Raw genomic sequence first — 71,454 nt, 5'->3', positions numbered from 1 at the left:
GCTGCCCAGGTGCTGAGAACCCTGCATTCCATTGCCTTCGGCGAGGGAGATTGAGGGCAGTCAGGATCAGACAGAATCAAACCCTTATCAAAAGAGTGGAGCTGAATTGTTTTTTCCCCCCTTTCATTGGAGGATCTCAAAGCACTTTGAAAACATGAATGAACTGAGCCTCCCAACCCCACCTCTGTAAGGCAGAACAATATTGTTACCCCTGTTCTACAGATGGGGAAACTGAGGCACGGAGAAGGGACGTGACTTACTCAAGTTCATGTGGCAAGTCAGGATTAGCACTCAGGCCTTCGCCAGCCTCTGCCTTAACCTCAAGACCATTCTTCCTCCCATTCACTCTGTCAGATGAAGTTTCACCTTCATCCTAGTGAGTTCTGAGCCACTGTTGCCATTCTGAGCTCCTTCGTTGGGAGAAGAGGGCAACAGATGACTTGAAGAATGTAAATGTTTCAAAAGACCCAAGGAAATGCTGATTGTACATGTTCACTTTGGTAAGATGGGTTGCTATGGAGACCCATGGAGATGCAGCAGAAATACAGAGGGGCAACAAAAATGACTGTAATTAATTGAAGGCATTAAGAACAATTATCATTTTATTAAACCAAGTTTATTGTAACAAAGCAAACACACAAATCACCTTTGAAATCCATAAAATAATAAAATCTATTCTTCTTAATGCAGGCAATGCCCCATTGCAGAAAATAATCCACCAGGAGAGTAAATTGTATTATTAACTGTACACAAACAGTAAATCTCACTCCTTTAAGCAACTGTTTATCTCCTGTTCATCTGAAACTATGGCCAGTTAATCCATTTTGTCCAGAACAAGTATTGTTTCAGATTAAGAGGTGGAAGGGAGTAAATTAGTTGCCGATAAAATGGTTTGATTCATCCATCATCTAAGGTTGAGATAAGTTTGGTCAAGACTGATGGAGCATTAACCAGGGAAAGCAGATCGATAGATCTATCTATTGATCTTCCTTCCTTCCTTCCTTCCTTCCTTCACACTGTGCTAACCAGCCCGATTTCTTTGTGTTATCCCAGCCCCTTCCTAGTTGTTGGTCCACAAAGAGGTTAAAAGCCTACTACCACCAACTGAGGTGACTGCTCCTACACGTGTGGTATAGATCTGAGCAGCGACCTTGAAGGGCCAGGCTTCAAACCCTGCTGATGATCTATGGAGGGTGACCATTTCGTAAGCTCCAAACCTGCTGCAGGGGAAGAGCCTTGACACGGAGATGGGGTGGCCAATCGTCATCAGGATGCATTAAACCTCATAGGTATCATCCATAACCAGCAGTGAGATAGAAAGACCTTGATATTCCTTACACTGAAGCCCAGGACGTGCTCTGTTTAGAGGATTATTTAAGTTCTTTGCAGCACTTTTCTTTTAAAGGGTGACTTTTTTAGTGAAATCCCCTTTAGTGCAGAGGGGACAGCACTAAAGGGGATTTCACTAAAATGTTTCTCCCATTTTATTTCATGCCTTCCTTTCCAGGACACCTCTAAGGCCCACTGGGCTATTGTGCAACCTCACCAGGTTGCACCTTGAGGCTGTTTCTTTCCTGTGGAACAATAATGAACAGGAAACTGAAACCTAGCTGCCTGTGTCTTCTCCCATTTTGTATTCACGCTGCCATTAGACTCTTAGCTCCACTGAGGCTTGGCCAGGAAGGGATTAGCTTATAGTTCACATGTTGGGCAGCACCAGGTATATGTCCAGAACTGTGAAAGCAATAAATACTCCCCTGAGAATTACAGTGTACAATGAAATCACCAGCCTAACTTTATAGCAGCCCCACCTGCTGTACCTTTGGAACGTTGGCCCTGATGCAGGAAAGCATCCCTGTTAAAGACAGTACGTGCCTAGGTCCCACTGCAGTCACTGGGATTTAAGCACTTTCCTGAATCGGTGCCTTTGTTTATAATGGCACCGAGAAGCTGTAAGAACACCTATTTGCCACCGGCGTGGCATTGGAAAGGCAGGTTACCACGTCTCTTGCCATGGGATTGACTAGCTCCGCACCCAATTAGAGCACTCCCTGGATACATTAAACACAGATGTACAGGTTAGGAGATTACAGATTTATTGGGCATTGATCAAATGAAAAATCAAACCAGAGCCAGGAGAGTCACAGTTGGCTGCAGCAGCCATTTGCCAGCTCTCCCTTAGGGGATCTGAGGCAGGCTATCATTAATATTACATAGTCCTGACAGGCAAGATAAAAGTTCTGGCCAGACCAGGAGGTAATTTAGCATCTATTTATTCACTGGCATCATTTATTAAAGCGAACAAACATTGTGCAGCACAGATTTGTAGTTAATATGTTCTGATTTCCCAATGAAGGATGTCAGAAGTGTATAACACATACGCAACGGCTCCAAGGCCTCTCCGCCAGGCACAGAAAAAGGCTTTGCCAGAGCGAGGATGTAGCCGAGAATCAAACAAAAACCCAAGGCCAAGAAGAGCTTAATGAACAGAAAGAAGAACAGGAGTACTTGTGGCACCTTAGAGACTAACAAATTTATTAGAGCATAAGCTTTCGTGGACTACAGCCCACTTCTAATTTGTTAGTCTCTAAGGTGCCACAAGTACTCCTGTTCTTCTTTTTGTGGATACAGACTAACACGGCTGTTACTCTGCAACTTGTCATTAATGAACAGAGCAACTGACCTATCTCCTCTCAGGGTAGAAATTGCTGGCCCGCTTCTCCAGCTTCATGCCACTGTAACGCCATCGCTTTCATCAGAGTTACACCAGCGTAAAGCTGGAGCCAGGGAGCAGTGAATCACGGCCAGTTATTGCAGTGAGTATACTGCCATGTTTCCTGTTTCTTTCCCTGATCATCCCATGTCATTGGTTTAGCTCCTAAAAATTACTAACTAGGGGCCAGAGGTGAAATCCTGGCTCCATTTAAATCAGTGGCAAAACTTGCATTGACTGCAATAGGTCAGAATTCCAACTCGGATTCGGATACCCTTACGACATGGTGTCTACTGTCACTCACGCCACAAGTGGTTCCGCAAGTGGACCAACTTCTGGAGGAAGGTTCTAGTCGATGTAAGGGATTCATAGCGTCCAAGGCCAGCAGGAACCACTGTGATCTTCTCGCCTGACCTCCTGTGTAACCCACAGGCCAGAGAATTTCCCCTAAAGTTCCTAAATCAGAATCTGGCCCTGGATATATTTGCTTTCTCTGGGGTCAAAATAACTCAGGGTACCCAGGAGCAGGCTTATATCTTTAGATGGCAAAGGCAGTGCTATGATGACAGCCTTCCTAGATCTTTGGGACAAACACTTCCTATGTGTTTGTATGGGGCCTTGCAGAGTACTGTTCTGAACTGGATTAGTTTCTCCGGCTGCTACTGTGTGCTCCTAAACCAAGTGAAATGCAGAGTTCAAGCAGAGCTGAAAGCCATGAGAGAGGGAAGCATCTGTGGGAAGAATGTTAAGTCTGCTTTCGGCTGTGATTATGTAACCTGGGAGAAGGAAGATTGCAGCATTGAATTAGTAATCACTTGCTTCCTGCATCCTACAGCTCTCTGCCCAGACAGGGTATTAAAGGCTGCACTGCCTGTTACAACAGTCTTGTGAGCCAGTATTAAATTATCTCCAGCATTCAAGGTAATTAATGTAACCTTTTCTGCACTATAGCAAAGTCTTTCTGTGTCTGTCCTTGAGGGCAGCTCTCCCTGCTAACTGGGGTCAGCTGCTTCTCCATTGAACTCCGCACACACTCAGAGGCTCATAACCTGCGGTTCTTAATGCAGCTGCTGTGAGCAACCCAATAGAAATGGAAAATCCACCAGCGTCTGGATGAGCTCTGTCAAAGGGGAATTGCCCTCCACTGGCTTGCACAGAGTGGCTGGACGCTATTGCTAAAATTTGGTTCTTTTGTCTCTTTGGACTAGGAGTAAATAGAAGTAGCAGAGATTGTAGCTAACAATGGGTGGGTTCCAAAATACCCATAAGGGCCGTCTTTTCCTCCCAGCTTATCCAGCGAGTGGGACTGGGTGAACAGCATAGCCACTTATCGGCACTTTTTTGATCGGATATGTGCTTGGACTCTACTGAGATCAGATATGCAGTGATTCCTACTTCCAACTGGCTTCTAAATAGCCTTGGTCATTTAATTTTGCTGTTTCCACTCCAAGTCCCAACTGCGGCAAGTGAGTGCAGAAATACATGAAAATTGTTCCTTTAGGGGGGAAAAATTATATTAAACCTTTGAGCATCTTAAAGAAGGTTCCTGGTTCGATTTGCAGAAGAGGCCACAGTTCATGTCCATGGTCTAGACTCTAGTAGAATGAGCAGTAGACTAGGGGTTCTATTACAGGATCCGCCACTGACTCACTCCTGCCCTTCACCAAGTCACTTTCCTTCTCTGTGCCTCAGTTTCCCAATCTGCAAAATGTGGGGAATAATCTCACCAGGTGGGTTGTGAGGCTGAATTCATCCGGGAGCGTAGGCTAATGCACAGCATATTGCTATTGTATACTTATGTTAACCATGCGGGTTTGCCCATCCCTAGACTCTGCTGCAGAATCCTACTATCCAAGTCTGTAGGCTGTCGCTTGTGCCACGTGATGCATTGTTAGCCTGCCTCTTTTGCCTGCTTGTAATTAGCTGGCTAGGTGCTCACAGTGTGAGGATGACCAGAGCCCATTGAGACAGAGAGTCCTGACCGCAAACGTAAGAAACATGGAAATTCTTATTGAAAACACAACTCTTCCTCTGCGTTATTGGCTTTTCCCCCAGCTATTGATCCATAAACACTGCCCCTGGGGGAGGCTACGGATGCTCTGAGTCCTGCAGGCTGCGAATCCATTGGTGAAATTCTGCTGATCCTAAACCAGCTTGAGAATACTGTAAATAGCAGCATTCACACAGGTAGCCGGTCCTAAAGGATTTCTCTATGACAGTCAGTGCTCAGCATGTACAGCCAGAGAAAAGACGGACATTGGCTGTGTCACCAGGGGCATGTCCAGTCCTGCTGGTTTGCTGCCTTTGAATATAAATAGCCATGATGCAGAAATGACACAGGTTTGGCCAGCTGCTCTGTTGCAGAGGCAGTACGGTCTAGTAGACAGATCGCTGGACTGCGACACCAGAGATCTTGGCTCTGTGTGATCTTGGGCTAGTCACTTCCCCCCTTTGTTTCACCTCCCACCCTTTGCGTGTATCAACTGTACCTTTGCTGATCATTCTCCCGTTCTTACCACATATCCAGCCCATCTCAAACATATGTTCTCCAGCTTATCTATCTCTAAGAGTCCCAAGTTCATCTTACCCCTAATTTCTTCTACCCACTCTGCATAACTGCATCTCCCTCTGTCTACCCTCCACCTGCCTGCCATTCTCCTCAGTATGTTATTTGCTGCTACCTGTATCGTATTTTCTCCCATCTCCGTAAGACCCGCCATTTCCAAACCATAGAGCAGGCAAGGACAAACATGCGCAGTGTACACTTTTCCTTTCTGTTTGTTACTTAATTGTTGGTTCCCCAGTACTCCTGCCACCTTTTGCTATAGCTACAACAAAGCACGTTTAAAAAACATGAGTCACAGAGAAATAAACTGCCTGTTTTTTTCCTGTGGATGCATGAAACAACCCTGCCTCATGCTCTGCTAATGGGAATCAGCCTGGAGCTCAGTTAAAAGACCTGATCCAGGGGACTGGCTTGCTCTGGGGAGTGGGGGATAGAAGACAGAGCCTTTCACCTCTAGGGCACCCCTTCTGTATCTGGCTGACTTTGGGGGGATGACAAAAAGTCCTTACCATCTGAGAGTTGTTTAGAGGCTGTGTGAAACAAGCAGACTTCAGGCAGCGTGGTTCAGTGGATAGGCTCCCGGGTGTCCTCAGGAGATCTGATTCTGTTCCCAGCTATGCCACTGATTACCTGTGAGACCTTGGACAAGTCATTTCCTGCCCCACTCTTAGTCTTAGCCCCTGTCCTGAACAGCTTACCGTACAAATAGATGTCTCTTACTGTGTGTTTTGTACAGCATCTAGCACATTGGGCCCCGATCTTGGTCAGGGCCTCTAGGCCCTACTGTCACATTGATAATAATACATCTGAGCTTCATAAAAGGACGCAAAGGAGTTCAGGTGCCCAACTCCCACGGAACATGAATCGCAGGTGTGAGAGTGAAGCATGTGCGGGGCTGAGGTGACATACAAGACTGTTGGCACAGCCGAGAATTAACCTCCAGAAAAGTCTGATTCTATTTCAAAAGCAAACCAGAAATAACCTCCGCTTATTAAAACTGCTTCAGCTGAGAATCAGTTTGCAGGCAGCTCTTATGTGCAGTTTATAAGGTGCTTTGTTCCTGTTGTAGTTGACAAGACAATTTATAATCCTATAAATCAGACCGTGGGCCGTGCCAGGAGACACAGTGAGTTTCTCTTTCTTACAGTGTCTCTGAGAAAGGTAATACCTAGTTACACACAGAATGCTGATTTTCTGGGCAGCATCTAATCTCAGCGTTGAAATGATTGCTTAAAGTTAAGCCTGTCTATTGGGTACAGTGAATCCAGACTTCAGACCACTGGGCCCTGTTTTAGATATAGATACAGTCTGACAGTTTAGCTTCCAAAACTGCTGGATCAGTTATTAGACCTGGACTCTGAATCTTAATGTGTTTTGTGCGTGAGATGCACCTTGAGAAAAAGGAGAGAGAAACAGCATTGTGTCTATTCCTGGGGATATCCTCAGGCTCCAAACAGAAAGATACCGAGACCCAGGCCACGCAGTGACATGTGCAACTCAGGACTACGTCAGGCTGTTTGTCTTGTTCAAGTCTAATTAGAATTGCAGTCAATAGATGCCCCAGAGTTAGAGGATGTTTTTGTGTTTCCAAGATGAAGCGTCGACTCCTGAAATGTAGGAATTACCTGAAAATTCACATTGGCGAGCCAGGGCCTAACCCCAGGGGCTGGGAGCATGTTCTTGCCATGCAGCTATGGGAAACTATGACCACATGAGAAGCTTGTCATGTAACCCAAGCACAAAGCAGTTCGGCCCAGTGCCTCTGGCCTTGTGACCAACAGGCCATAGATGGGCAGGATTTCACCTGGGAAAGGATGCTTGCAATTAGTCCCCAGTGTCCACCAAATACATGTCTGTAAATGCGGTGGCTGCCGTCCTGGCCAACACACCAGTCATGTCTAGCAGTGAAAGCATGAGCCGCTATAGCTAAAGAGCCAAGCCCTCCCCAGCTGGGGCTCTAACACTTCACATTCTCTGCAGATCAGGCACGGAGAGAGATCTGTAACACACTCACCACCACCCCTTGCCTTACATTCCAGGCGTGTGCTGTAAAATTCACCCATTGCAATGAGAGCACAGAAACCTAGGAGGGCAGAACCTATGTGCATTGCAATCATTACGACAAGAGCCCTCTATGAACACACCTTGATGGCAAAAAACTCACTCCAGAAGCGAGGCTTCCACTGAAGCAATTCGTTACATCTAAGTCATCTCCCACGTTGGCTATTTAGACTCACTTGTCCCGTTAACATTCTGTAATTGCAAAATCTGTTGACATCACAATACTTAACCTGCATGACAATTACATCAGCTTTCCCCTGCTCAATCTGAAACAATAAGCACAAAGCGTTGAAATAGGAAAGTCCATGAGTTGGAGAGAGGCTCCGAAAGGAGCTAATTAACAACCTTTCACAAGCGCCAACATTCAGTTAAAAACCCCAAAGCAAAGAGAGCTGAAGTCAGAAATGGCTGGTTTGATGGTATGGGCATTTTACGGTTCAGTACCTACTTCTGCCACAGACTTTCTGTGTGACTTTGGGCAAGTTATTTAATCTTTCTATGACTCTGTCCTGCATCTGTAAAATTGGGATAATAATCCTTCTTGGTTCTCTTGTCTATTCGGAGTGTGAGTTCTTGGGGAGCAAGGACTATCTCTTACTATGTGTCTGTACAGCATCTAGCACAATGGGGCCCTGATCTCAGTTAAGTCCTCTTACAAATATTAATAGACAGATTTACCCCATCTCCATCTTCAAATTCATGTCTTCTGAGCTGGCCAGATGGGGTGTTGTTTGAGAGCAATGTGAGACATAGGGTAGGTCTACACTACCAGGTAGTTCGGCGGCAAGCAAATCGAACTTCTGGGTTCGACTTATCGCGGCTTGTCTGGACAAGATAAGTCGAACCCGGAAGTGCTCGCCGTCGACTGCGGTACTCCAGCTCGGCGAGAGGAGTACCGCGAAGTCGACGGGGGAGCCTGCCTGCCGCGTCTGGACCGAAGTAAGTTCGAACTAAGGTACTTCGAACTTCAGCTACGTTATTCACGTAGCTGAAGTTGCGTACCTTAGTTCGAATTGGGGGGTTAGTGTAGACCAGGCCATAGTCTCTCCCCAGGGGATACTGGCACCAGAAAAATGGCAGTAGACTATGGCTCTACAGAAGGGGAGGAAAAGAATGTCTGAAGCTGTGACATATTTTGGAGGAAATTCTCTCTTCTGTCCCTTCCCTGGCTGGGAAGGAAGGAAAACAGCGAAGCAACAAATGGGCCTAAGTAAAAAGCAAACAGAGTTGGAGATTTAAGATTCATCCTTGATCCTAATTCACGAGCCAGACAGCTTGCCGGAAATTCGCAATTAATTTAATCAGCACTGTGGGTCAACTTCATTGATTTTCATCAGACACCTCAAAAATGCTTCCTTTGATCCCTGAATCGTTTTTAACTCCATCCACGAGACTGTTATTGTCACTAAGAGGCAGCACTGGGAGGCTGTGTGGGATAAGAAGCAGCTATTAGACTAGTCTGAAGTGTCTCTGAGCACTAAGCAAATCTTACCTTGTTTAATCTTCTCCTTGGAGTGTAAAAGCAGTGACCAGCCCATTAATTTACCAAGGCTCCTGTCTCTAGTGCCCAGAACCATTAACCATTAAGACTGAGCTAATGTTTTCTTCAGGGGCCAAGGACACAAGGGAGGAAACAGAGGCTAGTTGATGGTGGAACGAACAAAGCACAGAAGGCACTGAGGAAACCAGCATCCTTAAGGAGATAAATTAGACGCTGCATCTGTGGTATCAGATGTTCCGTAGCCCTGTCTATGCAGCCTGTGGAGGGGGAAGTTGCTTATGAGGACAAGCCTTGGCCTGGGTCTCAGGAGAGGAAGGTTCGATTCTTGCCTCTGACACAGACGACCTGCGTGTCCTGACACAAGTCATTTTCCAAAAGCCTCATGGCTGGAGTATGAAGCCCTCAGCACCACGACTGGAGCCAGGTTTCAAAAGGGCTCAGCGGCAACACATGGGACAAACATGCTTTTTCGAAAAACTGGCCATTGATTTTGGCATCTAACTGGGAGTGGAGCTCTCTGGGAAATCATGTCCCAATAGCAGGGACTGAACTCTTGAAATTCCCGGCCTTAACCTCTCTGTGAGCCCTCTGTAAAAGGGACTAATGATACTTCCTCGCTCCCACCCTTTGTCCGGCTTTTCTGTTTAGCTCATAAGATCCCTGTGTCAGGGACTGTCTCTTACGAAGTGTGTGTACACCACTTAGCACACTGGGGCCCCGTTCTTGGGGGGAGAAGGGGCTTCCGGTGATCAATAACTATGTTAAGGCAGAGGAGGAAGCTATACAGATAACTCCGGTCCCTGAAGATTACCTGTACAAACACAGAGGGACAGAACACACATTGCTCCAGCATGTCACACCCAACGCACTTTGCAGAGCAGGAAGTGAGCCACTCGTCGTGCAGCGACGGGTATGAAAACCTTGCAGCCTCCTCCTGCTCAGCGTTAGCTCACAAAGAGCTCGGGGCACTGGACCCTGTTTTAATGACAAAAGGAATATTGGCCGGGATACCAGGGTTCACCCTTACTCTTTTCAGCAAGTGCCCTAGGATGAAAGGAGGGGATGGAAGTCCCAGTCTCCTGAGGCTCTTAAGAAGTACCATCACCTAAGCAAAGGGCTGGAAACAGGAGTGCAAGGAGCAAGGCTGCAGTGTTCGAGGAGCAGGGCTTGATGGTTATTTGTACAATAGTGGTGCTGAGAGGCTCTAGCTGAGATCAGGGCCGCATGGCACTTGGCTTTGTACAGACTGTTGTGAGCTGGAGGAAACATCACTGAAGCTGGTGGGTGTAACTGCTGCCCTTCATTTAAGATGGCTGTAAGAAACCATTGAGCTCCTTTACGGAACCAGAAATCTGACACACTCAGCTCCTTCGGCAACACTGGCCCTCTCCGTTGCAATAGGCACAGTGATGGCAAGTGGGTATTACACAGCGGAAGTGACATGGAGTCAGAAAAGCCTTGTTCCTTGGCTTCCATGCCCTGTGCGCTGTAACTGGACACTTCCTTTCTTGTACTCGCTTTGTATTGTCTTTCTCCTTGCACAATGAGCAAAGCTGTTAGGTGTACTGTGATTAAACACTGCTAAGCTGGCTGTAGCATGGCACGTACTGTAATTGAGAACAAGCAAAGCTATAGTTGTCAACTAAGGATGACACTAAAGGATGGAAAATTCCACTTAATGAGAGCCAGTGAGGAGACAGGCAAGTAGACAGAGGAATCACTGGGAGAAATTCTCTGGCCTGCGCTCGGCAGGAGATCAGACCAGATGGTCCTTCGAATCTATGAACCAATGTTTGTGCTGTTTGAAAAGTAATATGATGATGGTGGGAGTGGTGGCTTGAAGGCCCTATCATCTTGGAAGCAATAAAACTTCAGCCCTTCAGGACAATCCAAAAGTTGTTACCTTCAATGGTGGGTTTTCAAATATTTTCCCAACCTCCCGTTTAAAGGCCGGAGGAGTTTGTGAAACTCACACTAATGGTGATGCTGTGGACCAGGTCCATGTGTAGCTGATTGACATACACTGAGGATCTGGCCCTGTACCATTAACCCAGTGAGACACTGACAATGCAATCTTGCACTCTTTTTAGGACATCACTCTCCTCTTTCCTCCGTGAAAAAGTAAGCTGTGATTGAACAGAACCATCTCAATGAGGCCATCCTTGGTAGGGGATTCTGTGGTTTTGGAGAAGAGAAGAACAAGTGGTCAGGGGTACTCATGCTTTTCTAATCATGTTGGTTTCATTAGGGGAAACACACAGGTTTCCTGTCCAAATGCACACCTATGTGCCCATGCACACACACAACCACATTATATACACACATGCACACACACAAAGACACATACACTTTCTAACTAGGAATTGGCAGGATCCATCAGCCCTGTCATTGCATGGGGTTCAGAACAGCCATTCTTCCGACGCAGTCCCCATCTAGGCCTGTCTGAGATCCACGCCGCAAGCTTGATTCCCCTGGAGAATTTCTGTCCCAAAGAAAAATAACTGATTTCTCTCACTCCATTTTAACTTAATGGAGTCCAGAATGCAGCACTCCTGTTGTTGATGCTACACACTGGCTTTGTAGCAATGCTGTGGCCACTTCCCATTGCAATGGGCAAGGCTTTTACAGGCTGACAGCTTCAGGAGCTGACTGCAGACTGCCATTTAGCTCTTTCCAAACTTTCTTGTTTGGCAGGACCCCAGAGGGCTCCTGCCTGCCGCAGGCACAAAGCACCAGCAATTCTGTTTGTTTAAATTGAGCTGCCTTGTGTGTAGAGATTGACGAGGAAAGCAGCAGAATCCAGACACAAATTCCATTATTGCTTTTTTTTTTTTTAATAATAAAAAGGACTCTCTGGGTTTCACTATTTATTTAAACATTTGTATCTGTGCCATTAGCATCAGACACAAGGAGGCAAGCTCCAGCAAACATGACTAGAGATTGGCAGCTCCTGTCTGAGACAAGCAAGGTATGTCTAAGCAGCAAAGAAAAACCCGCGGCTGGCTCATGCCCGCTGACTTGGGCACACTGGGCTCGGGCTGCAACCTGAGCTCTGGGACCCTCCCACCTCACTGGGTCCTAGAACCCAGGCCCCAGCCCAAGCCCAGACATCTACACTGCAATGAAATAGCCCCACGACCTGAGCCCCGCACACCCCAGTCAGCTGGCACAAGCCAGCCACTGGCGTCTAGTTGCTGTGTAGACATACCTGCAGAGGCCTTGTCTACACTTGGGGAGTAGCCACCATCCTGAAGCTGCATTGATGATGACCCTTCAGGCCCCAATCCTGCACTGAGCTAGACCCCACTGATTTCAGTGGGTCTGCATGTGTGTGCAGGAATGGGTAAGCAGGGAATTCAGTGCAGGATCCGAGAGAGCATAGACTAGGGTGAACCCAGGGTTTACACGAACCAATTTAATCCTGATTCACTCAGTCAGTGCAAACCTCAGTTTGCCCTTGTCTGAGTTCCAGAACAGCTACACTGATTGCTGAACCAGAGCTATTCCTGAATATAGAACAGGTCTTCATAGAGCTCCTGTTGGCTTAGACAAGAGCTATAGTTCCCAGTGCAATGCATCCCCTAGCTGTGGTATTGAGGACTGTGCCTTGAAGGGCAGAGCTTTCTGGCCTGGGTGCTTGAAGCTCTCATTAGGTACAGCCAGTTGGAACTGGAGAAAATAAAGCAGATCTCTTGCAAGCATCTTAAGCACTGAGCGATCACTGAACCAATGTCCCAAGCAATCATATCCTGGTGGTCTCTCTGCCATCCATTCCGCCGCGCCAGAGGCAATCAATTGAATCACTAGCGTAGACTTGCAAGTCTAAACATTGCTGGTTTTAGTCATATAAATGAAGAGGAAGATTACTGAGCACCACACTAGCAACCCACCTACCCGTGGTGCAATGTGGGATTGGGATGGTCTATCAGATCCAAAAAGAGACCTTTATTGCAAGCGTCTGCAGAAGGAGAGCGGCCCCAAGTACTCTAAGGGCTGCAGACCCCAGGGCAAGGGGGTGAGCAGAGGTGGGAGTTGGTGTGTGGTTTCCTGGCTTCTAATGCATTTAATTAGACTCTTAGCTTCAGTTGAACATATTTGGGCGCAATTCAGTCACGAGATGGCTGGACACTGCCATTTACATAATTGCTTTTTGCTATTTAATTTGAGAGTCATCATTTATCTAATATAATGAAGGAAATAAAAATCAGGCCAAAAATATTTCCCAGATATTTTCATTTCCAGTGCATTCTCTGCAAGGGTGCCATCCTCAACTAAGATGCACATATTTGAATTTCTCCAAGTTTAATTATAACCCCCACCTAATCACCCCAATAAAATCTGAACAGAACAAGAGGACTCCAGCCAGAAGGAGATGATAATGCATACATGGAGCCATGCCTGGTCCCCAGCATTAGCACTGTGCAGATGGCTGTCTCATGGGAGGTGGAGCATTAGCGTAATACTTGCAAAATTCCCCATGGGTGGGTGAGATCCAACAGGGATGGCACAGTAGCTGCAAAGGGAGCTGGGTGATGGTATGTCAGAGGCAAAGGGCAAGGAGAGAATGAAGATTGTTAGGGGAGGAACTCAAAGATAAAGCCCAGGATGAAAGGGGGAGATGAGGTCTTGCTGAAAGCTGGTGGGGGCGGTGAAAGCAGACAGCATTGGGGTCTCAGGGAGGAGTTGGCCTAGTGAGGGGCGCTGACTCAGAATACATCTCAGCTCCTCAGATGGGAAAGGCCTTCACCCTCTCTCTTTTCCTCCGTAGTGGGATGCAGGTTCCCCTGTCCCCTCCTGCTTCTGAACCGCTCCTGCATCTCAGCGTCAGCGGTTTCCTCGTTGCTGAGATTTTTAAAAGGAATCCATGTGGGGCTCTGTTAATTTGCCTTCTGCTTTCTGAGTCTTGGCACATTTTCCGGCTTTTCTCCACAGCCCCGAGGACTAGAAGCTTCCTTTCCTTTTTTAAATAAAACCTGAGATTCTTAGGTAATCGCCTGACTCCAGGAGCTGGGGCTTTATGAGAAACACCAAATATCACTAAGCTTGTGATGAAATTGCTAGAGTTGGGGACACTGAGCGTGGTGAACTTCCCCCACTTGTGGCACTCTCCCTGTCATTCTAAGTTTCTATGGCATCTGCCATATGTGTTTCACATGGCATCTGCCTGATGTGTTTCTGGATTCCTGGGTCCCTTCCCTCCAGAACTAATCTCCTGAAAGCTCTTCATCTTGCAAAGAGCAATTCAGAAATTTTAAAACTGCTCTTCTAAATCAGGACATAGCATCCAGGGAGCTAATCTCTACTCGCAGAAGGAAAATGAGAGCCTCTCTCTCTCCGAATAGGCTCTGATGAGTCTCACACAATGCCTGGTAATAGCGCAGGGTTTTAATCTGTCACTTCAAAAAAAAAGCACCTAACTGGCTTTTAATGAGATCCCCACCGTCCTCCCCACATCAAGCTTTGCAAATATATCCAGAGAGGGAGCGCAGCCTGTCCTGGGTGAGCAACAAGGTTGGCTGAAAAGCAAACAAAAGGCTCAAATGCTGGCTATCCAGCCTGGGAAAAGCACAAACTGTGCTGCTCCAGTTACAAGTGCTTCAGAATGCCATGGTGACTTACGCCCTATACAATCAGTCAGCATAATTGCAGAAGAACATATTGGCCCTTCTGGATCCTGAAAAACTGGGCTCCGGCACAATCAATGGAATTATTTTCTATCCTTCCTGGCAGGCATGTATAATCCCCAGTCCGGTGTCAGGGGACCATACATCCCTCTGTTTGCAAACAGCCTGGCACTGAAGTTAGTGTGTAGATTCATGCAGCAGTAGCTGTACAGGATTGTGACATGCTCTGACACTTTTAAAACACTTGCCCCCAGTAAATTATGGGATGGGATCACATCTCAGACCACTGAAGTGCAGCCACTTCTGGGGTGGCACGAGTTGTCAGTAGAATTGTTTTGGGATTAAGTCCCTGGACAGGGATTCAGGAGGTCTGCATTCAGTTCTTAGTTCTGCCACAGACTCCCTGTGTGACCTCAGGCAAGTCACTTAATCTCCCTGTGCTTCAGATACCCCACATAAAAATTAAGACTTGATGCTTCCCTGCCTCCGAGGAGGGCTGTACGGATAAGCTCATGCATGTTTATGAGGTGCTCAGATGCTGTGGGTGTGGGGGTTATGGAGTGCCTCCCTATCAAAACAAATTATTATGGACCAGCAACACTGCAATAGCTTCACAGGGAGACATGAGGTATAATTTATCCAGCTGACATGACAGAGGGCAGTTCAGTGAGACATGTAGTCTGACTTTGGCCACGAGACTTGGGTAACACCCCAGATCTTGCAAGGAGTGCTGGCTGATCTTCCATGACCACCAGGAGTCTGGGTCTTATGTTTCATCAGGAAGCCCCATCATTAAGTGATATGTACGGTAGCAGTGGCTCATACTGATTGCTACTTCCTGGCTGACCAAGAATAAAAAGATGCGGAGAGCAAAATCCACGTGGTGCCCATAGCTGTAATGCGGGAAAGGGATGTTTGACTTTGTCTCCTTTTGCTGATCAGCAGTGAATGGAAAGCGAGGCGCAGGCAGGTTACTAGGCCCAGTCGATAGCCCCAGGTTCAGTTTTCTAGGGGCATGCAGTGAAGAGGCAGCAGGTGAGAAGGGCTGTGCTCTGAACGTTGCCTTTCCAGAGAGTTTCAGTGACAGACACCAGGATGCTGCTTGAGTTCATCAAATATCAGCAGTCCCAGATGGTCTGTGGGGTTTTGCTGGCAGAGTTCAGAGACTGTCAGCAATTGCTGCCATGAGCAACCATCTTTGTCTCTGCGATGTTTAGTCGCTGAACAGACACAGTGACAAAGGCATGTGGGTAGAAAACGGGCGCCAGCCTGGCCTCTCATGTGTGTACTCACGGTAATGACGCTGGCCCTTGGGTACGCAGCTGTAAGAGTGCCAGACCCATTAACAAGAGAGGCGAGATTTTAATTTGCTCTGTGTGGAATTTCCAGTACAAGCAGCTGTGTGTGACTCCATTGACTCCGGTGAAGTGGCATCACTAGAATGTCACTTACTGGTTCTGAGGCCGCTGTGCCCATACAACATATCAGCACCAAGCTGCTACTCAGCAACACGCACACACACGTCTACAAAAAAAAATTCCCTGTGGACTCTCCCCTCAAATGTGGGCTGTATTTTCCAGCATGACAACGCTAATGATTTGCATGTGTGCCTACAGGATCTCAAAGGGTTTCACAGACTGTATATACAAAGTCCACTTTGCCCAGCACGAATTTGCAGCCAGCTCTGGAGTGTTTTAACAGCCGTTCAACAGCACTCTGCAACACCATTCGAGAGTGTAAGGCAGGAAGGGAAGAAGAGTTCTGTATTGACGGGAGAATGTCGGGCGGCAGAATGGAATTAGCCAAGTTGCAATGGGCCCGTGACACCAAGTTTAGCATCCCGTCTCTTGTGAAGTTCGGATAAACCCAAGAAGGGACCAGCACAGTTCATCCTGCTCCATTATGTCCTTCTTCTCATGGACGGGGGGGGGGGAAATACCCCATCTCAGCCATGTTGCACTGTCAAGACTGAACAAACCCGTGACTCTGCCATTCCATTTAACAGCGCCCAGAGGGAACCTTGATTCTCCTTCACATCAGGATCATTGGCCCATATGTGTGCGTGTGTATCCTTAGTCTGGAAATGGCTGTGAGAGAGAGAGAGAGAGAGAGAGAGAGACTAAAATTCTCCGACTGCATCAGAGAAGAGACTGGTGGAAAATAATTTGATCCCAGTTTAACATGGCAACTCTTATGGGAAAGGGAAAGGGAAAAGGGCAGGTAATTTAAACGGTTTCAAAGAGAGCATTGAGGCTTCCCGCTTTTCCCTGTGGAGGGGAGGCTGTCATGAGACTGAATTCTCATGGAGGGGGCGTGGGAGCCTCCAAAGCCAAGGCTGTCCAACTGTGAAATTTCTCGGCTCTGCCCATTTCACACAGCAGTTCCTGGGAGTTGGCTCTGTACCTGGGGGAGGTCAGAGTCCAACGCTTTTCGTAACGTAGCCCAAGGAGAACAACAGATGGGACCCAACCCCGTCGCACTGATGTTGGGACATCAGTGGCTCTGCCTTTCAGCCAGACCTCTGCTAGAGAGAACGAAGGCCTCCTTCTGGGTCACTGTTCAATGCTTTGGGATTTGTCTTCAGTTTCACTTTTAACAACCAAGCAAAATCAATCATTCACTTCTCCTAAGTGGAGCTTGAAGGAGACGGGGCTGTTGGCCATTCGTCAGGCCGCTGGGCGATAATACTGCTCTGCTGTGGTCTTTCTCTCATGTCCACTGGCTCCTTGCTCACAATCCACTTCCAGGGTTTTTTGCAATCCCATGGCATTCCCCAGATTAGGAGCGGTTCCTCACCTTGAGCCATCTATATTCTAGCATGTCGGAGTCCCAGAGTGGGTGGCAGTTGTGATTCCCATATCATTGAACAGCAAACATTCCCCGAAGTGTCTGATCAGTCATTCGATATCTCAGTTGGAGCCGGGGGGAGGGATGTTACTAATGCAGTACATGGAACAGAGCGCAAACCACGGCATTGGCTCCAGATATGAACAGAGCATGCTAACCTGGACATCCTAGAATAGTATCCTAGACGTTCTAATTTCTTTTCCTTTTATAACACCTGGTAATTGTGAAGCAAGCTGTGAGAACGTACACATCATCTGGTGGGAAATCTTCTCTTCTCCTATTTGATGCCATTTATTTCTATTCCAGAAACGCCTAGGGGCCTGAGAATGAAGCCACATTTTGCTAGGCACTGTGAAAACCTATGGAGAGAGATGGTCCCTTCCCCACAGAGGTGGCAGTCTAGATAGGGCAAACAAAGGACGTGTGGTTATCCCCATGAGACAGATGGGAACTTGAGACACTGAGAACACGTCTTCACTGCACAGTTAGCCTGGGTGACTGGCACACAGGTTAGCCTAGCCCTGGGTGTGAGCAGTCATGCCGCAAAGCCCTGCCCAAGTTACCATTTCCTCACTGGAGCTCCACTCCCCCGTGTGTGTCGCTAGCACTTCTGGGGACACATCCCATGGTTCTTTGTGCTGCAGTGAGCTGAGCCGCTCTGCGATTCTTTTCCAGTGACTTAGGGGAGAACTTGTTTGTCCTTCTGGGGACACTGAAGGCATTGTGGGAAGGCGTTAGAGGACTATCAGCTGTTGAGTGATTTAGCCTGTGTCCTCACTGCAAAGTGGGTGGGCTGCCAGTCTGAGAGAAAGTAGCCCCTGGGCTCTAACCTGCATCCCCAGCTGAGTCAACTAGCCCAGGTTCAAAGTACCAGTAAGCTCAGTTATGAGGGTTTTCTGTGTGGATGGGCAAGGGTTAGGCCAACACCCAAGTAAGAGCCTCCAGGCTAACTCTCCAGTGTAGACATACCCAGAGATACTAAGGGCATCCAATGCATTTAGCTCTTCTGAAAATCTGGCCCGAGCTGTGGATGCTGAATTCTTCAAAATCTGGCCCTAAGTGACTTGCCCAAGGTCATACAGGAATGGAACTCAGATTGCCTGAGTATTCATCCAGCACCTTAACCACAAAATCATCCTTCCTCTCTACGCTCCTGATGAACACTTAATCTTTAAAATGTATATTATTGCTGAAGATAGAACAAAAATAAATTCCAAAGGTAACTCTAAACACCTGTGATCAAAATATTTATCAGCCTGCCTGGTTGAGAAGAGGATAAAGGTGCTTTCATGTTAAAATAACATGTCAATGAATAGAGAGAGTTTATCTGGAGTCTGACAGAATTACAGTACACATAATTAGTAAGAGCAGCTGAAAATTCTTCCTCTTGCTGTTACGTCCTTCATATGCCGAGAAGAAAGAAATCTGTGCCAATGGGAAATGCAAAAGCTTGTGCGCATAGGACCAAATAGAAAATCTGAATGAAATGGTCCTTTGCCAATATTCTTTCCCCCTAAGTCTCTCGCACTCATACAAAGCAACTTCAAATCACAGCTGATTGAGTGGGTCTGCACTGTTGTTACCAGCAACGTATTCATTATTTGATTATGTCATTTAGTATTGATTATCGGCGCAGCAGCAGGGCTGTGCAGAGTGCTTCCCAGCTGGTAAAACATACATAACCAAAACAAACAAAATAAAGTCCCTGCCCTGATGAGTTAACAGTCTAATGGCATGAGATGTTGCATGCACAACAGACCAGAACTAGGGTGCACATGTGCTGCTACTACACAGCATGGAACAGGAGGATTTTCAACCTGTTTAAGAGATGGAAAGGGGTATCAAAGCTGTCTGGTGCATCATGGGAGACGCATGATGACTGCTATCCATCATGGGAGATGTACTCTGGCCATGGAACCTGGCCGATAGGGAGGAATGAAGCACCCTAGCACCATAGGTAGATGCAGTTCAATGTTTAACTGGCTCGAAATGAAGCATTGTTATTCAGTTCAACAAACCTAAGTGAAGTGTTTGGATTCGGGAAATGCTGCGCTGGGTGGGACTCAGGAGATGTGGGTTCTACTGCTGATTGTGCAACTGGCTGACCTTAAGCAAGTCATGGCCTCTCTTTGTGCCTCCATTTCCCTTCCCCACCTGTAGCCTTTCTTGTCTATTTAGATTGTTAGTTGTTTGGGATAGGGAATTTCTCATACTTTGTGTATACAACACTGTCAAGGCTGTATCCCCACTTTGAACTTTAGGGTACAAATGTAGCGGCCTGCATGAAAACTTCTAAGCTTAGCTCTGGTTCCGCTGCCACCATCCCAAGGCTAATTTCCTTCCCTGGATAGCCTTGAGAAACCTTCACCAATTCCCTGGTGAATACAGATCCAAACCCCTTGGATCTTAAAACAAGGAGAAATTAACCATCCCCCCTCCTTCCTCCCACCAACTCCTGGTGAATACAGATCCAACCCCCTTGGATCTAAAACAAGGAGAAATTAACCATTCCCCTCCTTCCTCCCACCAACTCCTGGTGAATCAAGATCCAAACCCCTTGGGTCTAAAACAAGGAGAAATTAACCATTCCCCTCCTTCCTCTCACCAACTCCTGGTGAATCAAGATCCAAACCCCTTGGATCTTAAAACAAGGAAAAATCAATCAGGTTCTTAAAAAGAAGGCTTTTAATTAAAGAAAAAGGTAAAAATCATCTCTGTAAAATCAGTATGGAAATTAACCTTACAAGGTAATCAAACTTAAAGAGCTCAGAGGACTCCCCTCTAGTCTTAGGTTCAAAGTACAGCAAACAAAGATAGTATCAGAGGGGTAGCCGTGTTAGTCTGAATCTGTAAAAAGCAACAGAGGGTCCTGTGGCACCTTTGAGACTAACAGAAGTACTGGGAGCATAAGCTTTCGTGGGTAAGAACCTCACTTCTTCAGATGCAAGTCTTGCATCTGAAGAAGTGAGGTTCTTACCCACGAAAGCTTATGCTCCCAGTACTTCTGTTAGTCTCAAAGGTGCCACAGGACCCTCTGTTGCTTCAAACAAAGATAAACACTTTAGTAAAAGGTACATTTACAAGTTGAGAAAAACAAAGGAAAACTAACACGCCTTGCCTGGCTATTTACTTACAAGTTTGAAATAGGAGAGACTTGTTTAGAAAGATGTGGAGAACCTGGATTGATGTCTGGTCCCTCTCAGTCCCGAGAACGAACACACTCCCAAACAAAGAACACAAACAGAAGCCTTCCCCCCCCAAGATTTGAAAGTATCTTGTCCCCTTATTGGTCCTTTAGGTCAGATGCCAGCCAGGTTACCTGAGCTTCTTAACCCTTTACAGGGAAAAGGATTTTGGAGTCTCTGGCCAGGAGGGATTTTATAGTACTGTACACAGGACAGCTGTTACCCTTCCCTTTATAGTTATGACAAACACCCAGCAAAAAAGACCCTGAACTCAACTGGACTGGAGTTCATCTACCAAGAAATTATTATTTATTTGTATTAAAGGGACTTAAGAGGACCTGGTTTATATGGCTCATTCGTGATCCTAAAATAATTATTCCAAAAGTTCCAACTCTCTAAATACACTAATGGCCTGAAAACAATCTCTTGAGCAGCTTCTTCAGTATACCTGATGACACAGCACAAGTGTCCGTAACTCTAATTCCAGCCTTTAGAGTTCACTGTGACGATGTGTTTGTGCTAGGGGCTGAGCTGGGGCATCTGGGCCCCTGCAAAGCTGAAGAATATCAGAGAGCCACTTCTTGCTGCCTCCCCTCTCGTGCAGCTGTCTTTGAGAAGTTTAGAGTAACCCAAGAATGGCTCTGCAAGTTCCCCCCGCTGCTGCCCTGACAGGTACAAATGAACCTTGGAGATCAATGAAAGCACATTTAGATGGATAATGAGAAATAATCCTGCCTTCAGGAGAGGGAGCGGCAGGGAGGGGAGGTGTGTGGACTGGATGGGCTCATATATCTTTGGCTCCTATGACTCTGTGAGTTAAACGCTCTCCGAAACAGAAAAAAAATGGGGCCACTCTGTTTTCTTGGGTTTCATATTGGTTGCAAGAGCTGATGCGTGAGCAACGCATCGGTAAGTTCTGGTCAAATGGACCACGCTGATTAGACCAGCTGCCCTGGGAAAAGCCCCTCACTTCTTTGGCATCAGCTATTCCAAGTTCCCAGCATCATAGTGAGTCTGCAGCCACGGGGGAAGGGGACCAAACCCTGTTCTCAGTTTGCACAGCTGTAAATCCACTAGAGTCACTTTGGATTTACACTGGGGTATGTGAGAGCTGAACATGTTTTAAAGGATCCTAGTCACAATCAAAGCAACTAAACATCCGTCCATTCTTTTAAAACAACATTCTGAAGTGATAATGAGAATCTTGGAGCCCATTGCAAATGGCTAGGACACGTCCAGTACTCAGGTACCCTAATGGTGGGCATAGTATCATGATAGATTAGATTAGATAAAATAGGAAGGGGGTTGGTGTTTATGGGAATGGCTGGAATGCTCTTCACCCGTGGGATAGGCAGCTGATGCCCTCCGGAGTTCAGAGCTATAATAAGTCATGGGCAGCAACGACCGGCGTTTATTTAAATAGATGTGTCACCAATGATGTAAAATGCTGCATCCTGAGCCCTTTCTGTTGAGCTTTATCAGTGGAACCGGGTGCCAACATCTATAGCCAGTTCAGAATCAGCAAATTTTGAGTGACCTGAAAAATAGAGTTTCCATCTCACGGAGCAACCGCCCCAGCACACGCACATTCAGGTGATATTAAAGCATACAGCTAGAAGGAAAGGGCCAATTCACGTTGATTGCTGATTGGTGGATGTTTCCATGTGATGAGCTCCACCCATGTTTCTCCCTGAGCAGCTGACTGGAGCATGGAAAGCCAGACATGTTTATATGGGGTCAGCAGTTTGGAGCATATTTCCATGCACGGGCCCCTAGACTCTATGCTTTGTTTTCCTCCTGGTCAGGCAACATACCAGCAGTCGCTTCTGCACACTTTCCCCCTCCACCCCACGTATAATTTATATGGCATTTAAATAATAAATTGCATGGACGTCGTGGTGGAATTGATAGCACTCGAAGTAGGTCACTAAATACCTCACTGTATAATTGATATAAATGAACCTGAATGATGTGCTGGGAGGACTTCATTGAAAAATCAAACCGCAGAGCTTACAGAAGTGCAGGATTGCTGGGGATCTGCAGTATTTCAGGACCGGGTGTATTTAGGGCAAAACACAAGGGCGGTTTCTACTGGGTGACACCTCAGCTTCCAGCTCACGCACCCCAGCACCTTCTGCCTCAGGAAAACACGTCTTCCACCTCCCCTCCCCCGGCCTCCCCTGGGGCCTGGCAGCAGCAATTATTTACCCCGGGCGGGACAGGATCACTTCAAGGCCCCTGTTAGTGCAGCACCACTGACCTGAATGGTATGTGGGTCCCCTCCCTCTCTCCCCACAGAAATGCCCAGACACAGTCCGTTCTCCCTGGAGGACTAATTTCTGCCACGCTGCAGGTGCACGGGTCAGAAGAGGATCCCCTTTGAGAGTCACTTATTCACCTCGCCACCTACCACATGTGAATGAGTTTTGCTTTGGCAACCAAGGACAATGTCCATCTATAGCTCCCTGCTCCCAGCCCTGCTGACCAGACCCCTGCACTCCCCACCCCACCTGGGACTGAGCATGCTTCCCCCATCTGTCCAGGCAGAGAAACCCCCCTCCTCCAGCATTGATCATGCTTCCCCCATAGCATTCCCAGTCCCAGACAGCCCAGGCCAGGAGAGACACCCACAGGGTCTCAGCCTGCAGCTCTCCCAGTTCACACTGACTTGGGGAATTAGACACAGCAAATACCCATGCACCCAAGGCAGGGCAACTCCTGCAGTCATCAGCCCACTCAGGCAGCCACAATCACCCTGCTTTACAGGATGAATATTCTATGCCTCCACATGTAAATATCCCCTCTTCCCCATTCTCTAAAATGTCCCTGTATAACCTGGAGAGGAGAGGGGAGGTTCCTCCCAGTTGTAACCCCCTACTTTGGCTGCAGCCAGGAGTTGTATGTGAATATGTCCCTGAGATCTTTCCACTGTTGACAATTAAGGGGTTGTTGGGTTTTTGGTTTTCTTTCCCCCTTTCCTGTTACCACCTCCAGCCACTGCAACAAAGCCTTTAAATCACAAAGAGAAATATTTGGTTTGGTGGGTTCCCATAAGAGCCCAGGGGGATTCATTCAAGATCAACAATAATCCCTGCTGCTCAATGCCAGCTGTGCAGCCAAGTCTCCTTCCCCAACATGCAGGACGTGTCACCTTGCCACCAGCAAACCTCTTGATGTCAGTGCTTCTCAGCTCCCTCGCTGCTTCAGCCCTCTCTGACACTGATTAAACCCCGTGTACTCGGGATTACCACATATATTGCCGGGCTCAATCAGTTGCTGGAAGGGGATATTAAATTCATAAGCGGATAAGGTTAGGTGAAGTGAGGATGAAGAACACCTCACATTGCACCTGCCAGGCGCAGATAAAGTCTGTGTGCATCTGGGCTAAGCAAGATCCCTCCTCCCTTTACATCCCACGTCACTGGAATTTCAATGTTCTGGGCCTGCCATTTAGAAAGGCAAATGTCTCGTATGAGGCTTTGCACAGCCAGGAGTGAAATTCATCCGCTGTTGAGGGCCGGCATGAGGCCTAGGTGCCATTAAAGTTCCAAGGCACATGGGTGCATTTCACCCAAAGCCAGCAAAGATCAGAGATGGTTATAGGGCTTCTTAGCAGAGCTGCCAGGGAGGAATAATCGGATCAGACTGAAGAGGAAATGAAACCAATTAAAGATCTTCCACCCCAAGTCATCCGATTGTTTGTATTTCCCATTGTCTGGAAGTTTAAAGAGGAGGGCGCAGAAGTGGCTTGATAACATAGGAGAGTGTCACAGGGGTTCATGGCTTTTTCTTCTGTGTAAACGATGCGTGATTTGCATTGGATTGGGCTTAACATATTTTTTAGCCTTTTATGATCTGGGGATAGCCCGGGCAACCAATGAAGAAGTATTGGAGATGACTGGAACTCAGCAAACGTCAGTCAGAGATCTTATGAAAAGAAAGATTCAATCTGCAGGGCACATTTTTAAGAAGTTTAGTAGGCAATGCATGTTCATGGGCACTGGATGGGAAAGATAATGGCAGAAGAACATAAGGCAAAAAAGATCTTTGGCTGGCCAATGTGGTATCCTGGGTGGATCAAAAGGACAGTTCATCCATAGAGAGATTAGCAGAGGACCGTACAGGCTGGGCTACCATGTTTGTAAACCTCCAGTAATGGAGATGCCACATAAGAAGAAGTTATGTGCTGTTCAAGGTCTGCAAAAACAGTCTCAAAGGCCAAAAACAAAGGGTGTAATTGTGTAGTTATGTTGCAATGGCATTCTTCCTTGGGAGAGCTTTGGGGGTGAGATGATATGAAGAAACAAGGGGTAACATTAGAGGGGACTTCCCCTACTGTGGGAAGTCAGCCAAGCAAACAGGAGAGGATTCTGTTAAAAAAACAAAACAAAACAAAAAACCAAGCTAATCTGACCTTGTGCTCAACACATAGAATATCATCTGCACTTGAGAGAATTCTTCTTCCCTGCTGTATAGGAGAAGGAAGAGAAGACATAAACCCAGTGTGCAGAGCTCATGGGAAAAATCCAGCTAAGCCTGCAATTTGTCTGACCCTGCCGGCACTCAGTCGTTTCACAGCAGCTCTGTTGTCTGGGCTCTGCAGAAAGGTTCTGGTGCTTGGTTTCTTGCTGGGCAAAGCTGTGATCATGCATAGTTTCACCCGTCTTTACCATCCAGATCCTGATGGTGTACAAAAGCTCATTGAATGTTGAGCCGGTTGCTGTGCGCAGAAAGGCGATTCTTTATCGAGGCTGCGGAGTGCTGACGGACCCTATGGCTCTCTCTCAGTCTTTAGTTCCTGGACTGGTTCATATTAGGACCAGCTCCCAGATTACTGAAGTAAGGTGTAAAAGGTTTTCCCCATGCTGCAGCTCCACCCCCCTGCAGTCCTCAGTTAGAACTGACAGGGGGCAAAGGGTTGAGAGCGCTCAGCATTTTCCAGTCAGCCTTTGACAAAGGCTGCCTTCAGTTAGCAAGGTCAGAAACTCTCTCCCACGCTCTTCTGAATGCCGGGCATCTCCTCCAGGCCCTCACAGAGCTGCCAATGCTTTCTGTCCGCGTCCCATCAGGAATGCAGGGAAATGAACTATCTGAATTGCGTGGGTGCAAATGGTTTTGTCATTTCAGAAAAAATGAGCTCCATGCCCATCGGAGTCGGGAGCAAGCCGTTTTCTGGCTTCTTAAAAGAAAAACATCCCTAGCAGGGAGTTTAGTTTGCAGTGAGAGCTGTAGGGAAAGAACAAGAAGCAGTGAGTGACTGTTCCAGCGAAGAGCTGCTGGCTGGCTCTCCAGGAGCATGAGTCTGTGTGAGCTCCAGGGCCCATGGGCCAATCACTCCCTGAGACGGGATTTCCAAACCTGACAGCCCAGGAAAGCCTGCGCTCTGCTCAGAAGAGCGTCATTGTGATCCCACCATAGAACGGCCGTGGAGCTTATGCTGAGCTGTGCTGAGGGGGGAAAAGGCATCACGGAGGACAGAGGAAGCAGTGGGAGGGATGGGTCTGTGTTCCCGAGGCAGGAGAAAAGACAGCTCGAGTCCTAGGGCTAGGCACTACTTCAACAGTATTCTGAGGGCTTGCGGGGTGTGTATGTGGCTGCCGCCATTTTGACTGACACTCTGTGGATTCAACCTGCGCTAGAAGCTTGAGCTACAGAGCCAAGGCTGGGGCTATAACAGATGCCTATCCTCTGCAGATCAGTCGCAGAGGAGACCTGTAACACACACTCACCCGTGAGTGCAACATAGCTCTTGTACTGGCCTCTACACGGGTGAATTTCACCTACAAAAACCAGCCCAAGGAGGCATGGCTGGCCCAACCTCCCCTCCCCCTCCATCCTGCCACTGGAATGACATAATGAGCGTTCCTGGCCTTCTGCATACCATCCTTGGGAACATCCCCTAGGAGAAGCCGCACCCTCAAGCTCTGCAGCCCGCTGCATGTTTGCAAGCAACTCCATTTTGGTAATAATCACCATAACAGAAAGAAGTGGCAGAAGCTACAGTCTAAAGAAATATGGCTGTGAGGAAAGGATGGATTTACCCACAAGTCCCCTGGAGTAGAGGAACTAGGAAAGGAAAGACTGAGAAAGTGCAAACCAAGCCCGTGACTGATCTGTGCTTCCTTCTGACACAGATTTCATCGCATAAGGCCCCACCATCCCTTGGCATGAACAGCGGATGGCACCTTACCTCTGAATTCCCTTGCTTTGATAGGTTTAAATAGAGCCTTTCATGTTGTTTTAATATGGCTTGATGTGTAATTAATTCTAGCCCTTTTTCAGCTTTGATTAATTGGGCACAGGTGCCCGTGTGTGCTCGTTGAATAGCACCATGCATTCATTAGCTCTTGTCGGGCCTGGCTTCTCTTTGTGCAGACACTGAGCTCTAAGCACAGGCAGGTAGGAATCAGCCCGTAACCAGCTTTTACCTGCTGCCGGTGCCAAGATGGAACGGTAATAAACCGATCCGCATTGTGCCAGGGGGACGGCTGGAGACTTGATGCTAGGTCGATCCAGTAAGCCAGGGAATTCCAGGACACACGCAGTTCACCGAAAACCAGGTGCTGTCATGTAATTACACACCAGATTTAAAATGCAGAAGGAGTGCTCTTGTCAGGTGCGTTATGCCTACCAGGGCAGCTCAGAACCCTCCTCTCTCATGGAAATGTCAAGGCATTTGTTTACTTGTGTTCCTCTCCTCCACGACTCTCCCTCCACCAGGTCTATTGCTGTAGTTATTCCCTGCCGAGCACCTACGGCGCGTGTCACGCCATACAGAGCATAGCTGAACATTGACCTTGTGACTGGGGCACTGGACTCAAGAGATCTGGATTTAATTCCTAGCTTTGGCACAGACTGCCTGTGTGAACCTCAAGCAAGTCGTTTCATCTCCTAGCACTGCATTTCCCCGCTGTCAAATGGGGATGTGTGAGGGAGTTTGCAGAGGCTAAGGGAGTGAAGGAGCAGGGCTGGGCCAAGAGGCCCCCGCCACTCAGCAGCCGCGGAGCATGCTCCAAATGGAGAATCTGCTCAAAGAGGGACTCTGACAGTCAAACAGGGAGGGAGAGTGAAGGAGAGGTTCTCCGAAGGGAGGGGGCCATTTTTCAGCCCAACCAGGAGAGTAGGGACCTGCCTGCGCCTTTTCTCTCCCCCACTCCCTGCTGAGGGAGGATAACTGGACGCTAGGAAGGGAGCTGGGTAATGCTCAGCAGCCTGGCTGAGCTGCTGGGACTGACTGGGAGCTCCCGCTGGGGGGAAAGCAGGCTGCGGCCACACCCCAAACCGAGCAGGGAGGTCGGGAGCAGCCCAGCAGAGGCTGCTCTGGTGCACCAGGAAGAGACGAACGAGACATTTAATGCCTGTCCCGCTTGGGTCCTGGGAAGGAGTGCTCTTGAGAGGGAGGGCCCAGATCCCCCTACTTTCCCTTTCCCCCCCACGCCCCACCATCCATCCCGGAGAATTCTGGGGCACTCTGCCCACTAGACCTGCTGACCTCCGAGTGACACCTGCTACAGGAGGATATTTCCTTTCTCCCACCCTTTGTCTATTCAGATGGTAAGCTCTTTGGGGCAGGGACTGTCTCTCTCTATGTGTCTGTACACCGTCTAGCACAATGGGGCACTCAGCTGAGGCCCCTAATTGCTACCATAATGCAAATAGATAACAATACGAAAGTGCAAAACGAAGAGGCTTAGTTTTCCCAGGACAGAACAGTGTGGTAGTGTTTGGTTTATTTCCCAAACTGCACATCAGCTTCAGCACAACTCTGGGAATTTGCTGAGCCCACAGCAGGAGCAAAATACATGGATTTTTTTGTGGGTCCCCCATAAACAACATCTTCAAATAAGTCTCTGACAGAATTGTGGTTATTTAAAAAACAGATGTTCATAGACTCCTCAGAGCCTTCTTATCAGACTAAAACCATTTTCAGGAACGTTAAATTTAGGAGTTGAACCTGAATCACTCTTTAAGCCCTTTTAAGATACCTTATGGTAATATCTCACAAGTATCCCAATTACCAAGGTGCAGTTTCATGCTCTACAACAGATGGCTATAGAGAAAGGCGAAAATTTCCAGGAGCGCTGCTCTCAGTAAAAATCTATGATCCATTCCTAAATGTAATAACCCGATCGATCAGGAAAATAGATAGAACTTTGCAATCGTCTTAGTCTGAATGTGTCAGGAAGGCTTCCTCTCCCTCAAAGCAGGCGCCGAGCTGTTTGAAAGGCAGGCTCAGAGATAGCTGCTTTCTGAAGGCGCTGAAACCGACTGAAAGGTTGTTATGGCAACAGGAACATCCCTGCAGCTCCTCCTTTTTCGGCCCTGTCTTCTCCCTGTCTGGTGGTCCATGCACACTGGGAGTTAATGAGCCAAGAGAAACGCAGGATCCTGGCTGTGTCTAGCAGCCTCCATAAAGAATCCCCTGGATATTCGTTACAAGTGAGTCCTGCCTCTTCTCTGCCATGAAGGAGGTGAGAGCATCTAACACCTGGGACATGTTCTGGGGCATGAAAGGTGCCACAGAAAACCCCTCCAGTCCTGAGAGAGGCCTAACTCAGGACAGCTGGTGCTCTGATGGGTCTAAGGCTATAGAAACCAAACTCAGGACTTGACCCTGCTATAACTCACCATCACCCCCTAGACATTGACTGGCTCAATGAACCCATTGATCTTGGGGGTCCAGCTAGCGGCGCCTCGGGCCGGGTTTCCAGATGTCTGCACACCTGTAGCTCCAGTTGAAGGGGATAGAAGCGGAAGGTGCACTCAGCATCTCTGAATATCAGTCCCAAGGTGTCCCAAGTTGGACACCCAAAATTGGAGGCAATCAAAATCCGAGGCCCCTTTGGAAATTCCAGCTCAAGGAATTACTTTGCTGCCTCTCTGAATTCCCAGGCTGTGTACTGCTGCGAGCTGACACAGAACAGCTACCGTGTTCAACCCCAGAGGTGGTTGCACTTCAGTGTTGCATAAAGAACCACCTGAACATTCATCTGCAAACCAACTCTGTGGCCAAGAGGTGTCTTGGGTATTATTTATACATATTACAGGCGCACCGACAGGTGACAGCCAAGGATCAGGGCCCCATGGTGCTAGGTGCTGTATGCACATCAAACAAAAAGATGATCCCTTTCCAGGAGTGCTTAAACTAATTAGATATGGTAGATAAAATATATGAGAGGGTAATATCCCTAGGGATAAAGAGAACTCTGTATTGCCAGTGCTGTATCTGTATAACTTTGAATGTGTCTCTTTTGAGTGCGTAGTCTCAGATGAGCCTTCATCGAGTGTCATTGTTTAAAGCAGACAAAGTGTCTTGATATTCGCCTTGTGGTGGTGGGTCTTTTTGGTGCACTATTTAAATTCTATCACAAAAGAGATGACAAGTAATTTACATGTAATTTATCAACAATGAATATAGGAGTTTGCCGATCTGAAAAGAGAGAGCAGGTATTGTTCAGCTCCAGCAATTTACTAAATCGATATTGTCAAAAGCCTCCGTGATGCCCAAGCAAGAAGCAGCGAAGAGTCATGGAGCAGCTTGGAGCCTCCGGTAATATAGCTGTGACACTGGCCCCCAGTGCTCGGCCTTCCATAGATTGAGGCTGGTTTGGTGCCAGCGCTGTGCAGGGCGCAGGTACTGCTCTTGTTTCATTGTGCTGCTATTGGGCAAGGAGACAGTCTCATTTCTATTGTCACCACCATTTTATGTATCCCCCTGAGTCTCCCCAGGAGCCGCTCCTACCTTTGCTTTTCATTTGGTTTGCACCTCAAAGTCCCCAACCTCCTTAGGCGAGAGTGTGTCATTTTGCCACAGCCCTGCACTGGGGGCAGCACAGAGTCACAGTGCTCCGGGGAGTGATTATGCCAGTTGCACGTTGGGAATCCATTTAGGACAGTGCAGCCTACTCCTCCTCCATGGGAGAGGCCAAGGCCCCAACTCCTCCCTGCCCCATTGGGGTGATGTGCACTCCCAGGAATCCATGGAGGGAGCAGCTCCTGAGCTACCCTCTCCAAATGACCCTTGGGGGGTGTCACATGGTGACTGTGTCCAGCCTGTGACCGTAGGGGGAGAGTCCATCAGCTCACAAACACCAGGGTCGTGCATTGCCAACCTCATTCTTAGACCCATTTCACCCTCTCTCCCTAGTGGAAAGTGCTTGTCACCACAGGTTTGCCTTTGACCAAGATTTAAAGGTATGTAGCTAGAAGGTGCTAGCGCACCTAGTCTAGACAACACCTTATACGTACTAGAGGTGTAGCATAGATAATGTAGACTTAGGCAGTGTAGACTTTAATGCGTGTTTAACTAGTCACTCTCTAAATCCTAGCCAGGACAAATCCGGTAAGGAACTTTCTACGCCGTGTGCAATAGCAGACGTCTGATCGCCTAGGCATTAGCAAGGTGCAATAATGCAGAGGATGGAACGATATCTTAAGCTGCAAACACATGGTCCTTGTGAAACACTCCGTTCTGTGGTGTTCATTACTGTGACTCCTTTGATCTCAGCACGGGGCCCATACAAGGCAGAGATTAGACAGAAGAATAGCTCAGCATGGCTTGCAACAAACCACTTATTGATTGCAGCTGGATTTAGCCCAGGCTCCAGACCCACTGTTATTACTTGTCCACAGCAGCCTGGCTGTTGCTTCTGTTGATACCCTTCAATATTCAGGCTAGTGCATGTGATGAGAGGTCTGCGTTCTGTGCTGGCACAAGGCAATTACAATGAATGCTGCTCTCTTGACTCATTAAGTATGAACAACTAATTGTAAGATCAGTTTCCTTGTTCTCTTTATTTTTCCCCAACTCAGCTTAAACTCCATTCTAATGACATTTAATCACAACTGACATATATTCCAGTGCATGTAGGGACTAGGGAATGGAAGTGCAACGGTGCCTTCCAGGCACGGCAGATATTTGGGTAATGCTTCGTGTTACACGGCACAAACGCAGTGTCGCTACCTCACCTGACGAATGTCGCTGCCGCGGGCTGTTGAAGTAGCATCTACCTCGTGCCATTTATTGAATGGCGCTTGCGATGAGACGGTTCTAAACAGTTGTGTTGCATCTGTGGTGATTCATTCAGGACCTGCCAAAGGAAAAACGTGGGGCTGTGGATATTTTTTTAAAGGTCTAGGAGGACACCCAGAGCTATCACAGAATTGGAGGGGAGGGTGTAAAACAGGTGACAAGCCTTTCTCAGGTGGGGAGTGACGCAGGCATTTCATAAATTGGGGATGTCAAAATCCAGGTTCGGATCTAACTCTATAACTAAATGCGATGGTCACTTACCATGCAAACAGGGGTGTAAGGTGGGCGATCCCCCAACCTCTCCCTGGCTGGGCCTCCACATAGCTGCCCCGCCTCCTTAGGCGGAGCAGTGAGAGCGCCCCCTGCTGTTTGTCTATTAAACCACTGGTGCAAGGTCTGCCATGTAATATTCACACCATGATCAAGACACCATGCTGGTCTCGCCACACTGCCCTCCCCTTTCAAGGCTCCAGCATCACATGCGTCTATCCTGCTGTTTTATTCAGCCCACACCTGTTCTGCCTGGCATCTCTTTCCGTCCTGCTTGCACATAGCTTGGGGGATGAGAGGCATGCGAATTCCCCACTCATGCTCCTGCCTGTAGCTAGCTGTGGTCTCTGCTCAGCTATTCCGCTCCCCACTGTCCTGATTCACTCCAGCCTGGCATCAGGCGGTCTGGAGGAGCAGTTTGCTGCTCCAAACCATACTGAAGAGGAGTCAGACGGGTATAAATACAGTGTTCCCTGTGCTGTTAACAAGTCTGTGCCCTTGGCGATCAGCTGGTCCGTCTTTGTCTCCCTCAGCCTCCCTTGCAGCTATTTCCCATTCACTGGCCTGTGCAATTCATCAGCCCTTTTGACGCGAGGTTGGGTGACATCTTCATTAATACCCGTCAGAGGTTTCACAAGTCCCAGGCCCGTACAGATCTGAGTTTTCTCCTTGTTCCTGACTGTTCCCAGCCTGTGTCTCTATGAACCTGACCCTCACCCAGCGTCTCTCTGCACTCGCTCCTAGAGGGCACTTGCACCCTGATTGCTCCCAGGGCAGAATGTTTATTCTTTGTTCTTCCTCAGAGAGACTTGTCTTTTGTGATTACTTGAAATATTAACATTGGCAAGAAGCTTTGGCCTGGCCTGTGTTAGAATACTGGCACCTGGGTAACTGACTTGATTTAAACACTGCCCTGCTATAACCCCCAATCTAGATGCACTTAAACTATGGGGCAGCAGAGCCTAGCGGATAGAGTATTGGCCTGGAACCCAGGAGATCTGGATTCTACTCCCAGTTCTGCCATTGGTCTGCTGGATGACCTTGGGCAAGTCACTTTCCTTCCTTGTGCCTCAGTTTCCCCATCTGTAAAATGGGGATAATGATGTTTTGTGCTTTGACATCTACAGATGAAAACTGCTTCAGAAGACCTTGCTATTATTATTATATGAGAGCTAGGTGTTGGGAGAATGGGTCCATCAATGGCTATTAGCCAAGATGGTCAGGGATGCAACTCCATGCTCCGGGTGTTCCTAAAGCCTCTGATGGGCTGATATTGGGACTGATGACAGAGGATGGATCACTTGATAATTTCCCTGTTCTGTTCATTCCATTTGAAGCATCTGGCATTGACCACTGTCGGAAGACAGGATACTGAGCTAGATGGGCCATTGGTCTGACCCAGTCTGTCCATTCTTATATTCTTATTATTAAACTGGTTTAAGCAAGATAAACTGATTTAAGTGTGGGTTAACCCTGTTAAAGAGTATCTACACTAGGGGTTTGCACCAGAGTAACTAGATCAGTTGTAAATTGACTCAGCTACCCCAGTACACATTTCTGACATCGACAAGCCCTTCGTTTTCCTTGTGACCCCACCAACCAATGTTGACGCGAGCGCCTCCTCCTCTGCGGCTGGAACAGCTTTCCTGCCTCTCTTCCCTTCATCAGCTCTGCCGCTCCTTTCCCGTCTCCGCTGAAAACATTCTTTCGTTGCCACAAGCTCGCCATTCCTCTCCATCCCGGCTACCTAGCGCTGCAGAGCGCATTGAGGAATGGTTTGCATGAAGGGAAACTGTCCCGCATAAACCTGGCTCGCGTGCCCCAGCGTGCAGTCAAGCTACTTCCTTTTTCTCCACACAGCACCTTTCTCCACCTCACTTCTAGGAGCCAAGCCACTGCACGCCTGCCCCGTGTGCAAAATGCACACCCACCCCCGGGGTCAACTGGGTTGCGGGCAGGAAGTTTGTGTCTAAGCACAAATAGCTCAGTGGCTGGGGGAGAATAAAATAGAAGGGGAAGCTTTTAAGTGGTTTTTTGATGAGTATTTTGATGTTTGACTAACAAGGCAAATCTGGGAGACGCTGGTGCTCTGCTGTGATCTGAGAGCTGGTATTTCACCCATTTTAAGAACCGTTTGCTTGCAACTACTAAGCCGTCTTCCCTTTCATGGCGGTTCTGCCTTTGCGGGAAGCACGCTCCTTGGAACTTTGAAGATCCTGGCTGTTTGAACGCTTCGAGTTCGTTTGTTTAATGAACCTCAGGGGGCCGCGGCACTAAAGCGATTCCCAAACACGTTCAGAGGCTTTGCAGTTTTTCCGCTAATTAGGGAGTCTTTGGGGGCTACACATGAGAGGTTCTGCTGCTGCATTTGACGCTGGCATAGAGCCAGGGCAGCGCTGATTTTCCAACCCGAGTGACACATTTTTAGTCTCCCCACCCCAATCGATTTGTTCAAGCCCAGGTACCTGCCAGCCCCAATCACACACGGCTCAGGTTCAGAGGCAGCAAGATGGTCAGCATTTAATTAAAACAGAAATAAAATAACCCAACTCCTCGGGGATGTGTGTTTATTCTCGTGGATGGGAATGACCTGGAAGATCACCACAACAATCATCACAGGAGTCAAGGACTCCTTTCGCTGCATTAACGGGTTTAATGGACAAGGCGTCCTGGGATCGATGCCCTGCTGAGTGACCTTGAGCCACGGCCCTTCCCCTTCCTGTGCCTCAGTTTGCCCTCCCACCTTTTGACTGTTGAAACTGCAAGTTCTCCAGAGAAGCAGCTCTCCCTCGCCAGTACGTATGTACAGCACCTAACGCCATGGGGCCCTGTGCTCAGCTGGGTGCTACTGTCATACAATTAAATAATAATAATAACCATAAATATACAGAGAGCCTGCTCCAAAACCCTTTGTAATTGATGGGCAAAAATCCCACTGGGCTTTGCGTCAGACCCAGATTGTGTTGCAGTGTGAAAACCAAAGGGATCCCACCTGCAACCCCTAGGAAGTCCCTATCTGCCTGAAGTTCTAGGAGTAAGAACTCTGCTAAGTTCACATGCTCTCGATTTTGCCAATAGGCAAAGGAATCCTGTTAGGGTCAAATATGGGCAATTCCTCCCCCACACACACACACACACGCACAAATTCCCATCAGTCCCTCTAATCCCCTCTAGCTTTTCATCAGAGTGTATCTAACTGACTGGCAGGAGCTGAGCCTACTTGCCAGTTCAGGTGTGGGATGAGGAGCTGCTATGAAAAGCCCTGATGCTGCGAAGCAGAAATCCTCTCGTCCTGTGCGTGTCTGATACCACGCGTGGCACCATCCCTCCTGGGGCTCTTTCTTGGGGGTATGAGTGAATTCATAGGCCCCATTAAAGGATCAAATCTGTGTCATGGTCAGTTCAGCCACTGGTGGAGCTTGGGCCACCATCTGTCTCCCAGACCACACCCAGACCAGCCTGTGCTTTGGGGGATTTATGGCCAGATACAGAGCCAACGGGAGCTTTGCTATTGGCCTTTTTTAGCTGGGGAGGGCTGGTTTCCATAGTGGGGGACAGAAGGGTTCATGTCACAGTCGCCCCACAATTCCCTGGCCACCAGATCCCATGGGAGCAGGCATGAGTCATTGTCATGGCAACAGGAGGAGAGATCATGCGAGGGATGAAATAGACCTAGAGCAGACTCTAGCCACAGGGCACTCTCTGCGCAAGCTGCTCTCTGCAGGAGTCGCTCTCTGCAATATCTGGCCCTCTGCAACCTGTCTACCGCAAAGTTAAACAGAACATGTCTTGATTTTAAAACAACAACAGTCCTGAGGTGTTTTTTATATGAAACAAGGAAACTATTGGTACTTTTTGTGCAATTCATTAGAGCAACTTTATTCGCCCTAGAAAGAGAAACGGCCTGTAACGTACAATGCTAAGTTCAGAATCAGCACTGCAGGGCTCAGGGTGCTGAGATGCCTGCAGAATTAATTGCTAGGTACTTTCATTACTGATTAAATAGAAAATCTTCAAATGCCATTAGAACATGATGATTAAATGTGCCCCGCTCTGATTGGATGCACTGTCTCTCCTTTTCCACTTGTGCTATAGGTCACCTTCTTGTTTGGTAAATTGCAGAAGGACACATCTATAACGAGGAGGCAGCAACATAAATAAGCATGGCCCACAAGGCAGCCTGGAAACTGCCTGTCTGAAGCTAATCCCGCTAACGTAAATGGAAAAGGCCTTGTAGGAAAGCATGTGGCCTTGTGGGAGCCTGGGTGGCACGTTGACCAAGTGGGAATCGTTCTCCATAGCTGCTGCGTATGGGGTTCAGCATTCAAGTGGCTACTCCCTGATGGGAGTTTTTATCAACTGTCCAGAGCAGGCACCCCACAGACAGGTAGGGCTGCATTTCTGCATGGAGCAATCTCTGGGCCTGCAGCTGCAGCCAGAAATGCAAACAGGATGTTAGGATGTCTAAGGAGTGGGGTGGAGAATATGACAATGCAGCGATACTGATCACCCCATCTCAAGGGAAATACTGCAGAACTAGAGGGGCAATGAGAATGGTTAGGGGCAAGGAAGAACTCTCCAGTGGAGATGGAATTGTTACCTTTGAAAGGAGACAAATAAGGCTGTGATAAAAGTATAGAAACTAATGACTGATCTAGAAAAAGGGAGACCATAACACAAGAACAAGGGGACGCTCAGTGAGAGTGAAAGGTAGCAAAGTGAAAACTGATAAAAGGAAACACTCTTCACAAAGCACATAATTACACTGCAGAACACATTGCCACATGATGTCATTCATTAAAGCAAAGAACACAGCAAAACTCAGAGGGCTTGGACATTTGTATTGAAAACAGGAATATCTAGAGTTAGAAATGTTAATGCTAAAAAAATAAGTTCGGGGAGGGATATAAAACTTCATGCTCCAGGGCTCAAGCCCATCTCTATCTGCTAGGGGTTAGCATGAGACCTTCCTGGGGGCAGATTACCCTAAAACTGCCTGCTGCAGGGTTTCTTGCACCTTCCTCTGAAGCAGCTGGGGCTGGCCACTGTCAGAGACAGGAAACTGGGCTGGATGGACTGTGGGTCTGATCCAGTCTGGCAATTCCTCTATTTGTCCCAGCCCAGCAGAGAAGATGCTTTGAGGGTATCAGCCTGTGCAGCCTCAAGGGAACTCCCGGGTTCGTACCGTGATGGTACAAAGAGCCCTGAGGCCCTTGCAGAAGTTTCTTGGCTCTGGCCCAGGACATGCCATCACAGGGAGAGGAAGGTCAGTTTTTAGGGTCAGTGCTGGCCCCACTGCCCTTGGTGCTGTACATACACACAGTGAGACCCAGCTCCTGCCCCAAAAGGTTACAGTCTAAATAGACAAGACCGATGCCGGCTGGGAGGGGAAGAGACTTGCCTAAGATCAGAGGCCGAGCTGGGAGTAGCACACAGGTCTCGTGAATCCCAGCCCTGTGCTGTCTCCACTAGACCACACTGCTCCCTGTTATGTGTGTGTCCAGGAGAAGCAGCTGCCCCTTTGCTGTGGTGAGAGGATATCTGATCCCATTCTGCACTCACACCCAAAGCCCCGGGTTGAATAATGAGTCTGACGCATTATGTGCTTCTGAACTTCATGTGCCGAGCAGGCTGAGCCATGTGGAGGGTGCTGCAGCCCACGCACCCTAGGGCCTCTCGGGGTATGTCTACACTGCAGCTGAGAAGCTGGATTCCCAGCCCGACTCCTGATAGCTCAGCTAGCGCACTGCAAATAGCAGCACGGGCTCAGACCCAGGGCGGGCAGGCAGGCTTGGGCAGCTAGCCTGAGCCGTCACCAGTGCCACAACGTTCACACGGCTATTTTTAGCGCACTCGCTTGAGCAGAGGTAGCCCGGCCTGTGCTGGGAATCCATCTGTGGGGTAGACAGACCCTCTCATATCCAGGATCCTGTGTGCCCTGGTGACCGGGCTGAGAGCAGGAATTAAAGGGAGGGTTGTACCTTGCACTTCTCCAAAGCCACCACTGGAGGTCAGTACTGCTTCACTAAACATTGACCAGGCTGAAAATACCATGGCCCAAACCATGCCCATGTACCCCCTGAACTGACACAGGGTTGGGACCCAGGGCCGGCCGTAGGCCAAATGGCGCCCCAGGGAGGAGCATCTTCCCCCCACACACACACACAAACACACACCCATTTGTTAAACTTTGGAATATCTTGTTTTTTATTGCCTTTGTAGCCCATTTCATGACTTTGATGCACAATTTGCATGCACGATTTATCCCTGTCATACAAGATGATAAATTTGCACACTAGGATCTGTAAATATGTATTCATTCGTGCCTTAGAATCATAGAATCATAGAATATCAGAGTTGGAAGGGACCTCAAGAGGTCATCTAGTCCAACCCCCTGCTCAAAGCAGGACCAATTCCCAGCTAAATCATCCCAGCCAGGGCTTTGTCAAGCCGGGCCTTAAAAACCTCCAAGGAAGGAGACTCCACCACCTCCCTAGGTAACGCATTCCAGTGTTTCACCACCCTCCTAGTGAAATAGTTTTTCCTGATATCCAACCTGGACCTCCCCCACTGCAGCTTGAGACCATTGCTCCTTGTTCTGTCATCTGCCACCACTGAGAACAGCCGAGCTCCATCCTCTTTGGAACCCCCCTTCAGGTAGTTGAAGGCTGCTATCAAATCCCCCCTCATTCTTCTCTTCTGGAGACTAAACAATCCCAGTTCTCTCAGCCTCTCCTCATAAGTCATGTGCTCCAGACCCCTAATCATTTTTGTTGCCCTCCGCTGGACTCTTTCCAATTTTTCCACATCCTTCTTGTAGTGTGGGGACCAAAACTGGACACAGTATTCCAGATGAGGCCTCACCAATGTCGAATAAAGGGGAACGATCACGTTCCTCGATCTGCTGGCAATGCCCCTACTTATACAGCCCAAAATGCCGTTAGCCTTCTTGGCAACAAGAGCACACTGTTGACTCATATCCAGCTTCTCGTCCACTGTGACCCCTAGGTCCTTTTCAGCAGAACTGCTACCTAGCCATTCGGTCCCTAGTCTGTAGCAGTGCATGGGATTCTTCCGTCCTAAGTGCAGGACTCTGCACTTGTCCTTGTTGAACCTCATCAGGTTTTTTTCTGCCCAATCCTCTAATTTGTCTAGGTCCCTTTGTATCCGATCCCTACCCTCTAGTGTATCTACCACGCCTCCTAGTTTAGTGTCATCTGCAAACTTGCTGAGAGTGCAGTCCACACCATCCTCCAGATCATTAATAAAGATATTAAACAAAACCGGCCCCAGGACCGACCCTTGGGGCACTCCACTTGAAACCGGCTGCCAACTAGACATGGAGCCATTGATCACTACCCGTTGAGCCCGACGATCTAGCCAGCTTTCTATCCACCTTACAGTCCATTCATCCAGCCCATACTTCTTTAACTTGGTGGCAAGAATACTGTGGGAGACAGTATCAAAAGCTTTGCTAAAGTCAAGAAATAACACATCCACTGCTTTCCCCTCATCCACAGAGCCAGTTATCTCATCATAGAAGGCAATTAGGTTAGTCAGGCACGACTTCCCCTTCGTGAATCCATGCTGACTGTTCCTGATCACTTTCCTCTCCTCTAAATGTTTCATAATTGATTCCTTGAGGACCTGCTCCATGATTTTTCCAGGGACTGAGGTGAGGCTGACTGGCCTGTAGTTCCCCGGATCCTCCTTCTTCCCTTTTTTAAAGATGGGCACTACATTAGCCTTTTTCCAGTCATCTGGGACCTCCCCCGATCGCCATGAGTTTTCAAAAATAATGGCTAATGGCTATGCAATCTCACCCGCCAACTCCTTTAGCACCCTCGGATGCAGCGCATCCGGCCCCATGGACTTGTGCACGTCCAGTTTTTCTAAATAGTCCCGAACCACTTCTTTCTCCACAGAGGGTTGGCCACCTTCTCCCCATGCTGTACTGCCCAGTGCAGCAATCTGGGAGCTGACCTTGTGCGTGAAGACAGAGGCAAAAAAATCATTGAGTACATTAGCTTTTTCCACATCCTCGGTCACTAGGTTGCCTCCCTCATTCAGTAAGGGGCCCACACTTTCCTTGATTTTCTTCTTGTTGCTAACATACCTGAAGAAACCCTTCTTGTTACTCTTAACATCTCTTGCTAACTGCAACTCCAAGTGTGATTTGGCCTTCCTGATTTCACTCCTGCACGCCTGAGCAATATTTTTATACTCCTCCCTGGTCATTTGTCCAATCTTCCACTCCTTATAAGCCTCTTTTTTGCGTTTAAGATCAGCAAGGATTACACTGTTTAGCCAAGCTGGTCGCCTGCCATATTTACTATTCTTTCTACACATCGGGATGGTTTGTTCCTGCAACCTCAATAAGGATTCTTTAAAATACAGCCAGCTCTCCTGGACCCCTTTGCCCTTCATGTTATTCTCCCAGGGGATCCTGCCCATCTGTTCCCTGAGGGAGTCAAAGTCTGCTTTTCTGAAGTCCAGGGTCCGTATTCTGCCTTATATAAGCAAATACAAAAAATTTGTTTCCCATCACATTTGCCCCTTGCTGCAAACTAGATTGCAATTGAGCTTTTCGCTTCCTATACTGAGCTCCTGAAGGCTTCATGGGGAGGCATCTTTTATTTTCGATTGGAGGGGGGGAACAGACAGTATTAGGGAGAGCAAAAGTCTATGTTCTGCAGTTTTAGAAAATCATGAAACATTCCGTGTTAAGCACGGCAAAAGAAGTAACAGTATTTCTTTTATATTGTTGCGTAGATGGGGTTTGATAGATATCTGGCATCTCATTAAATATGTCCTTTATCATTCACCACTTACACTGTTCAAAGTCTTCAAACACACGTACACGTTCATAATTACGCAAACAAGGTTCACAATATGGCAGCGGGGCTCTGACTTCGTTCTTCTATCTCACTGACTGGCAACCGCCCCGATATACCCGCGAGGGCCTGGCTGACAACATTCTAGGAGGTCTGAGGAAAACGTCATTCTCAGAAAGTCTGGAAGGTTCCACAAGATTCTACAAAGGTCCAGAACATTCTAGGAGGCTAGTGAAAAATGAATCCACATACGGAATACCTGAAAGATGTTACTTCGCACATTCTATTTTCCCTTTTGCCACTAACAACAAAAATAGCACCCCGAGCCCGGTGCACCCCAAGCCAAGTGCCCCAGAAGGTCACCCGGGTCGCCTGCCCCTAAATCCGGCCCTGTTGGGACCCCTAGGGGACCCATAACTGCTTAGCTGGTCCTTGCAGCTCTGTGGAGGCTGAGCAGGGTCCAGCACACCCAGACACTCCACCAGCACCAGTGAGATGAGTTGTTTGGAGACAGATTAAGTGAACTCAGCTTCCCCACTAGTGCCATCTAACCCCCGTGCCGGGAGCTGACCCTTGAACACAAAGCCTGGCCCTCCTGGCTTCCCCCCCTACAAATCCATCCCTGGGCCTCTGCAGAATTAATCTCTCATTTGGTGATGTGGAGCTGGCAGGCGAGCAGTTTCCCCATTGCTCAGGACATGACTGGAATGGGGGCTACCTGCCCCTCCCTCCTGACGGTCCCTAAAAACGCCCTTCCTCTGATTGATGCTTGTCTGGAGATCTGAGTTAAGTCAAAAGCTACAGCCAAGAGCAGGACTTAAACCCACACCAGGGCAGGGTGGGGATTCCTTGGGCACGCAGGCAGTTCTGGGTTCCCTTCCATGTACCAGCTCCACCTTTCCCAGCCCTGGGAGGGGGGCTGAGTCCTGAACAGAGAGCAAAGTGGGTCTGATGGGAGCCCAGATAAAAGCTCTGTGCAGCAGCTTAGATCTGCATCTCTCTCTCTCCACCTGGTTCCCACCAGCTAGGAGCCTTTATTAACCGCAGCCTGATTTACATTTCACAACAACAGCTTTATGCAGTGGGAGCATGTGACTTGGGGAGCCTGGGATTGGACTGATCTGGGAGCACCAGGCCAAAATTATTTATATACAGCCTGGGAGGGGGGGGCATCCCTTGCACTGTATTCTCCACTCCCTGGCACTGCTTTGCCTCTTGGCAGAGGACGGCCTGGTCTGCAGCCCAGCTGCTGCCCTTTGCAACGGGCGTTTCCAGATTCTGCAAAAGAGGAAGACGGATACTCCCAGCCTTCAGAGATTATTGGGACCGGATCCTGGTACAAAGATATGTCAGTGTTTGCAAATTCCAGGGCCGAGCAACTAGGGGCTGGCTCATCCAAACACTCCACCACCACTGCCCCCAGAGTCGCCCATGGAGGGCTGTGCTGGCTAGAGCATCCTTACCAACAGCTGAGAGAGGCGCTGGGTGGGGAGAAACACTTGTCTTTCTCTCACAACAGAGTTAACAAGGAGGTGGGATTCTCGGGGGGGGGGGGGGGGGGCTCTGGCAGAAGCTCCGCACACAAGGATCAGCTGCATCCAACCCCTGGGACTGGGACTGGCCCTGGCTGACTCCTAGAAGAATCCCCTTCACTCCCTGCGGAAGGCATGAAGGGGTGGAATTCAAGGCCAGGCACATGGGGCTTCCCTGACGGGGGAAGTGGGAGGCTCTGGGCGGATTTTATTGCTTGTAAATTTTAGCCAGGCCCAGAATGGTTAAAGAAGTAGACCCTGGCTGATGGGCTTCAAGGGTTAATGGCTGCTGAGCTCAGAGGCCAGAGCCGGGCAGGTGTGCTAATTAATTTGGGCAGCAGGTAAGCATAAATAGAAAGCAGCGGGAGCGGTACAGTGCTGGCTGTTAGGATCTAAGCAGGTCCCCTGGCTGTGAGTATAGTGCTCATTGTTTGGGGAGACTAAAGGGGAGGAAAATGGAGGGAGAAAATGTTCTGATACTGAGATCTGTGAGGCTGAGGGACTGGGGAACAAATAAGGGCCCTAGAGACAAGGGATGGGTCCCGCAGTGGGGCTGGGGAGGGACCAGGCTGACCCTGTGAAAGCATCTCATGTCTCTGCCTCAAAGAGGGGACAGGGTGAGCCCCAAGAAAGGTAGAGCAATGTTCTAAGGGCATTCCTGCTGTGAGGGCTGGGACTTTAAGAGTCGAATCACTGCAAGGCCGGTCAGCGTGCAGTCCCCAAGCAGGGTTTGGCTGCAGGCACGAGCGCCACTGATCCTCAGTGTACGGCCGAGCAATGCAAGGGCCTTTCCCAGTCCAGCTCTGGTGAGAGCACTGCAGGCTGACCCGTGCACAGCGGCTAGTCCCCTGACCAGAGCCTGGGCCAGGGTGTGCAGCGGGGGGCCATGTGCTGGAGTCATTCTCAGGACTCCTGTCCCCCGGTACCGTCCTCATTTCCTCTCTGCCCACGCAGTTCTCCCCCTTGGCTCGCTCGCCCCAGCCGTGCTTTCCATGAAAAGCCCTTGGGAGCCTCCTAGCAGCGTCTGTCTCCCCTGGAGAGTTTGTTAGTGGGGTCCAGCTCACTGAGCTCACCCCAGAGACCTGCCCCCCAGCACCCCCTCCTCTCCCCAGTTGCACACTGACTATAGAGCTTCGTTCCTCCAGCTGAGTCTGGACACACACAGACTTTCCATGATACACCAATTTCATAACAGAATTCAAGCCTTGTACCGAGCCCCCAGATCATCCCCTGCGGTCACGGGGGAACCCCAGGGCTAATGCCAGAAGGTTACTGGGGGCTGTGTGGGATTGAGGGCTGGGATAACACTTGTGCAGCTTGCTGGGACAGGGCCGGTCTCACGTGCCTGCAGGGCCAGTCAGCCATGGCAGGGGGGCCTGGCAGCAGGAATGCAGTGCAGCTAGTGATGGGGAGCAGGACCCCAGGCTTCCATTTGCAATCACCATATCAAGGTAGCCCTGCACCCGCTGGCATGGAGAAGAGAGGGATGAGCACATGGAACAGAGCCACAAACCCCTCCCCAAAGGAGCTGCAGCACTTGGCAGCGGGGCGTTGTATGGCTGGAATTGCTGTTTGCAGCGTGGCTGGGTTCTGCCTCCCCAGCAGGACTGGGAGTGGGGGGATTGTTACAATCCAGGCTCTTTCCAGCCTGGGGGGCAGTCACTGCCCATGCAGGGCTGCAGCCCCCTGTCCTCTCCCTCCCTGCACAGCCTTGGCAGCTTCATGGCGCACAGATCCATCAGCATCTGCCCTTGGATCGCTTGCCTTTGGCTTGGGCCCCGCTGGAGCACTGAGTGGCTCCTGGGTGGGGAAGACAGGAGGGTGGAAGGCTCCTGTCTGCTAGAGTGACCAGATGTCCCGATTTTATAGGGACAGTCCTGATTTTTGGGGTCTTTTGCTTATATAGGCTTCTATTACTCCCCCCCACACACACACACACACACACACATCCCTGTCCTGATTTTTCACATTTGCTGTCTGGTCACCCTACTGTCTGCCCCCAGTTCCTCCCCACCCCAGTGTCTGTTGCAGCAGAAATCAGCTGGACTGATTGTGGCAAGGAGCCCAAGTGCTGGCTGGTGGGTTGCTGCTGCCATCTCCTGGGCAGGGCCTGCCCGTCTCCTGCAGCCTTTCCCCAGATCATTCCCCTCTGCGCCCATGAGCCTCTCACACCAACTGAATAATCGGTGTTGCCCAAGAGGTGGTTGCTTGCCCCAGTGCCAGGGCCGGCTCTAGGTACCAGCTGACCAAGCACGGGCTTGGGGCGGCACCTCAGAAGGGGCGGGGGTTTGGGCGGCCCGGCGCTCCGGGGATTTGGGCGGCCCGGCCTGGCATTGTGGGGGGGGGTTGGGCGGCCTGGCGTGGCCCGGCCCGGCGCTGGGGGGTGGGGCGGGGGTTTCGGCGGCGCAGCGCGGCACTGGAGGGGGGGTGTTAAAGGGGGGCGGCGCTCTTCTTTTTTGCCTGAGGCGGCAAAAAAGTTAGAGCCGGCCCTGCCCAGTGCCCCCAACCATGCCTGCTGTGCTGCACCCTGCAGTTCCCTCCTGCACGCTGCTTGGTCACCAGGCTATTCAACTACTGGCACGGGAAGCATTGAACCCATGACTTTGAACTCATTTCAGCTGCTGGCCTTGGATGCCACACCGTGATGCCCAGCCCTATGCAAATACAATGATGCATGTTCTATGTGAGACTCGGGTAGCACCCATGTATAAAAATACCCTTAGATAAACACTAATAAAGGGAAAAGGAAACACTGGTTCACTGCTGTAACAGGAGCAGCTGCAAAGCACCCACTGCTCCGCTCCCAGATTGGGGAGATCCAGCTTGCGTCCCCTCCACCCTTTGGGCAGCGTCTCACCCATGCCAACCGCCTTCCCCACGGGCAGGGTGTACCAGCTGTGGGCTGCACATCACACGGACTAGCTCCAGCGACCCATTGTAGAAGGCAAATGAAATCCATCTACACTGTTGTTTCTGAGATTTCTTTTTTAAAAGATAAGTTGCGGGGCACATAAGGACCAAGGTGGAGAACAATCCTGAGAATGTTCTCCTGGAGAAATCAGTGGGGTGCTCCCACCTTGATATGGTGCTCACGTAATCTCCAGAGGGGTCCAGCAGACATAGAGGGGGGCCCAAGTCCGGGGTCAGAACTGCGAGAGGCCTGGAGGGGTTTTTGTTTGCGACTGAAAATGCTGGGCCTTAGCTGAGAGGGGCATTGTGACAGCAAGTGGGATAGAGAAGGTAAACTGGGTGCTGCCCTTTCTTCTCACTCTCATGCCCAGGAGCAGTCTGTAGTCAACCCTATAAAACAGGGGTAGGCAACCTATGGCACGCATGCCGAAGGCGGCACGCGAGCTGATTTTCAGTGGAACTCACACTGCCCAGGTCCTGGCCACCAGTCCGGAGGGCTCTGCATTTTAATTTAATTTTAAAAGAAGCTTCTTAAACATTTTAAAAACCTTATTTACTTTACATACAACAATAGTTTAGTTATATATTATAGACTTATAGAAAGAGACCTTCTAAAAACGTTAAAATGTATTACTGGTACGCGAAACCTTAAATTATGTGAATAAGTGAAGACTCGGCACACCACTTCTGAAAGGTTGCCTACCCCTGCTATAAAAACACAGTAGCTAAAAGAAGAGCAATGAAAGCCACCAGGCTCCCAGGGGTTGTATAAGGAAAGCCCATCGCTCTCTGTTAGCCTTGTTCTCTCAGGTTGTTTTGGGGAAGGAAATAATGCACATTGTGTAAGTTGCCAATATTGCTGTTACTGTGTCAAGCAGGAGTCAGCTCTCCCCATCTGCCTCCTGAGCCATCACTGACTGGCTGGTTTCCTCTAGGGATCCCAACAGAGGTGGGCCGGGGGGAGAGTCGTGGACTTAAGGATGGGTTCAGGTAGAGCGGTTCCTGTGAAAGAGACAGACGTTGGTATGAGAAGCTGATGAAGTGGTGGGCGAGGCGGGCACACTGGGGGAGCTGAGGAAGCAGGGGTGACATAATAGCTGACACAAGGATGAGAAGCTTGAAGTGGACATGGTGGAGCAGGAGGGATTCAGAGAGGGGGTGATGAGCCCGTCTCATGGCTTTCCTTTGGGAGACACTAGGGAGTGGAGAAAGAACAGGAGTACTTGTGGTACCTTGGAGACTAACAAATTTATTTGAAAAAAGAACAGGAGTACTTGTGGCACCTTAGAGACTAACAAATTTATTAGAGCATAAGCTTTCGTGGACTACAGCCCACTTCTTCGGATGCATAGAATGGAACATATATTGAGGAGATATATATACACACGCATACAGAGAGCATGAACAGGTGGGAGTTGTCTTGCCAACTCTGAGAGGCCGATTAAGTAAGAGAAAAAAAACTTTTGAAGTGATAATCAAGATAGCCCAGTACAGATAGGTTGATAAGAAGTGTGAGAGTACTTACATGAGGAGATAGGAGCAGAGCTACCTCATTAGAACCAGATTCCACCCACCCACCTTTGCACATCCCCAAGCACTGCAGGAGGACACCTTTGGGTTGGCCAGTGGCCTTTCTAATGCAGGTGAGCAATGAGGAATTTACCCCTGGGTGTGTCTGTATGATAAATAACCAATAACAAAGCACCTTTATTGTGAAAACAAAGGGAGGTGATGGCAGAAGCTGCTGCTGGCTTTGCTGGAAATGATTAATGCCAAATCCACTCTGCTCAGTGACTTTAGGAAATTCTAGCCTCCGGGGGTATATGTGGGGATGGGAAAGCAAGGGCACAGAGCAGGACCTTAGGGTCACAAACAGGTGTTGGGTGCTTGCAACACCCTCATTTTGCTAAATCAGGGGAGGAGGAGGAGGAAGCCAGACTGTCCCAGGTTGAGAATTGGGGTCACTGAGTTTAATGAGACTCTGACTCCTTGTGGCAAACTATCCAATATTCCCAGATCCTGCCCCTGGCCTGTCAGCACTCCCCCAACTCCCTCATCTCCTCTCCCCTTGCCCTGGAGTGCTTACAAAACCATGTCCACCCTCCCTGCATCCATCTGCCCCTGCTGCTCAGGCACTCCCTGACACCATCAGCCCTCCCGGGCGGTGGGCCCTAAACAGGGACCTCTCACGTCACTGACGGCTAGGCAGCGTCTGACCATGCTACGTGTCCGTGCACCCTGGGATTGGGGGTGGCACTTCTGCAGCCTGGCTGGCTTCACCCCCCAGGTGTGTGGCAGGCAACTGAGCATACTGGCAAACCTACCCTGGCAGGAGAACAGGAGTACTTGTGGCACCTTAGAGACTTAACAAATTTATTTGCGCATAAGCTTTCGTGGGCTACAGCCCACTTCTTCGGATGCACGGCTGCTACTCTGAAACCTGGCAGGAGAGTTCCCCTGGGTGCAGCAAGCTTCTGTCAGCATCCGGGCAACTGCTTTCCTAGCCTGAACAGTAGAAAAGTGTCAAGTATCAGAGAGGTAGCCATGTTCGTCTGAATCTGTAAAAAGCAACAGAGGGTCCTGTGGCACCTTTAAGACTAACAGAAGTACTGGGAGCATAAGCTTTCGTGGGTAAGAACCTCACTTCTTCAGAGTAGAAAAGTGGTTGCAGTTCCTGGAACATCCAAGTCGTCATGGCAGCAAGGGAGAGAAGGCTGTAATGGAGAGACATGATTGTCCTGGTGGCCTGGATTAGCTTCCTCAGTGTTAAACTGGAAAAGCTTTCTGAAAGAGAACAGGGTGCTTGCTGGCTAAACAGCCAGGGAGAATGGCTGTTTGCACTGTTCTTGTAACCATGTGGTCCCAAGATATTAGAAAGACAAGGTGGGTGAGGTAATATCTTCTATTGGACCAACTTCTGTCCGTAAAAGAAACAAGCTTTCCAGCTACTACACAGTCATCTTCAGATCTGGGGAAGGTATGCACAGCTAATACAAGGTGGAATTGGAACAGATTGTTTAGCATGTAGTTAGCACACATTCTAAGGATCCATTCAAGGTGAAAAGTATCAGGGGGTAGCCCTGTTAGTCTGTATCTACAAGTGGCCCATTCACACCTCTCCAGCCATGGGACAAAAAGGGGGATGAGTGGGCTACAGATTGTTATAATGAGCCATAAATCCAGTGTCTCTGTTGAGACCATGATTTTTATGAATTTAAGCTCCCAGGCTCAGCTTTTGAAGGTGTTGTGCAGGTTTCCGTTGAGGATGAGGACTGAGAGGTCAGGTATGGAATGATTGTTTTGTGAGACGTGTTCACCCACAAGTGATAGGGTGTTTTTGTGTGTGTATCCTTTTTCTATGTGAGATCATTCGAGAGGGTAGTGATTGTCTGGTTTCACTCCCATTTCGTGCACTGGATGAGGTACCCCCACATGTTGTGAAAAGCATGTATCAGATTCATGGATCTTGAAAGGTGTGTTGTGGGAGGTATTGATCACTGTAGCAGTGGGGATATGTCTGCAGGTTTTGCATCTGTTTGTTCTGGCAGCGTCTGGTGCCGCTTTGAGTTGGTGGGTCCTGGTCTGTGGGGACCTTGCTTCTGATGGTGAGATTGGAGGGTGGTTTGAAGCCCAGAAGAGGGGGTTCGGGAAAGATTTATTTCAGGATGTGGTCCCCATCGAGTCTGGGCTGTAACTGTTTAATATACCCTGTATGGTTTCCAGTGTGGGATGGTAGGTAACAAGGGGGTTTATTTCTCTATTGAAGCAGTTCGCTCGGGGTATTTGGGTGACCCATTCCATGATGTAATCTATTTTTCTGGTGGAGTGTCCCTGTTTGGTGAAGGCGGTTTTAAGTGTGTATCCCGGACTTTCTCCTTGCAGCATATTCTGCGGTGTCTGAGGGCCTGGCCGGTAGAAAACAGATTTTCTGGTGTGTTTGGGGTGGTTACGAGATCTGTGGAGATCGGTGTGGTGCTCCGTGGGTTTCTGGTATATAGTTGTCTGCCGCTTCCATTGTTAAAGCTGATCCTGGTAGCCAGGAAGTTGATGCTGGTGTGGGAGTGTTCTAGAGAGAGTCTGATAGATGGGTGGTGGTTGTTAAGTTGTGATGAAATCTGTGAGGGAGTTTAGGTCGTCCATCCAGAGGATGAAAAACTATCATTGGTGTATGTCAGGTATCTCATCAGAGAACGGCGAGGGAAAATGGCTAACCAGCTCGGCCAGTGGTTGGAAGAGAGTAGGGATAGCTGGTCTGGTAGGGGACTGTGAGCTCTAGTAACACAACTCCTACCGTGGCTAAATCCTGTTGGCTTCAGACTGAGATGCTACCCGAGAAGCCCAAGCTCCAGGACTAATGATCTGGCTAGTTCAGGTCGGGCACAGTGCTGATGTGCGGCTCCATGAGCCCACGCAAGCCCTGTATCACAGGCCCCAGCCCCCCAGTGCAGATGCTGCCTGGACACACCCGAAGAAAGCCCATCCCCAGCCTGGGAACAATAGTGACTATTGTAAAATGTGTACAGAGAAACCCAGAGATAAGGAAGCAGAAGGAGCTGCTGCAAAAGCTACCAGGCTAATGCAGCTACAGGTCAGCAAAGGAGAAAGTAAGGCAGCGGCCCCTGGGGGAGAAGAAACTGGCCGATCCACTCTCAGGAAGCCTAAATACCTGCAGGATTAACTCAGGAAACTGCCAACTGGGCAAGGGCAATTTGATCCACCAGAGAAACCAGGAGGAGAAAACAGTGCAGGGAGGAGAAGCGCCAGTGAGGCCTAGAGAGCCCTTGCCAGGCTGCCAGGATGTGGCTCTCAGAGGAGGGAGACCCAGCACAGAACGTGGCAGGCAGCAGATACACGGGGGCCATGAGTGGCAGGAGATGGGCTCTGTGAGGGAAATGCACCCCTCAGCAGGAGATCGTAGTGGTTAGGCCAAGCATGGGTGGCAGGGGGTAATCTATTCCCTATTTATCGCTGCGAACTCCATCAGAAGCCCTCCGGCGTGGCGGAGCCCCCCCATAAATAAGTAACCTCCCCTCAAGAGGCATGTAACTGGCAGGATCGCAGCTCTGGGAACACAATGTTTCTAGTGGGTAAATATCCGCTAAGGCAGTGCCCAGGGTTTAGCAAACACTGCAGGGAGACAGCAGTTACTTCCCTCAGAGCAAACAAATCAAGGCAGCCATGGGCCCTGAGTCCCTCCTTCGTGGGGGTCGTCCCACACACACCGCAGATCTCCTATCTCATGCACAAGCAGGGCTGCCTCTCCTCACACCCTGAGGGCAAGGCAGAGCGCCCAGCCCCTTCTTGGGGGTGATGCCGCGGAGTGGGGGTGGCCTGCTGCACATGGCAGCCGGGCTGGAGGCAGCCTCGCTCCGATGGCACTTGGCAGCCGGTGCCAAGCTGGGATCGGATCTCAGTCCACACCTAGCTGTTATCATGTGAAACACCCTGGGGCCTGAGAGCATTTCACAGCCAAGGCTGAAAGCCAGATTCCTCCCCACCCGGGCTAGGGCTGGCGGGATCCAGGACCTTTTTTATGGCTAGAGATGGGGCAGGATCTCTACCCTCCACTGCCCATCTCCCCACCTTTCACCAAAGCCTCTGCCCCGAACCGCTTAAAGCTGAAGTCTCTTTCCACTCACCCCCTCCCTCCAGAATCCCCAAAACCTGGGCTTGCCCACATGCATTTACTGCTGTTCCCCGGGAGGTTCCGATGGGAAGCTTCCGACGGTATTAAACAGCGTGAAAACCCCGTCAGGCAAAGGCCCAGAGATGCTCTGTGCGGCCTGCTCTGAACCTGGGCTCTGTTGCACCAGGGGAACATGGGGCAGGGGACTCATTTCTTCTCTCTGGAATGCCATCACTGCTCTCCTGCTCTGATGCGTGAGGTGACTCCTTTGCCCCGGGGCAAGACAAGTCCCACCTCTGCCCCAGCCTGTGCATGAGCTGAGGTTACTAATCAGTCATCTCTCAGTGGCATGTATTAGGAATGTGACTCCTGTGCTTCAGCTCTTAACATGCTAGGGCTATTTTTGTCCCTTATTTTTGGCGCCCTGCAGAACAGGTAGGCAGGTGCATGGATGCAGCCTGACATCAGGGCAATTGCAGTATCATCAGCCCTCAGGATTTGGGGTGGTATTTTTTTTAAAGCTCCAGCTCCTGGAGTCCTGGGATTAGGGGAGAATCTCAGCTTTCATTTAAAAAAAAATTAAAAGTTTCTGTCTTTCCTGGTTACTGAGAGAAGCCTGAAAATGTGACCCAAGTGCACCCTTAATGTTCAGAAACCAGGTGGCCAATAAGAACTCCTCACTGTATTAAACCTCATGATTTTTGAGCTAATCTCATGATCGGACCGGGGGTCTGACTCGTGATTTGCAGCCCCTGCAGTACTGCCAAAGAGTATCATGTTACTCTGCAGGGGCGGCACATTGCCCTGCATGACCGAGTCCCATTACATGTGGAATTTGCCCTGCGCCTCCATAGCATCAGAGGTGCAAACAGAAAAAAAAGCCGAATTCAGCCTGGCCCAGCCCGTTAGAGGGCTGGGGGTGTGTGATACTGAAGCCATGTCTACACTTGCAGAGTTTTTGCACTGTCAGTTTCACCAGTGATAGGGAACTGGTGAAAGAAAAGCGCTGGTTTGTGTTCTCACTTACTTCCATAGGCATCAGATCTTGTCACATTTGCAGCACTTCCATCGCCGATGAGCGCACTGAGGGCAGCGATCCCACAGTGCAGCTCTTTCCATTTTGACGATAGGTCTTGTGGGAAGGGGGCAGGGGGGATCGCGGGGCATCCTGGGTCCCTGAACAGCCTCCTCTCCCCAAACACTGATCAACTCCAGAAGCTCAGTATTTGCTCCGTGGAGCAGGCATTGTCACCTGGCCAGATAAGTGAGCACTTGCCATGAAAACAGGAAGGGGAGTTTCAAAGTTCCTGGGACTTTACAGGGGGAGGGGTGGACGTCTGTTTACCTGGTGTCAGAGCAGCAGAGCTGCTGGCCAGAGTGATCACCTAGACACTGTGGGATATCCTTAGGGTGACCAGGAAGGAAGTGTGAAAAATCGGGATGGGGTGGGAGGTAGTAGGAGCCTCTATAAGAAAAAGACCCAAAAATCGGGATTGTCCCTATATAATCGGGACGTCTGGTCACCCTAGATATCCTGCGGAGGCTAAAAGCTCTGTAAACAGGAAGAAGGTGTCTTCACTTGCACATCACTGCAAAAGCATCACCAGTAAGAGCTGTACATCTCTCGTGGAAGTGGTTTTCTTTTTGTGGTGAAACGTCTGAGTTTCACCGCAAAAAGTCATTGGCAAGTGTAGACGCTCTCATGGTTTTTGCACAAAAAAAGGGACCTTTTCTGCTTTAAATGGCAAGTGTAGATATTCCCTGCAAGCAGCTCTTTACAAGGACTTCCTCTCTGTGAAATAACTGCAGTAGTGCAAAGGGCTCTGCCCAGCTGAGACCAGCTCCTGCCGCTTGGACCCGGGTAGAGGGAAGGTTAAGGTTTCTGAGCGTGGTGCTTTCAGTTTCCATTCTTCTCCTGCTTTTATGTGCCCCAGGGATCACAGGGAGCATCTCTGAGATGGAAAGCCCTGAGTCAGAGCCCCAGTAGTATCCGATTCTGCTCAGGGTAGGGGGAAACCCAAGAACTGGGAGGGGCGGATGATCTGTGTAGCACCGGAGAGGGCACAAACTCACCCCTGTCGTGCCCAGCAGGGTGTTCCTGACGGGTCTTATTTAAACACCCACCGGGTGACCCTGTTTAAATCCAGGCGGTGTCTGCCCCAAAGAGCTCTGGGTCTCCTGGGAAATCCAGAGGTGGAGATAACTCTGCACGCAGCTTGTTAGTGGGGCAGGGTCTTCTTGGGAGCAGCTCGTCCCCTGGGTGCTGCCAGGGCCGCTCCAGGCACCAGCTTAGCAAGCAGGGTTTGGGGCGGCCACTCCGGAGAGGGGCAGCAAGTCCAGCTATTTGGCGGCAATTCGGCGGACAGGCCCTCCCTCCCACTCGGAGCGAAGGACCTCCTGCCTAATTGCCGCCGAAGTGCTGCAGATCGCGATTGCGGCTTTTGGGGGAGGGCTGCTTGGGGCGGCAAAAACCCTGGAGCTGGCCCTGGGTTCTGCACTAGTCTTGGGTTGGGAAAGGGGCATCAGGCCACACCGAGGAGTTCTGAACACACCCCCACAGCTCAGTGGCAGGTGGGAACACACTTCTAATCCTTGTTTCACTATCCAGTTGCGGCTCCTCCCAGAGAAACAGGACAACTAAGGGATCAACCAGCCAGGCCAGAGAGGGTGCAAAGAGAAGATGTGGGCAGGATTTCCTGAGCAATGCTGCCTGGAGGGCATCTACCCAGACCGTGCCAGACCCAAAGGCCAGTTGCTCTGTGTAATGCAGTCCAGGGCTCCTTCATTATAGCCGTTTCCATGTGGGGGCTGGCACTGCGGAGGCTTCTCTCATTGACCCTCCCCCTCTCTCTGTGCCTCCAGCAAAGCACACCACCGGCATGAGCTCGGATCTTCCTTGTGTAACTGCAGTAATACAAAAATTGCATTGGAGTCTAAGTCATCCTGGCTCATCTCTGTTTCCTCAATACAGGGCCATGTTTAGCTGGGGGGGGTGCTGACAGTCCCGGCTGCTGCTCCCTCCCTTCTGACTTTATGTGCATGTTGGGTGTAACCGGTGTCTGAGGAAGTCATCGCTGAGTCTGTTTATGATTAGGTGCAATTCCCATTGCTCCACTTGGGCAGTCACCAGGGGCTCCGTCAACATGCAAGAGGCAGCTTCTGCCTCTTCCAGAGACGGGGGTTGCGGGGTGCACGAGTTTGCTTAAAAATGGGCAAGCTTTGCCATGGCTCAAACGTTTGCAAAAATTTAGCTCCATCCTTTAGTTTTACCCCAAAAAATATTAGTAGGGGATGGGTAGAGAAACCAAACGTTTTAGAGAGAGAGAGAAGAGGTGTAAGAGACTAATGAGAGTCTTTATCTAAAATGTCTGAAGCCAAATTGAAAAGACACCTGGAATGTGGCCTGGGGCAATGTCCCACGGGGGGGAACCTCCCCAGATCCCTTCTTCAGAGACAAACTGCGGTTGAGCTTCATTTTGAAAATGCTTCTTAGATGTGGGACACGGAGCCGTGAGGCTGTTGGACACAGAGGTGGTTTGTGGTGGAATTTGGAAGACTCACTCTCCTGCTGTTGGCACCGGGGAGAGAGGGTCCTGCAGCTTACATCCCATGGCTGCTGTTTTCATTTAATTCCAAAAAGCTCAGGCAAGCCATTAAAGTGTTCTTTAAAAGTTCCCCTCCTGGACTCAGTGCAGAGCGGGGCCCTGGCCTGTTGTCCCTACAGAGGAAACGGAGCTGGTATTCTTTGGCGGATGGTTTGGAGGAATGTCTGCTGCTGAGAGTTGCTGAAATTCACCCAGAATGAGACCCCTCCCTGTGGCTTTGGGGCTGGTCCCGCCAGCAGCTCCCTTTACTCCCCCTTAGCATTCGTGTCCCCAAATATACACCCCATCTTTTCAGGTGGCTCCATTAATTCGCAGGTAGCCCCAGCTCTTCACAGGATTCTCCAGACCAGCAGTGCTCCCTTTGGGAACCACAGGCCACAGCGATCGAGAGAGGCCTGGAAGCGCTAACACTATATCAGCAATAGACTTAGCCAGTGAGGTGACACGGTCAGTTTCCTACAGGCTACATTTTCCTTTGGGATGAATCTGGGACCATCCCAGGGGGTTGAGGTGCGGGGATGCTCTGAGCATGGGATTGGGAGGCAAACACCGCCTGCATTCTCCTCCTGACCGTGGGCACATCACTTGTCCTTTCTCCCTGCATTTCCCCTACCTCACCTAAGGAATCGTGGGGAAGGCCCAGGTGGAAATTCCTGCACCCCTGTTACACAGCGGGAGTCACCGACTGCTACAAGAGTCCCAGGGAGCAGTGGAAGAGGCAGGAGTTAGGAGCACAGGTGCTGACTTTTCTTTTGATTGGCAGCCAGCCCTGGGCCAGAACCAATGTGGCTGGTAGGTGCTAAGCACTATTTTTTTTTCTGTGGGTGTTTGAGCCCCAGAGCACCCATGGAGTCGGCACCTATAGTTGGGAAGATTGAGTAATTTACACTGACTCAGGCCCCGAGACTGCTCCAGAAAGGTGGGGCGCCCCGTTCAGATTCACTAACAGGACTCTCGGATTCTGTTGTACAATCTGGGTGAAGAATACTCTTGGGAAACCTTGTACTCCCAGCAGCATTGCAGGGCCCGAGAAATCCACAGACACAGCCTGTTCTTGGATTTATGGCTGTTAAGTCTCATCTTACGTCATGTGCTCATTGCCGTGGTTCTCTGACGTGAGCTGTAGGGGTATTTCCCTTTTAGGAATGAATCTCCTACCCTGGGGCAGAGGACTCAGATTTTGTATCTATTTCCAACTTCACCTGCTCCTCCGACCTCATATGTTAGTCATTGCTATTGGCCAGAGGACAGGGCGTGGCTCTGACGTGGCTGTGTCAGACGAAACCAACCTGAAGGAATCAGGTCCAAGGTGAAGCTGTTCTTGCAAAATCCAGACAAGCACCTTCCTCGGCTGTTCTTTTCCATACTGTTCTGTTGCCAAATCGTTTGCGTTTCATGTTGTTTCCTGTTCACCTCAAACTGTGTCCTTGTTAGGACTCACACCCGCTCTTGTGCCTCAAGGTACTGGGAAAGGAAGGGGTCGCAGAGGGTAAGCAGGGATGAGCCCACAATTTTCACAGCCCATCCTGCAAGGGGACTGCTTACCTGAGTTGCTATTTCCAAGTAGATTTTCAAGCCCAGGGATTCCTTCATGCCATTCTCCATTACCATAGCTATGACTTGTTTGTATTACGCTAGCACCTAAAGGCAAGGACTAGCCCCATTGCACTGGGCACAGTACGTAGACACAGGAAGAGACCTTCCTGACCCTGAGGAGCTTGCAAGGGAGAACAGGAGCATTAACATCCCCATGTTACAGGTGGGGAACTGAGACCCAACGAGGCTAAGTGACTTGCCCCAGGGTCACTCAGAGAGGCTGTGGCAGAGTTGGAGATTGAACCTGGACCCCCCTGTTCCCAGTCTGGTCCCTACAAACTGCCTCTCTCCATTTCAAATGCTTTTAAAAGCTGCCAGCTTCCTTTTCAGTGACAGCCCTCTGGAACTGTAGGTCCGACCGAGAATCCCTTTCGCTGCTCAGGCTCTCACTGCCTCCAGCTCTCTTCGGCGAGGAATTAATGTCCACTCCAAGCTGGGATCGGTCAGCATTGCTCACTTGTGCATAACTCTCCACCACATCTTCTGCCTCGTTGTTTCCGGGTGGCTTTCCTGCCCCTTTTCTGTTCTCTTAATCAGGACTTTCCGAATGCCCTCCCAATGGAGGGCTTTGCCTGCACATTGTCCTTGGCATTTGTCCTTTTGTGTGTGTGTGGGGGGGAGGGGTCACCTTATTTTCTCTGAATCATTTACTTGTTTTGCAAACAAGCTGCTGCATAAATCAGCTGGCTGGGGCAGGTTGTGGAGCTCTAATATCGCTGCCTGGGACTCATCTGTGTTGGGAGGTGGAAAGCTTAGGCCAGATCACGGGCCATGCCCTCATTGTACACTAGCAGCTGTGCATTAATGGCTATAATCAAATCATGCTTCAGGGCTTCAGCTAGTCACCTGCAGGGGTCAGGAAGGAGCTTTTTCCCCCCAGTAAGTACTCAATTGGCTGGATGTGGTGAGGGGGGCCAGTTGGCCAGCCTGAAACATCAGAGCTTGACCACAGGTAGAGACGGACAGGACACCCTCAGGTGGCACAGAGAATCCCATTTCTAGCTGCCTGGTTGGTGGATCTTGCTCACATGCTCAGGGTCACACTCATAGTCAGATCTGAGGTTAGGAAGGAATTTTCCCTGAGGTCAGATTGGCTGGGACCTGGGCAGGGGGGACCGGGGACTTCACCTTCCTCTGCGGCATGGGGATCATACATGCATCTGGGTATATCTCACCTAATCAATTCCCTGCCATCGCTGGGGCCTGGGTCTCTCCCATTCTCTCAATGTGGCACACCGTTTAGTCTCCTGAGGGCTGAAATGCTTTTGTCTAAAGTCTTTGGGCTCAATATAGGTGGATCTGGATGAAAAACAACGGCCTGTGTGACACGGGAGGTCAAACGAGGGGAACCCATGGAGCCTTCTGGCCTGAAACAATGAAATTGGGAGTTTGAACTTCCTCATTCGGTCTCCAGCGTTGCCTTACTGAAGTGCTGCACAGAGGTTTGGGTGCAGGCAGGAGTCTGTGCATCTACCAGTGAGTCACAGCCTTCCTTGCACCCCAGTTAATTAGCCCAGTCGGTTGGAAAGTCACTAAGTGAATAAATAGAAACGACAAGTTAATGATTATCAAAGCTGGGGATAACAGAGGACGTCAGGAGTAACAAGGCCTTGAATGAGGTCATGGAAAAAGCCTACGTATCCTGGGAGGCGCTAAGGGATCAGGGCCGGCTCTAGGCACCAGCAAAACCAGCTGGTGCTTGGGGCGGCACATTTTTAGGGGCGGCATGGCCGGCGCCAGAATGCCGCCCCTAAAAATGTGCCCCAGCCGCCCTAGATCACCTCCGCAGCTGCTGCCAGGGCGCGCGAAACAGCTGATTCGCGCGCCGCTGCTCCCCCTCCCTCCCAGGCTCTCGAACCTGGGAGGGGGGGGGAGATCCCGAGCGGCCATTTCGCGTGCCGTTGCTCCCCCTCCGTCCCAGGCTTGAGAGCCTGGGAGGGAGGGGGAGCAGCGGCGCCCGCGCCACGGCCACTCGGAGTCTCCCCCTCCCTCCCAGGCTCTCAAACCTGGGAGGGAGGGGGAGACTCCGAGTGGCCACGGTGCGGCGCCGCTTCTCCCCCTCCCTCCCTCCTAGACTTGAGAGCCTGGGGGGAGGAGGCAGGGCTGGGGATTTGGGGAAGGGGCGGAGTTGAGGCGGGGCCGGGGGTGGGGTAATTAAAGAAGGTGGGGGGTGGCCAAAATTGTTTTTGCTTTGGGCGGCAAAAATCCTAGAGCCGGCCCTGTAAGGGATATCCCCTGTGTGAGGGGGAGAAGGAAAGGGAAGAAACCTGTCCAATATCCCCTTCATTTTGAGGGATGTCTCTCAGTTTAGTCCTTATGTTCCGCATAGGTTTGGTGTGCCCCTGCCTTTTATTGCTGAGAATTATTTATATCAGAAAGGTAGGCTCATGAGACAGGTTTCCAAAAAGTCTTTGATGCTAAAGGAACCAATCCCAATCCCACAGCATTTGGCATTTTCCTGCAAGAATAATTTGTGTGTCCCCTCATTCTGGGGTTTTCTTTAGGGGTTTGTGACACAAATCACATCTAAGTAGAACAAGTCCCCCCTACCCTGTCACGCTGCCCTGTCTCTTCATGACAAGTTGTACAAACCTCCCAACCGGAGCCCATGAAACGCAGCACTGACATACGAACACCCCTGAACCTGGAATATTGGGCTCATCCCCAGACCTCTGGAATCCATCTTTTCACAGCTGGCTTCCAAGCCAGGAACTGTGGCTAAGAAAGTAGGTCCAATATGTCAAACTGGACAGCCTCAAGTTAGACACCTAAATCAAAACTGCCTTTGTCCACTGAGTTGGAACTGGGCTATTAAATTCTGAAAATTGTTGTTCTTAGTCTCCAAACCCTCCCGCCCTCTCCCCCGCCTCCCAAAAAACCCCTGTTAACCTAATAGTAATATCAGCAAACCAATTGTTGGCACGTTTGGGTTATTCCTCAAACTGTTTTCAGAATAACGGGTGGGGGTGTATCAAACGCTAGGCTGTATATGAGCTTCTGAGCTTTCTGCTCTGGTATCTGGGCTTCAGTCTCTATATAAGAGTTGTTACCCCGTTAATGTAAATTAAAGGGTAAATATACATTATATGACATATACCCCCTGTCTGGATTATCTCTGTATCATCATAAAGGCCTCATAAGAAACCGCTCTTGCGGGACATTTGGTGTATAAAGATCCCGTAATTATTCTAGTACCTTTGTAGAGTCTCAGACCTCGGGTCGGAATCAGGACCCTATTTCAGTACTTTCAGGAGACCTGCAGGAGGTTCAGGGGAAGTCTTGAGAGCTGGAGGTTTTGGGGATATCTGGCAAATTAGTCACTGTTGATATAGGTGTGGTGTAAGGACCTGCATTAAACTGCAGAATAGAATAGTTTCCTCGCTGAGATAGACTCATTAAAAAAAAAAAAATGCAATTTACCATGTGGCCAATCAACCTCAGGTCAACAAACCCCGGAGACCAGTTGCTGAAGCAGATACCACAAGCTATCAGCATGATCTCAGCAGTGAAAAATTCCTCTTTCTTCCGTTCAAAGAAAGAAGCTCTCCTTCTTCTATCTCCGACCGCAAAGTCATCCATTAGCCAACTCTTGTGTACATGAAATTTCACAGAGCATTGAAGTTCCTCCTGCTGATGTTGCAACAAGGGCTAGGGAGACATCAAAAATCCTCTCCATATAAAGAAAGAGTTCGGATGGCTGTCAAGGAATGTTCTGAACCGGTTCTGTAAATCCCTGGTCTATTGCTTCCCTACCCCATCGCAGCCAGAAAACGAAAGAATATAACCTTTGCAAAACTTAAAAAAAAAAGGAGGAGGAAATAAAATTGTCACCACAATGAGTCAGGTTTTTGCACTGAGATCGTGGCATTGAACCAAGCATCCCATTAAAGGCCATTTGCTTTCATCCTCCTTAATACAAATAGGACTTATGACTGAATAGTCATGTCACCAAATTCTCTGGCTACCACCCAACAAATTTTGTGGCACTGGAGTTGGAAGTGAGAGGGGAAGAGGATGGAAAGTCCTACAGCATGTAATAGAAAATGATCCCTGTGCTATAGGTTTATTGAACAACCTTCTATAACTGAAGAGATCATTTTATCCCTGCTATAGAAGTCTAGGGGGCAGGGAATGTCAAAAGAACCACTAGAATCTAAGGGGGAAAAAATCTATCTGCTGTATTCTGTTCTATGGGCCCAGATCCTCCAACTGAGCGAGGTTGATTTACACCAGCTGAGGCTCTATCTCTGTAGGCTTTTAGAGCAATTTCCCTAGAATCTTCTTGACTTTCTGTTGACCCCTCTTGGTTTTATCCTTATTTATTTTTAGAGTACTTTACAACAGGAGCTCTAGCTTCAGTAGAGGGCCACAGTATGGGAAAGTCATACTGTGACTTGGGCTCTTTGCACTGCTGTGGGGCTGAGATCTGAGGGGTGCGTGTGACCCCCCCCAATCCAGCACATACAACCTTTTCACACGGCTCCCAAGAGGGGCCACTGAGGGCCCAGCCCTTCACTCCCTCTTACTCCAAACAGACTTGGTGATTGTATTGGCCTGTATCTCTGCAACGGGAAGAACTATCAGTTCGTGCTTTGCCCCCATTGGGAGCTGAAGCCCATGTCGGCCTGGACACTGGGACACATGTATGTTCCATGCCATTCCCTCCCTCAGTCTCGCACTTCTGCAGCTGCCTGGGTGAAGCATCAACACCACACAATACTCCCCTGTGCAAAGGGCTGGCTTAAAGGGCTTGGGGAGGGGGAGGGAGACTTGCTCTTCAAATCCACAGATGCTTCAATGAGATGTAAAAAGCCCAGTTCTAAAGTAACTCTTAGCAGCTAAAAGCAACAGAGGGTCCTGTGGCACCTTTAAGACTAACAGACGTATTGGGAGCATAAGCTTGCGTGGGTAGAACCTCACTTCTTCTTGCATCTGAAGAAGTGAGGTTCTTACCCACGAAAGCTTATGCTCCCAATATGTCTGTTAGTCTTAAAGGTGCCACAGGACCCTCTGTTGCTTTTTACAGGTTCAGACTAACACGGCTACCCCTCTGATTCTTAGCAGCTAGTTCCTCTTTTCAAGCCAGATCGTTAATTAAGATGCTGAGCAGGTAGAAGGAAGTAAACTCCAAAAATGTGACCACATGGAACCTCCCATTCAGGGTAAGTGAGCTGGGGAGGGAGGTGAAATCTGCATCTGCCTCATCAAGAAGCTAGTATAAATAGCGTTGCATCTGGCACTCCTCCCCAGTACAGGTGTGTCCTTAACAAAAGCAGAGGGACTAGCAAAGCGCATCATGGCAGTCCTTATCTCCACACTGCAATTGCTCTTCCTTGGGGCTCTGATTGCCCCCGTCTATTTGCAGGATCCTTGTCAACTTATCCAGAATACCACTAATCCTGGCTCTTACAATCTGTCTGTGAACCCTGCTGTCTACATGGCAAACACAAACTACAGTGGTAAGTTGACTCTCTCTGGATCTAGGAACTTTCCTTCTGCATAGAGCTTGCTTTGCCTGGATGTTCTCTTGAGTTTTATGGTCTCTGCAATGTGCAAGATTGAGCATGTATTTGAGCAGCTTTTATGTCGGGTGGGAAACATATAAAGAAAGGTATCAATAATCGTTTGTGCTTTAATGTCAGTGCCCTCCAGGGTCGCTGGCAGATGCTCTCTCCTTGCCTGCAGCTGGGATTTGGTTTTTTTTATATCTGCCAAAACTGCGCAGCAAGACTTGGAAACTGGTTGTTTGAAAAGGCATGACATTTGGGGTGATTTCCCCCCCCACACACACACACACACACTATGAGAATGCACTCTTTACTTGGGAAATAGAAGAAAGGACAAAGGTGTGGAGGCCAGGGCTTAAAGGGGGTGAGGGCAGGGATCACCAAGGGTCACAGATCCAGCAAAAATGAATAAATTTTAAACTGAGCTGGGTTGCATTGTTTTACCAAAGCTACTCTGCGCCCTGCCCCTCCCTCTCCCCCTTCCCCTTCAGATCACGTAAGCACTGCTGGAGGCTGTTTGGGGCTGTTCTGTTTGGGTGTTAGGCGCTGAAAACCAGCCCTGAAGTTGCTTTCACTGCTTTTTATGCACCCTCTGATACAGTGATTAGTAGCCTGATCCTGGTCTTGTTGGCAAATCTTCCATCGATTTCAAAATGAGTAGGATCAAGACCCCCAGTGCTGAATAAATGTCTGGACTGACAGACACTCTGGTTCCTACACAGAAGTGGTTTACCCTCAACTGGTGTAAATCTGTTTATCTCCATCTGAAGTCAGTGGAGCGATGCTAGGGTGACCAGATGTCCCGATTTTATAGGGACAGTCCAGATTTTTGGGTCTTTTTCTTATATAGGATCCTATTACCCCCCACCCCCGTCCTGATTTTTCACACTTGCTGTCTGGTCACCCTAAGCGATGCTTCTTGCCACTAGGTCAGGATCTGACACAATGAGCAGCCACTTTGTGAAGTTAAGGATGGTTCCAGGTGTTGGGGGTTGTTTGTTTGTGGTTGGTTGGTTTTTTGTTTTCTTTAATTTCTATACCAAAAAGAATTGAACACAACTGCAGATTAATATCATTCCAAATGCCACTTGCAACCAAACTTGGCTCTAATTAACATGAGAGCGCAGGCGCACACACACGCGCACACACACACACAGTCTGTTGCTAGTTAACGTTTACCTTGTGGGCACCTGGCAATCTGGCTGGCTTCTTTGGCTCAGGATAAACTCTCCCTCAAGCTGAGAATTTCCATTGCCAAAGGGAGCCTTTCCCAGCATCAAGGGTTACAATGAGACACCTTGGAGCCTGCTTTGCTGCTTACGGAGTAGCTTTCCTTATACAGTGAGTAGCCCACTGACTAGATGGTCTTTGTAAATAAAGATGCTGTGGCTAGGGGTACTGGTAAGACTGACAGAGAGCCCCAGTCTTTGCAGTGAGGTGCAGTAGAACTGTACAAGGTAGCAAGGAGGAATGACCGGGCCTAGTCCTATCAGCTTAGGGGAGAATGGGAGGACTCCGGGCTCCAAAGTCTTCTGCTGCTTAGATTTTTAGGCTAAAAGCAGTTGTCCTGCTCCCCCTGTGTGTGAATCTTCTTTCAGACCCATGTGGATGAGTGGCTATTCCTCTTGGGAACTTGACATTTCCCTGGGACAGGGGGCGTGTCATGAGGCACCAAAGCCCTCATCCTATAGATCGCAGCATTCTCTGCTTCTCTCAAAACCCCTGGAGCCTGGTGGGGTTTTGTGGGTTCTGTTTCTCAGCACAGAGAACTTACTTTTTCCTCTCTGCGTTCTCTCTAGTAACAGTTAGTGGAGTCGTGAACGGCAGCTTGGTTATCCTGCAGGCCCTCAATTCCCAGAACTCCTCTGTGGGCCAGTGGGAAGATCCAGTTGTGAACTGCAACAACAGCCTATCAGTAGGGCAGCAAAATATCATCAACAAAGACACAGCCACAGTACAATGGACATCTCCAACCAGTGGGTCAGCCCCTGTGGAAATAAGGTAATGCTCTTCCTAACCTGGGAGAGGAGACAGCTCTGCTCCCCATACGCCATGTTCTGCAGGAGGGGTGCATTAAATGGCAGCCAGCCGAGCTGTGTCTGCTTTCATTAAAAGCTTTAATGGAAAGGTTTTAGGGTGGGGGGGGGAGGAGTGCAGCTCAACCACAAAACAATCAGAGTAAATTCAAAGTGGAGCTGAAATGCAAATCCAGCAGGTCCTATCATTATTCCATCTTATTATTATTTATTGGTATTAACCTATCACCGATGAACTGTAAGCATGGACTAGCACTTTGTTGTACTAGGTACTGTATGCACGCGCACACACACACACCCCAAAGTCTTTAAGTATTTAGTTGTGGCTGTTCACACAGCCTATGCCTTTGTAGGCCATTTTAACCATGCACCTGTCCCATGACTCCTCTGTTAAGAGCTGGAGTTGGAACAAACACCTCTGTGTGCTCCCAATTCTCATTTGACTGCATTTACCCCCAATGGGTGAAAATCCAGAGCGACTCAACCGAACCAAATGGACTTGTACCAGCCTGGTCTACACTAATTAATGGAGTTGCATCAGTGGGAAATATTTACCAGCGATAAGGCCTATCAGGCTAATGACTGAGAAAGGAAAGAGTGCAGTGGTTATTTACAACCATTAGTTCTATATTTAATTGTAATGGCTGGCATCAACCGATTTGCAGCTTGCGACAAACATTGGAAAGTGCTGTAAAGCAACAAATGACAGGAGTATTGATGGCAAATAGTGACTAACGAAATGTCATAGATACAAAAGATAATAGGGAAATTTATCATTTGCTCAATAAAAGTAATCTTTCTGACTTTATTGTTCCTCCCTTTATCTACCTTTATTGTGGCCTACATTATTCTAGGGAACAGACGTATTATTAGTGAGATCAAACCCTTGATGTCTGTTGTTCCTTTATTTTCCACAGGGTTCTTGTGACTTTTTCCAATAACTCTGTCCTTCCCCAGCTCCAGAAGACAACCCTGAATACAGGTAAATCAGCCTAATATGCATGTGCCCAATGACAAAACAGTTGAATGGATTCATTTTTTTTATTGTGGCTTTTAAGAGAAGAATCGATTCCGTCTTTTTCAAGACACACACCCATTCTCTCCTGTAATGAAATATAAGGCAAAGGCATTAGAGCCCGTTGAAAATTGGCACCCGCACAAAAATGGGGGTCACAAAAATGTCATTGACATCTGGAAAAAATTTCAGCTGGCTTTAAAAGAGAGAGTAGCTCTAAATGGGAGATCCTCAGCTGGTGTAACTCGGCATCACTCCATTGGCTTCAGTAACAGGCCTGATCCTCAAATGGTGTAAAGGGCATAACTCAACTTCACTAAAGCTATGGTGTCTTAACACCTCTAGAGGATCATCATTTGCCTGCAGCGTCCTCCTCTTGTGCACCTGAGCCCAGTAAGAACTGATTACAGGAACTAAATGGCACACTACAGATTAATTCCCAGTAAGTCTATCCGGAGGATTTTCAGGCCATTTCCTTCCTGTAGCAGGAGGATCACTCTGTGTTCAGAGCAAAGCTAATCCTGTCCTTGTTCAATGTGGCTGTCTCATGAAGAGGCGTATTCGGAGCCTTAACGGATGGTCACCAACAGCTGCTGCAGGAGAGTTCTGATCGGAACAGCACCTCCCAGCCTGATCCAAGGGGGCCTTTGAATACAGATCCAATAGGCCCTGCTTGGCTCTCAGCCCGTTGTCCAACTGGACACCAGGTCCCTTCCAGTCCTTGAATCTATGAAATCACATGCCTTTGTGGTACCATCAGTGAAATGATGGGGGGGGAGCAGGTGCTGTCCTGTGATGTTGGCACAAGGCATGGGATGTGTCCTCCTGCTTAACCTCTCCGCCCCACACACGGACACTGTTGAGATTGTGGCTCCACACACCAAATCAAAGGGACCTCTGCTGTCCTTGATCCCTTTTATACTTATTCCATGGAAGGGCGAGACCTCTTCCCCCCCGCCCCAAGGCAACTAAGACAGGATCTTCAAATCCTTTTAATCTCCAAAGCTCCACTGAATTCAATGGAGCAATGCCAGTTTACCCCAGGGGCAGATCTGACCCCAATTTCTGAGACCTACATGCAGCAACAGGAATTGACACCCCATCTTGCGGTGAGCCCACAACCCATCCACTCCACTGATTTCTAATCCTGGTTTGCTTCTGCATTTCAGCATCTACAGCCTCATCTGGATCAACGACAAAGACACCCACCACACCTGCCAGCACCACCAGTTCCGTCTCCACGGTGCAGGCCAGCTCCTTCCTCCTGGCAGCCGTCCACCTGCTGTCACTCTTTGTTACTGGCAAACTGTTCTCCTAATGGGAAACAGCACCCCAGTCGAGCCACGCCCTTCCATCTTTGCTTTCCTCCTGGATGCAAGGGTGGATGGCTGATCTACTCAGGAAGTCTCTCTTCTACTGTTATGTATTTAAGAATGATGACTGCACTTTCTTTTACACCCTACTTGACCAGAGAGCTGACACCCAACCCCATTGCCAGCAGCAGGAAACACATGAAGAAATTCTGGCACGTACTTGTCTCAAGAGTTTTCATGAGCTGAAATGTTCTGTAGCCAGTCAGGATTTGATGCATTCATAGAGTGTAGAACAGCGTCGGGTAGAGTAGTCTGACAAAGGTGACTGAACAAGGTAACACCAGGGGTTCCTTCCACCCTGATCTCCTACAGGTCTATGAAGCGGAGACTGCATGTGTCTACCACCAGGAGCGCTAAGCTGCTTTCCACAGTAGGGCACTGCAGGTTGATAACGGGCATGGGGAAGGGTCTTCCACAGCTGTGCTGCTGCATTCCATTTGCTGTGCACACTGGGAACGGAGACAGTGTCTTTCGGAGCCAGTAGCTCCTGTATGTGACTCATCGACAGTCGCTTACAGGGCCCTGACTGGGATGGGGCATTGTAAATCAGTCGAACTTGCAGAGAATGGTGAAGGGCGGGGCAGACTTGCACACACTTCAGACTGATTAAAGCCTGAATGGGATCCAAATTTAAATGATGATGAAAGAAGTAAATGCACCCTGTTTTTCAGGCTAACCTGCCATGTGGAGGCAAGTCCCTTCCGTAAATCAAGCTAGAACCCCTGCTCGCAGGGCCTTCTCCATGAAGGCCCCCTGACTGGAATTCACTGCCAGTTTCAATTCTTGGTCCAAGATAACCTGTTGTACTTCAGGGCACCCTGCAATCCCCCCCCCCCCCTTGATTTTTCTCTGGTGTTTTGGGGCAGGACCCTGAGATGAAGGAAGGGTTAGGTCTCTGAAATGAGTAGGGAATTTTTTTCATAGACAGCAGATGATTTTTCACTGCCATGTTGGCTGGAATGTGCCATTGAATTTGTTGATCCGTTTTCTTGTTTAGATTTTGGGGGGGTTTTGTATGGAGTGTGTTCGTTCAGAAATTGTTAAATGGCCGGAGAGAAGTAGATTTTCTTACACAAATCTCAATAAATGAATGAATAAAATTCTTCAGATGGTGCCTGGGGCTCTTTCTTGGCTTGTCCGTGACCTTTCTTGGAAGAGCTGGGTGAGAGAAATTACTCTAACTACTGTGAAATGCGTGGTTTCTGCCTGTAGATGAGCCCTTAAACATTACGGTGAAAGACCAAGGTCAAAAATTTCCCTTTAGCTGCTCCCTGGTAATCTTGTTCAAGTCAATCGGGGTCTAACAAGGGGTGAATTGTTTCCTCCAAAGCATGTAGTACGTCTCAACTGCAAAATGTCTAGTTGCTGGCTGGCTACATCCAGCCATTTTGCTGCGTGAACGTGCAGAGGGGAGAATGGACAGTTGTGTTCAGAAACAATAAGTCATTGCGAAGCATCTGGGGTACATGCTACAATATTGCACCGATTCATGCAGGATGCTCAGAGAGGCAGTAATACAACTCCATAATCCACCAGTCGTTCCCTTCCACCCCAGGATACTGGGATCCAAAACATTACAGTATTTATATATTCCCTGGGTCAAAGATTTAACTAAACCTCTCACTTCTTAGTATCCCAATGTGAACAGGATGTAAACTGCCCTTATCCATAGAGCTAGCCCCCCCCCCCCATGAGCCCACATTCCATTTCTGTGGAATTTAGTGTTAATGGGCCAATTTCAATTTGAAGTGGACTAAATGGTTAACAGTTTAAGCCAGAGTGCAGCAGAGCACTGTGACCTGGGGGGGAGGGTGTTTGCAGGTGGGGGAATGGAGCTGGGAAAGGAAACACCATGTTTCCAAGGAGATTGAATGCCCAGGAACAGTTGGTTCCTGTTGTTCCTGCCTTCTGCATATTGACTCCTCAGTCACCAGGACATGGGTGTTCTTACGAAAGGTGAGACTTTTGCTAAAGAAATGTGTGCAACATGTATAGCCTAAAACAACACGCATGATTCAAACCCCCATGTGATTGTCACCACCCAGCTGGAGAGGTGGGTGCTGCTTCTGAATGGATTTGTTTGTTACTTAAATATATCCCATTGTCTCTTGGCCAGCTCACAACTTAGGAAGGGTGGTTTTGTGATCCCAGTCACTCATTCGTTATGCTTTTCTCTTTGCTTCAGCACTTCTTCCTCCCAAATAATGGGGCGGGGGGCGGGAAAGGATGTCGCCTCCCTCCCCTGCATACTGTTGAGGCTCTGAATGAAAGGGTCAGAGCTGTTTTAAAGGGACATGTGAGGCCGGATTAAGCCTCTGACTTAATATTCATGGGAGTTGTGGAGAGTCAGTTCCATGGTGAAGCTGAACCTTACGCCCCAGGACGCGCCTTTCAGAGACTCGCCTAGGCTGAACTGCAGCATTAAATGCACAGTCAGCTGGCGCTAGCAGGCAACGCTGCGAGAGTGGCACCTCGGGAACCTGCAGGATGGAGGCTACTCAGCCAGCTCCAGGCCTCTGAACCATAGTGACAAACCCCAGCCTGGCTTGTGGGATCCATGGGTCTCAAGAGATGCTGGGCTTGAAGGCCAGAGAGTCTGTCAGCATGGGGGGAACTGTCAAATGATGGCCTCCTTAGGGGAGAGGGTGTCCCTTAAGGAAGGCCTTCAGGGGGAACCTCCAGGCTCAATCAACTCTGATTTTGGAATCTTCCATCCCTGGAATGCTGCCTGCTAGTCTTTCCCTGCCCCCCTCCCCTCCAGTGACATCAAAACACACAGGTAAACAGGTGGGGCTATTGTCTTGCATTTCTACCCTGAAGGGTTATTCTGACCTCAAGAGGTGCAGCTGCAGAAACAGGCCAGAGTCTTTCCCTGTAGCTACTGGCGCCTCCAGTGAAGTGTAAATACCTGACTCACTGGGAGCTTTCAAAACAAAGGCTCGGGAGTAACTTGATAGATAGATAGTATCTGTCACCTGATATGCTTTCGGCTTGCCAGCTTCGCTCCCTTAATTATCTGCTGCTCTGATCTCTTCTCACATTGCCCCCTGCTCTTTCTGTGATGCTCATTCTGGGAACTTTTTTCCAGGTTACCACTTAGGGATGAAATGCTCTCTTTATAGAACTGATTCCTAGCACCACTGCCCCTCACTTCCTTCCAGTACCGCCTCAAGCCCCATCTCTGATGTGACACCCACCAGAAATCTGTCTCCAACGGGGGCCACATTGTACAGCAGACAGGGAGGGCTTATTGCAGAGGCTTTAACGATTTTGGAACTACCACATGATCTAATTATAGTTCCCACCATCCTTCCTTGGGTTGGTCACATTTACTTGGTGCTGCTGCTTTCCTATTGCATTTCAGGGCAGGGACACCCTCTGCATCTCCGTTTGTGCAGCACCTAGCACCGTAGGGCCTTCACTTGGCACCACAGTATAAATAACTATCTAGACTGCAGGGCTCTCAGGCCAGCTTTCAGATGCCACCTACTGCTCTTGACAATGGGCATGTATACATTCAGGGCTCCTTAAAACCACTTTCTTGCGGAACGTGCAGATCCAGAGGGGGGCCGGTGAGTTTGTGGTTACCCCAAAGATCCTTCCCAATCAGATGATGTGATTTCTCCTAAAATGCCCACTACCAGACTCATGCTGTGCCCTGTAGAGCTCCTGGATCTTTCTAGATGTTTATCCTGTGCTTCGGATCTAAGCAGTCCATATGCGTATTGACCTAAATTCACGCCACCTCTGTATTGCCTGCTGATCAAAGCAAGGGATTCAGAATCAGAATTCTTGGGTTCTAGTCCCATCTATGACATTAATTTGCTCTGTAACCTTGGGCAAGGTGCTTCCTTGATCTGTGCTGCATCTGAAAATTGGGATAATAGTATCTAGATTGCAGAGCTCTTGTGAGGCTTAACGTATTGTTTGCAAAGTGTTTTGCATTTAATAGCTCTTTCATTTGAACAGCTAAAGCATTGTTGGTTTATCATCAAAGGTTGGGGGCAGAACTTTGAATGTATCTTTCTGGCATTCAGGTAGGAATAATTTCCCCTGAGATGAAGATTCCCATGAGCATTAGCCATCCTCAGTGCACTCCCCTTTTTCCCCCCTTCGTTGTTACAAAATAACCATTATTCTGGTGCTACATAGTGGAGACAAAAAATTAATACAAAGGAACATCAGACTTAATGTTTAATCATGCCAGGAACTTTGAACAAGCCTTTTCCCCAAACTCAGAACATGCAAAACTTTCTCACCACCCATAGATGAAACCACATGGCCCGTTCCAGGAGAAACGGGATATTTTCCCTAGGGACGAGCACCATCATATTCTGGGAATGGTTGGTTATTTGACCAAGCTCTGCCTGGCTTGTCATGGGGAGGATGGACTGCACTGGGGTGCTGCCCATTGGGTTCCTAGAGGCCCAGCCAGGTTGTCCGCTCCAAGTAGTTGCATGCTAATTTTTCCTCCCACCTCAGCACCTGCCTCTCTGTATAAGGGGGAGTCTCCTCAGCAGTCCTGCAGGCGGATGTTGTGTATTAATACCAGGAAAGCCTTTTGAGATCTGTAGAGGAAGGTGGAGGAAAAGGGTTGAGGATTAATGTGTTGATTGTTTTTATATTTTTTCTTCCTTTATCCTTCTGTGCCCTTAGGCATATAGGGTGGCCTACAATTTCTGCCATTTATTTTGGTCTTGTGCTGGTCTGTTCAGACTTCTGAGTGTCATGTTCATGGATTTGGCTTCTCTCTCTATTGTTCCGTGTGATGTTTCTCTAAGTCAACCTCTTCCCAGGTGGTGTTCGCCTATCACGTGATGTAGAAATCATGTTAATGGCATCCTTAACGTGTACTTTCAATACATCCCTCTTCTTCTTACCATGTTTGTGGCTTAAATTGGTTTGCTCTCCTTAGAATTTCTGATGTTGCATGAAACTCTTTCAAAGGGACTGAAGATCTTTCACAGATCTTGTAGATTTCCATGACTCTGCTCCGTGAAGGATGAGAAACATGATGCCAGTGTTAAAAATTTGTATTTTTGTGTCGGTGCCAGTCACGCTACTTTCCCAAATCTTTTCAAGTTTATGAAACTTGGTTTTTGCTTTTGATGTTTGTTGCTTGACATCTAGCCTGGTGCCAGTATCCTTGCACATCTCACTCCCTAGGTAGGTAAAATGACTTATTACTTTATTTCTCCATCTACTCTGGTGGTTGCTTTTGGAACACTGATAGCCATAAATTCTGCCTTCTGCTTGTTGATGAACAAACTAACTTGCTCTGCTAAAAGCGGTGTCTTTATTTTACCATTCAGCAATGGCTCAGCAATAAGGATGTTGGCAAACACAAATAGATGCTGATCCCTCTCATTAAGCAATAAATGGCTTTGTCAGAGTCACAAAACAGGTTCATAATCTTCATTTATGGCCCTCACGTAGTTAGGGCGAAGCACACTCAGCCCTCCTGCAACTTTCAGATGATGACGTACAATGAGTTAGAATTGATCTCTGACAAGCTGGCTGTGAGCCCAGCTGCCAGAGCCCCTCAATTCTTAGGAGAGATGGGCTGTTCCCTCAGCAAAAGTGTTCATTCTCAGGAACCTGTTTTATCCTGGGTTACAGCT

The 71,454-nt window shown here is 49.0% G+C and overlaps 1 protein-coding gene across 1 annotated transcript; it reads left to right on the top strand.

Moving 5' to 3' along the window:
• The first annotated feature begins 61,160 nt into the window (after positions 1–61,160).
• Positions 61,161–66,947, top strand: LOC128823200 (placenta-expressed transcript 1 protein-like). The gene is made up of 4 exons (XM_054005348.1): positions 61,161–61,361; positions 63,209–63,410; positions 64,363–64,427; positions 65,630–66,947. The coding sequence occupies exons 1-4, from the start codon at positions 61,199–61,201 to the stop codon at positions 65,776–65,778; spliced, it is 579 nt and encodes a 192-aa protein (XP_053861323.1). The 5' UTR covers positions 61,161–61,198; the 3' UTR covers positions 65,779–66,947.
• The last annotated feature ends 4,507 nt before the right edge of the window (positions 66,948–71,454 follow it).

This window comes from Malaclemys terrapin, chromosome 15 (genome assembly GCF_027887155.1).
Source record: "Malaclemys terrapin pileata isolate rMalTer1 chromosome 15, rMalTer1.hap1, whole genome shotgun sequence".
NCBI classification, from domain to species: Eukaryota; Metazoa; Chordata; order Testudines; family Emydidae; genus Malaclemys; species Malaclemys terrapin.
This window is presented reverse-complemented; position numbering and strand designations above follow the sequence as displayed.

Excerpts from the sequence above, each read along its gene's own strand:
- LOC128823200 (XM_054005348.1), top strand. The coding sequence starts at position 61,199 with ATGGCAGTCCTTATCTCCACACTGCAATTGCTCTTCCTTGGGGCTCTG. Across the intron at positions 61,362-63,208 it reads GGCAAACACAAACTACAGTG|TAACAGTTAGTGGAGTCGTG; the intron begins GTAAGTTGACTC and ends CGTTCTCTCTAG. Across the intron at positions 63,411-64,362 it reads TCAGCCCCTGTGGAAATAAG|GGTTCTTGTGACTTTTTCCA; the intron begins GTAATGCTCTTC and ends TATTTTCCACAG.